We start from the raw sequence: 72,089 nt of genomic DNA, 5'->3' as shown, positions 1-72,089 counted from the left end.
CTTTCAACTATAATTAAGACAATTAATTAATTATTCTAATTGTTATTCAATTATTGTTTTCTATTAACTCAATTGTCTACCTTAATAAAGACCCTAATAAAACAACATTTTAAGCCTCATTACATGTATATTTGTTATGTTCTAATGTTGCATTTTAATCACTATCTATGTGTCCCCACATTGCTTTTAATTTTAAATAATTTTATGTTGGTGTTTGTGTGTATGTACTAAATTATGTCCATAATTAGTTTGTCCAAAATGTGTAACATGTATACCTACCCTGATGTTATGTGTGATGTTTTAATCTAACAACATTAAACATTCATGCATTTTCACTATGTATTATTTAACTCAAAAACACACACATTCACACATCAATCGTTACCCCTCACCTCAAATTACAAATATAAGTTACATTACACATCTGTGTGTACCTGCCCTTACAAACCCTATAACATATTTATGATGAAAAACACAGGCAACTTCTAACTGTCAAAAAACTTTTATTGGTACAAAACTGAAAGGTTTCGGTAAAAAATTAAACTAGGGCCTCCAACCAGGAAAACAAAATATTCAAGTACACCAGGGTCAAAAATATTTCACTGATAATCTCCCCAACTTCTTCCTGGTGCTGTTCAGTGTCTGTAGTGAAGGGGAAAAAAAAGCATTATATTGAATATATCATATACACAATTGTTTGTTGCATTGTAACATAATAAGAATTTGTGAGTTAAGTCTGAAGGGCACATACATTTTTCAACTACATTGAAGATGGGTCTGCTGTAAACACGGTCCTAAATACTATTCTGTTGACACACACATACTGTACATATTACATAACATTAAATAAATTACTCCTTCTTGGATGAATGTATGCTGTATCCCAATTGGTAGTTTTGTTTTGGGGGACTCACCTCTATCCTCACAATTAGGCTGTGCTATTTAAGGGTTATGACATTGTTGCGGCTTAAGCACTCCTTACTATTTTAAATTTAGGACATTGCTGTACAAATTATAGGCCTAAAGCTATGTTTGTAAAGCATGCATCCGCATGGCCTCACACACTATTAACAAAACAATCTATAAATTAATGTTGCACATCATGCTGTGAAGTGGAGTTACACAACACCTGGACCCACATAACTACAACACCACTAATGTCGGATATGTCATTGGATGTACTGTTATGTCAATTATTCAAGGGTTGAGGCATGGCCACACTCAAAAAAACCACCAAGGGGACCCTTGTTCCTGGAGAAGGACAGGCCACACCTCATGGTCGCCAAGCAGTGATATGTTGCAACTAATGTTGATGTTGGATACACATATGTGGTTGTTGTGATTGTTTATGTGTAGAAATGTGTAGGTAAACATTAGACACATTATTTACTTATGGCTAGTTGAGCCATCCTGCTCGCCGCTGGTTGGGTGTCCAGTGGTTGGGGGGTCAGGAGCAAGGGGGATGGGATTGGACTTGGGAAACAGGTAGTGGGTTGGAGTGGGGATTGGAGAGGTTTGGGGGTGGGTGGTGGGGAGGTGTAGGGGGGTTGGAAATGGGGTGGGGAGGGGGTGTTGGTGGGTGTAGGGGTGTGGGTGGGGGTGGGTGTAGGGGTGTGGGTGGGGGTAGGGGTGGGGGTAGGGGTGGGGGTGGGGGTAGGGGTGTGGGTGGGGGTAGGGGAGTGGCTGGTGGAAGGGGATGTAGAAATGGGGTGGTCACCAGCAGGTCCCAATGTCTCCTCCTCTTCCTCCTCCTCTTCCTCCTCCTCTTCCTCCTCCCAGGCTTCCTCCTCCCGGGCTGCCTCCTCCCGGGCTGCCTCCTCCCGGGCTTCCATGCGTGCCCTTGCGCGTGCTGAAATGTTCATGTTGATGGCATAGAAATCGAAGGTTGGGTTTCATAAAAATGGGGGAATGAAAAATTCACATTAGTCATGCTCATAACCTTACAAATTATCATTTCTGTTATATTTCATACATTTATCATGCTAACTAATTGATATGCTACACCCAAAAACAGAGCGACTACATATACCCCCCTATACACCCCTTATACACCCCTATACACCCCTTATACACCCCTAAACACCCCTTATACACCCCTTATACACCCCTTATACACCCCCTATACACCCCTATACACCCCTTATACACCCCCTATACACCCCTTATACACCCCTATACACCCCTTATACACCCCTTATACACCCCATATACACCCCTATACACCCCTTATACACCCCCTATACACCCCCTATACACCCCTTATACACCCCTATACACCCCTTATACACCCCTTATACACCCCTTATACACCCCATATACACCCCATATACCCCCCCTATACACCCCCTATACACCCCTATACACCCCCTATACACCCCATATACACCCACATACTCATGAACATATTTATAAAAAGTACAGAAATCATTGCAAAAAAACGCAGACATACTAGTAAATAAAAACTTACATCGGGCAATATGGTGGCGAATTGAAGAGAGCATCACTGGCTGCCGCCGGCGCAGGTCAGACCAGCGCTGCTCCACTTGGGCCAGGCTTCTGCGGACGCCGGTCCGGGCGTATATTAGCCGGCGGGCAGCATTATATGCCCGCCGCTTGTCCATGTTGGACACATATGGGCCCCTGGGCCCCAGGCGCCTGTCCATCACTTCAACCAAGGCCACCAGCTCCTGGTTCGAAAAAGCGTTGGCCCTGGTTGAAGACATATTGGCAATGGCGCAGTTATTAATTGCAGGTACATATATAACTTTTGGTGCTTGCTGATTGGTCTAAAAACTTGTTTGTTTAGTATTAACTTTATTAATCCTTCTTACATTAACAAACTGGATGCGAATAGAAACTTACGCGGACCGTTCTGATATACACACACCATAACCAACAGTATGCTTTCAATTTATAGAGAGACGTACTGTATATACAGTGTGCTGAAAATAATACACGCAACCGTCTACTAATAAATACGCTGATAAAAAAGCACAATACAACGATTTCCATGGAGAGACGTACTGTATATACAGTGTGCTGAAAATAATACACGCAACCGTCTACTAATAAATACGCTGATAAAAAAGCACAATACAACGATTTCCATGGAGAGACGTACTGTATATACAGTGTGCTGAAAATAATACACGCAACCGTCTACTAATAAATACGCTGATAAAAAAAGCACAATACAACATGTTGGTGTATGACAATTTCATACTCATTACATATGTAAGGAAAGCATTATAACATGATGTTTTTAAATGTGATTCAGAAAGCTTACACGAACTCCAACAGATACCACCTGACAACACTCATCATTGGAATGACAGGTGCACACATTTCACCATGTAGCACACAATGGTCCACAACCTGTGTATGTGCATGTACAGGTGAATGTTCAGGTGCGTTGAGACCTGCGTAATTTAAGCGGGAATTATCGCCGGGAAATATCGACGTAAATTAGCTACTTCATGGCGGGAGATTACCATATAAATATTCAGTCGGATGCAGGCCAGAATTGCTGCAAACATGTCTAGCTCAGATGATTCCGCAGCTGAGGACGCTCTACAGAGAGCAAGAGCAGAATCCTTGCTTGAAAGGTTGAGGCACAGGGAGCAGGAGAGGACAAGGAGGACCCAAGAGCAAGGGGGCCCCTCACTAACAGCCACTACTGCAATGCCACCAGCTACACAAGGGCCAAGCAACCAGCCAGAACAAGAGGTTGCATCTCTCCAAACAGGTGTGACCCAGCAGGTGCATGGGGAGAGAACTGGGGTCACCAGAAAACGAGCTGCAACATCTAGGGCGAGGACTGAGCAGGATACCACCACCAAAAAGAGAAACGCTGCATTTCTAGAGGCAGAATTGAGAATTTTAGTGCCAAGGGCACGAGAATGGATCGAATTGCCAATCAGGAAGCCGGGTGCCAGTGCAAAGAGAAACCTTTGGGACAAGATCACAGAGGAAGTGAACCAGGTGTCACCAGTGGTCAGAGATTGGCTAGCAGTGAAGAAAAGGCAAGTGTGTTTCTCCCCCTGATAATGTCATATGTGTGTACATATGTTACATGTATGTTTTGAGAATAATAGAAAGGTGTGTTTGTAGATAGTGCTACACTTCAATGTCACATGTGAACACAACCATGTCTAATAACCCACATTTATATATGAAACATGCACCATTGGTGTGATGTGAGGTTATGGGCACAGTTCTGCTCATGTGAAGTATGTGATGGGACAACAGAAAGTGTGTTGTTGAAAAAGAGTTGTTGTAACATGTTCCATATGATGCTACTGAAACAAGAATGACCAAACTGTGCACATGTAGCTGGTGAGAAACTACACATCCCAGTATGCCTTCCCATAGTTAAATTACTCCATAATAACAACACTGTCAAGCTATGGTGGAATGTGTAGTTTCACACCAGGTGGAGGTGCATAATTTGGCCATGGATGATGTCATTTCTGCATAGTTATCTATGTATGTGCATTTAGTAGCCTAATGAATGAGATGAGACACTGAAATGCCTCATAATGGAGACATTAATGTGTGTGTGGGAAACATATGGCTAAAAAACATAAGATCACCCACACTAGGAAATGTAACGTAGTCATGATGTTCACTAGCACAGTGGTGCACATATCTCATGGTGATATTTGTATTTTTTAACTTGTAGGTGGTCAGACTTCAAAACTACACTGAAGAGGAAGATGACTGACCGGTACAACCACAGCATGCCCACCGGGAGGGGGCCTATGCCAGATCATTTGGAATATACCCCCCTGGAGCATGACGCCTTGGATGTTATTGATGTGGCCGAGGTCAGGGGGATATCCAATATGGATAGTGAGCTCCCGGTGGAGGTCTTTGCTGCTGCTTTTGATGGTAAGTCACAGTAATGCATTGTATTTGGAAAGATTTTTTTTAGTGCGTATGTGATGGTGACATTGTATTCAATTATTATCCTAGAAGAAGCAGAAACACAGGATGAACCGGCAGCATCTTCCTCTGCAGAGCCACAGGTGGAGCAAGTGGTCCAGCCTCCACCAACACGACACCCCCAGCCACAGGACACATGGGATGCCAGGTGGATGGTGATACTGGAGAGGATGGAGCAGCGAGGGGAGGAGTCTGCGGTCTGTCAGCAGAAGGTTATGGAATTTCTGGCAGATTGGAAGCCCACAAAGAGGCAGCAGTGTGAGGCCTTAAACCGCATCAATGACACTCTGGCGGCTGGCATGCAAAGCATTGTCCAGCAATTCAGCCGCCAGAATGACATTCTGGTGGAGCTGCTCACCACCGCCAGGTCCCTAAGAGACAATCCCCCATCTGCTGGCCCACCCCAAGCTGCTCCCCAACTTTCCACCTCTGCTGACCCTCCTGTGTCCAGTAGGGGAAGGCCGCGCAAGCCATCAGAGCCAAAGGCCCCTGTCCCCAAGGCCCCATCTAAAAAGGGGAAAAAAGGGCCAAAATAATGACACCTGGTTCACTTCCTCTGTGGTTGGACCCCAAATGTTTAAATTGCACTGGACATCCACTTCCTGAGTTGGCCATCGATCCATTTTCGTGCCATGGGCATTAAAGTTCTTATTTTGACCTCTAGAAATGCAGGATAAATTTTTGGTGGTGTGTATCATGCTTAGTATTCACCCTGGTTGTTGCAGTACGTATTCTGGTGTCCACATTTCTTTCACCATTGCATTTGCAGGGTAACACATGTTTGGAGATATGCAACCTCTTGTTCTGGCTGATTTTTATTTTTGTGTATATTTTATATTTTATTTTTATTTATGACATTAAAGTGGCAAATAAGCTGTGATGCTGAACAGCAAATAAATTTATTTTCCCAATTACAACACAATTGTTGTATGTGTAATTTCTTGTGTGAAACAAATAATACATTTATGTGTACTTACTGACCAGGGTATTTTTGAGCATTTCTTGAAGTGTGGTAGAAGTTTCCCATGTGTAACCCTCTCCATGGCCATTCACATGTTCATATCCAACTTTTCCCTGCTAATTAGTTTGTGTCAGCACATGTGCAGAGCAACTTAATAGGTGAGAAAGCAGTTTGTGTGCAGGTGAGGTAGCTCCTACATTAGTAGGTAAAAGCAGGTCCAGAACAATGATTTCCTCATGGAGTGGGTGAGGTAGACAAACAAGGGTCAAAAGGGACATTTGTGTAGGAATGCATATGTGTCCTCCCTAAAAAAAGATGTGTGAATCGGCCAAACATGATAAAATTGCTTGTGAACAAACATGTTTAACTATTTAAATATATATGAGTTTACAGTGTCATAAGCAGATGTAGGAATCCTTTGTTAGAGAGATGTGAGTGCAGTAATGTGATTGGTGGCATCTTACATCCAGAGTGTAGTAAAATCCAATTCATAGCAGATCAGAAAGTGGTACAGGTCGGTATTTTGGGTACTATACAAAGATTGTGCGCAAAATAGTGGGCATGGGCTTAAAACATTGCTGAAACATCCTTTGTAGGTGTTAGATGTGGTTTATGTTATTGTATCATAAATACGAAACCTATGTTTGTATTAGAGTGAACACGTTGACACATGTCGACTTGTGTAGATTGAGTGTGCTACTGTGTAAAATCTATGAAAGCACGTAGTGAATGTGTATAAATGTTTTACAAATACCTACCTTAGCATATATAAGCAGGTCTTAAAAAGATTCTTACCTTAAATTAAACAAACCTTTAAATGTCGAGAAGTATAGAAAGATAAGCTTCCAAGGTGTTTCAGTGCTGTGTGTGGCTTGCAGGTAGTGAAATAATGGTTTGGACTTAATAGACTGCAGCATTGCTTATTACATTCAGGTGTATGTGTTTGAGTAGTAATCAGCGTAAATTAGCAAACCCAGGCGTCCGCTGTCATGCGGTATCTGTAGGGGTGGTCTGAGGTGGAGGTTGGCGGCCGCTTGTGTCCGAAATGAACGGTGCTTTAGCCGATCGAGCGGTAGTAGCACCGTTCATTTTTTGTGCACACCCCCGTGTACGCCCATGTTTACGCCCATTTTCCCTCATTATTTCGGCCGCTCCCCTCAACACGCCCCTATGCCGCCCCCAATGACCCTACTCTCGCGTACAGGTTTTTTCGCACGGAGAGACCCGTCCATAAGCGTTGTGGAGTGGTCGCGCCTGCGCATGGGAGATGGTACGTATGCGCAGATCATTAAAAACCCCGGAACGTACGCGTACGGCCCAGCCGCACGAACCAGAATAAGGCCCAATGTCCCTTACACATAATGCTGCACACATAATGCCCCTTACACATGATGCTGCACACATAATGCCCCTTACACATGATGCTGCACACTGTAATGCCCCTTACACATTAAGCCACACATTATGCGTAATGCCACCACATACCGCCACTTGTAGCGTCCCTTAAGCAATGCCCCCAAAAGTGCCACTTACTGTAAATTTTTATATGAGCCTTTGCTGCTGCTGCAGGGAGAGATGGAGAGCGGTGCAGCTGCTTCTATGGGGAGAGAAGCAGAGCAGAGCGCAGTGCAGAGCACGCTCCCACTCCCCTCCTGGTGTCCCCTCTAGCCGAGTGGATATTTGAAATATTGTGCACGCTGTTGTTGTGTGTGACGTCGGGAAGCACGCCGGGCGCCGGCACCACATGATTAAAGGGGGGGGTGGGCTGAGGTGAAAGCAGGAAGAAGAATTGGAGTGGAAGCTGCAGGGGTGACAGTCATTGACAGCTGGACAGAGAGCAGGGGGCTGCCCAGCTGTATTCAGAGCACTGCAGGTCACGGCTGTTTGAAATAATACCCCTTTCACAACAGAAAATGCAGCGATTTACCCGGGAATATGGTCCCAGGATCATGCAGGGACATTCCCAGGCTGACCATACACCAGCCTAGTCCCTGCATTTTGTGGTGTGAGGGGGAGAGACAACCACTCCCCTCACCCTACCCCCTTTAACCAACCAGCTATATCTTCGGAACCAACGGACCCATTTACATGAGACCAGTATCATATTGAAGAACTTTTGAGTTGGCTTTGAATGATTTTGGTCCCGTGAAACTGGGCTGTTTGGTTCCAGAGAAATCTGCCCTCAAAGAACATAAACAGTCATGAAATTACATTTAAGAAATTAAAAAAACGGTTTAACCTCAATATCCCCGGAACCAATTAACACATATGGATCCAGCCTGAGATCAACCTCGAACTTCAGTGATTCCGAAGGGGGAACTGGCAGCTGTTGAACTGGGTGGGGGTTGGAATTAGCGGGTCCCATGTTATCCTATAGGCAGAGGCGTAACTAGAACTTTGTGGGCCCCATAGCAAAAATTATAATGGCCCCCCCCCCTAACTCAGGTCTCTACCAGTGCGCATCCCGCCGTGTGTGGCCACCATTAGTGTGAACAAACGTGCCCCTCCAATATATATTTTCTAAAATAAAGAATGGACACATTCTATAAAAAAGTATGTGGCCTCGCTTCACACCGCAAAGCTCGTTACACATTATGAGACACACCGCAGAGCCCCTTACACATTATGAGACACACCGCAAAGCCCATTGCACATTAGGAGACACACCGCAAAGCTCGTTACACATTATGAGACACACCGCAAAGCCCCTTACACATTATGAGACACACCGCAAAGCCCGTTACACATTATGAGACACACCGCAAAGCCCATTGCACATTAAGCGACACACCGCAAAGCCCATTGCACATTATGAGACACACCGCAAAGCCCATTACACATTATGGGACACACCGCAAAGCCCATTACACATTATGGGACACACCGCAAAGCCCATTAAACATTATGTGACACACCGCAAAGCCCATTACACATTATGGGACACACCGCAAAGCCCATTACACATTATGGGACACACCGCAAAGCCCATTACACATTATGGGACACACCGCAAAGCCCATTACACATTATGGGACACACCGCAAAGCCCATTACACATTAGGAAAAACACAGCAAAGCCCATTACACATTATGGGACACACCGCAAAGCCCATTACACATTAAGTGACATACCACAAAGCCCATTACACATTAAGTGACATACCACAAAGCCCATTACACATTAGGCAACAATTACAAACTTACCGCATTTCTGTCCCACGCTGCTCCTCAGGCACCGCGGCTCCTCTCTGCTTCACAGGTGTAGGAGTATGAGAGGCAGTGCACACAAGCATGTGGGAGCATAGGGGTCCATTTAATTATGCAACAGTAGCAGGAGTGGGGGGCAGGTGTGCGTGCTGTTGCAGGGCCACCATCAGGAGGAGGACAAATGGGACTGGTGTCTCAGGCCCAAAGACCCCCGGGCGGCATAGAAGGAGATTGTGGAGCCAGATACAAAGCTCCTGAGCTTCAGGAGACCGGTGTTACTTCCGCCCCTAGGACTGTCTGTCTCTGACTCAAGCAGATTGGGGACTGACTGAGTCTGGCTGGCAGCCAAACTTGTATAGACAGGGCAGCAGCATTTTGAATGTGCCGCTCTCTTGAAGTAAATCACAGCTCACGTACAGGCAGCCAATCAGGATGAGCGACTGCCTATCTGTGAGCACTCACTGACAGCAGTAAAAATGCCCCTGCGCTGTCTCCAGAAGTTTGGCTGTCAGTCCCCGATCTGCTTGTCAGAGCAGAGACAGACAGTACTATGGGCGAAAGTAGCAGCAGTCTCCTGAAGTGGGGACTGGAGCACGAGGAGCCTGTAGGGGAGTGGGGGTTGTAGGCGGCGGGGAGGATAGGGTATAGGCGGCAGCCGGCGGGGAGCAGGAGGTGGCGACTACTGTGGTGAGTGGCTGTACTACTGTACCTCTCTGTGGACACAGCCACCACCGCACATTACTGGGACTCCCTCGGCTGCGCATCGACATCAGTAGTACTGACTGAGTAGTGTTCCACTGCCGTGCCTGCGCTAGTGCGCTAGGCAGACAGTCCCTTCTCCCTCGCAGTCTCTCTTCCGGACTAGCGCCCCCGCCCATCCTCCCACCCGGCTCCTTACTCTGCTCGCTGCTCTCTCCCCTCCAGCGAGCAACATAATACAGGCGGCCGCGGCTCTCTAAAATAAAAACTAAGCAGGGTGCAGGGAGTGCTTGCTGTCTATCGGGCCCCCCCAGCCGCCGGGCCCCATAGCAGCTGCATCCCCTGCACCCACGGTAGTTCCGCCACTGCCTATAGGGAAAACGTTCCAGCTTTGCCTGGCAGTATCTCCGGTTCCCAGGGGGCTAGATGGAAAGCCCCATTCCTCAGCTATAAAATGGACTAATGGGTGGTCCAGTGCACCCCCGGACCACCCCCTAGATTCGCCTATGTTTGTAAGCCTTGGAAGGGGTACCTGGGGGACCTCCCCAATGAAGGGGTTCCCCCAGGCTTCACCCCTTCATAACTGAAGGCTGGGCTGCCCCCGGTGTTCCAAGGCAGTGGACGCCGGGCTGATATGTGTAAAAAACATTGCTTTTTACAGTTGAACTACAAGTCCCAGCAGGCCTCTTCCGAATGCTGAGACTTGGCAAACCACAATTCCCAGCATGCGTGCAGTAATGGGCCCCATTAGACTTGTAGTTCACCTCTTAAAAAGTATGTTCAAATAATAACACACACACCTAGAATGGTAAAGCTTTAATACACACAGTTTTATACCAATATATATTACCATCCCTGGCTCCAGCGCTGATCCTCTGCTGCACCTCACCCGCACTGGCAGCAGGTGAGCCGCCTCCACTTGCACTGACTGCGGGGTGAGGTTGCTTCCCTTGCACTAATGACAGCAGAGAATGCCACTCTCATATTGCAGTAAAAGCCCTGAGCCCTGATTGGCTGTAGATGATTTTCGCTGCAAAAAGTTTGATTTTTCCAGCAATTCACATCCTATTACATGTGAGATTTTTGGAAAACGTGCAAATTCAGCCATTTTTTTCCAAAAAATTCTCAAAAATCTAAAATTCGACCCTCTCTAAATAAGGCAGAATTACATACATGCACCATGACGCCATGCTAAGACGGACCCTATATTCACAGGGGGTGATTTACCACACACTTGGCTACATTACTTCTAAACAACTCCCCCTTCTACATGTTACAGTGTTCTCTCATGTAATTTTTCCCCCAAGATATGGCACTGCAAGAACCCATATCAATCTACAGTATGCAAGTAGGAAAGTAGTCAGTATTGTTAGATTGGTATTGGGCATACTTGCCTACTCTCCCACAAGTGCCGGGAGACATCAAACTTCTTCCTAGTTAAGAAGGCAGGATAAGGAGATTAAAAGGGGAATTCATATGTACAGTCAGAACATACAGTACATCAAAAGATTTATTGAATACTAGGTTATTTGTGCCATGCAGTCTGTATACAGAATCTAGCAATGGGGAAAGTGTAAAGTTTCTGATAGTTTGTCTTCCAGTCCCACTGGTATTAGAGCATACAGTAAGGTTGTAAACAACTGAACTATTGACTTAAAATAATTTACTTTAGAAATATTTTCTTGTGCAAAGCACAGTATTAAGTAATTGCATTTTATTTTAAAAACTTTAACTCAAGTGTATCTTAATGCAAAGCAATTTATTTTATCTACTGATGCGTAGTAATGAATGGCCTTGATTTATCAAGTGCTAAAGTAAAATCAGCAGTCCAAAAAATATTTTTAAATCCTAAATAATTTTTTCTCTCATTGGAAAACTGTTAATTTTGTTTGTTATGTGCAGATGCAGTAAGAAATAACACTTGTACAGTACGCAGAAAAAGGCAGGATGTGGCACAAGCTGTAAATTACTGTAGTTCTGAATTTAATAAAAGTTGATAAATCGTCTCTTTGCATTAAGGGGGTGATTCAAAAAAACATATGCACTGCAGGTGGGGCTGATGTTACATGTGCAGATAGAGTTAGATTTGGGTGGGTTATTTTGATTCTGTGCAGAGTAAATACTGGCTGCTCTGTTTTTACATTGTAATTTAGATTTCAGTTTAAACACACCCCACAGAAATCTAACTCTCTTTGCACATGTCACATCTTCCCCGCCTGCAGTGCACATGGTTTTGTTCATTAGTGAGAGATTTTGCGAGCCAACCTGAATTAGACCCTAAGTTCTGAATTGAGATCCGGCTTTCACCTTACAGTATGTTCGTGTGAACAGAATCTGCTACCTTAATAGGCAGTAAAATGTAAAATGCTAATTCAATCTTTTTCTGCATTTAGTACTTACGTATTTAGTACTAGGGTTCTAAACATTTTGAGGCCCTAGGAAAGATTTTGGTTGTTGCACTCTTGCAACTCCGCTAGTTCCACCTCTGGATCAGCACCCTTCTCCCAGCAACACAGATCACAGCAGCAGCCTGAAACTCTTTTCACCACTCAATCATAAAATCCTAATTTTGGTAACCTTTGGCAGCAACAGCACTGGCGCCCTGACCCTCCGCCCCCCACCCCCATCCCCTCATAAGTATGGCCAGTGTTCTTGCTGGGAAGGGGCGTGAGCACACAATAGTATTCTCAATTCAAATTATGCTGCACAGTAGTGAAACCATATTCAAATTACATAACATCTCTATTGCCTCTTATTCTCATTATGCCACATTGTATTGCCCCCATTCAAATTACAACAACCCATAATTCTCCATATTCACATTACACAACCCATCCATAGTGCTCCTTGTTCACATTACACCACACTGTTGTTTTTTGTTTCCCCCAAAAAAAGAAAATCCATAGGTCTTGTCCTTTTATGCATAAGTAATGCCCAAGTAAATATAGGCCATACCTCATTACACATAAGTTAAACCATTGTATACATAGATCATACCTCTTTACACATAAGTATTGCTCACCCTAACTCACCAACCCCTGTGTCCCTCCAGCACAGAGGCGTAGCGAGGGCGGTGCTGGTGGAGCACCAGCTCCGGGCGCTGGAAGCTATCCTGGCACCGGAGCCGTGCCGGCACCGCGAGCTCGCCTGCTCCATCTCCCCCGCTAGCTCCCAGCTCCCCGGCCCACTGTGTGTGGGAGACATGATGCTATTTAAAATTCACATCTCCCGCTGGACCGCTAGCCAATAGCTGCTTGCGGTCCAGCAGCCAATCAACTGGTGGCTGCTGGACCGCGAGCGCCTATTGGCTAGCGCGGTCCAGCGGGAGATGTGAATCTTAAATAGCAGGCGCAGCAGCACACACTAGTGCATGTCTGCTACAGCGGGGAGCCGGGACAGCGGACAGCTGGGGGGAGGGGGGTCCCACTGTCCCACTGATAGATGTCGCTCGCACAGCACATATACTGTGTATTGACCTCGGCTGCTTCAATTTGTGAAACAATGATTTCTGTCATTTACACTGTACTGTATATCTGTATACTGCTCATTTCTCACATTTTATGATATTAAGGATTTGATTTCTCCTTTCTGCTCAATTTCACACACAATTATTTGTGAACAACCTCTGGGATTTGTGTTTCCATTAATGCTGTCTTCTTTTTTTTTTTGGATCTTTCTATTTTAGTTAATAAGTCTTACATAATATGTCTGGCTGTAAATGAGACAGTTAAAATAAACCCAGACACAGGAATCACACGGACCGCATATTTTAGAGTTGGTAGTATCAGCAGGAGCTTGCGAAGCTAATGTCTTATGCAAAGCGGTTTAAAAATCTATTGCTGGTATACTTATTTGTACTTTTATTTATTGCATGGATTAGATATTGTTTGAAAATCAATAGATAAAATATGTACAGTACTATAAAAGCCTAAAGGCATCTAAACACTATTTACCTAGAGAGCTGTCATTATTATAATGGCTTTCTTTATCAAGCAAAACTCACAATATTCATTATATACAAACAATGGTATCAGGAAAAAAAATATGTGATGTGAAGCAAATGTCCTGTGGCTTATTCTGTATTATGGACCAAATTCGAACTTGACCACTAATTAGAGAATTCGAAAAATGGAGCATTTATCAAAAGACTGCTTGTGCGTATCATTTGCATTGCGCATGTGCGCAATAGCTGCAGAAAATTCATATTGATCATAAACATAGTCCCCTCGCAGTTTTACTGACAGGAAATGGGCATTTAGGGGTGGTAATCTGCAGTTTTCTGGGTTTGGTGGAAAAAATACAGGCATGCCTAGCCATTCTTAAGGGGGGTGTGTGACATCATTGATGACCACTTCCAGCCTGTCTCAGTCACAGTTTAGTTGAAGCCTCAAATTTACTACAATTGCATAGACAGAAAAAACTCTTTGAAGGTTCGGAAATTCCATATGGATTTGCAAGTGGATACCGATTAATGATTTGTAATGTGTGATACTCTTGCAATTTAGCAAGGGGTATCTTCTGGGCAGCATCTTTCTCCTTGCAATCCACAGAAAATTCTCAAATTAGCAATCAAGTTTGAATTAGGATGTATGTGCATTAATGATCAAGCCCTATCCTCTTTGTAAAGTACCACAGTGTTGTATACTACCATTTGTGGAATTACAACTCATCATAACAATATGACTGCCAGCAAAAGTTAAATGTCAATTCAGTATCATGGTTTTTATACAATTTGGACCACAGACCTTATCAAATACAATGTTTCCTATTTGTCTTGAAGTACTGTTAATTGGAGTGTCTTTTTCATTGCTGAGTTAGTGATCAATTCAATAATCAAACTATTTTAATTAAAAGTTCCCAGAATTATAAAAAAAACGGTACTTCTTTACTTTCACTGCGCCACTAGATAGGACAGATAGGATACTAGATAGGATACGATTTTGTATGCGATTTGACATAAGATATCGCATAAGATATAGGATAAGATTTACTGTACTATCCATTTCATTACCCCACTATCCACTAGGGCGTGGAGTCGATTTTATATAGCGTGGCAAGCGCAGCGAGCCACCGAGCCCGAAGCGTGGCGAGCGCAGCGAGCCCCGCGAGGGGACATGGAATGTATTTTATGGAATTGCATGCAAATGGCATGCAATATTGGGGACTTGCTTTGAAACAACATCCGTGTCCCCTCGCGGGGCTCACTGTGCTCGCCACGCTTCGGGCTCGGTGGCTCGCTGCGCTCGCCACGCTATATAAAATCAACTCCACGCCCTAGTGGATAGTGGGGTAATGAAATGGATAGTAAATCTTATCCTATATCTTATGCGATATCTTATGTCAAATCGCATACAAAATCGTATCCTATCTAGTATCCTATCTGTCCTATCTAGTGGCGCCGTGAAAGTAAAGAAGTACCAAAAAAACACTTCAGATTGATACAATATAATGATAATCTTCCAGCTCTTCGTAAAACAGAAATTACAGACCTTTATGAATTATGTGTACATGTGCGGTACATTACTTTCGGTGTCCATACACCTACAGATTTATCTTCAGATCTGGCTGGTTGGAACAAAAACATGGTTATGGATGAGAGCAAATGACAGTTGACCATTTGCTTGGAAATGCTGGAAAACTGACAAACTGTCATTCAGAAATTGACAGGTGTTTGTTCCAACCAGCCAGATCTGAAGATAAATCTGTAAGTGTATAGCCACCTTAAGACAGTCAAAATTTCGACATCATAATGTCGACAGATACATTATACAGACAACCAGAATGTTGACATGGATTACACAGTATGCTGACCACCAATATGTATTAAGTAAAAAATTTGACAGAGATATTCTGTAAAGTAGACATGAACATAATGTAGACAACTAACATATCGCCAAATTAAATAAATAAAAACGTCATCACTAAAAATTCCTACATTTTCTATTGTATAACACATGAATGCAGCATCATGAGGAATTAGACAAATCTATGCCTGTTTCTCAACAACTAACATATGTTGGAGTTTAAATAGATAAACACAAACATGATAATGAATAAATCACTGCAGCTACAGAACTTACTGCTTGGGGTTAATAGCAAAATTAATATAGTTTCAAGAATGTATGCTTCGTGAGCAGTGGCGGTTTTTACCTATTGGCTGTAGGGCTGCAGCCCCCCCCCCCCCCAGGTATTATCTGCCACTGTTCTCTTCCTATGTGAAGCCAGATGCAGTCTGTGAGGCTGCACTGGCTTCACTGTGACTGATAGGGACTTCCTATTGGAAGTCCGACCTGCCAGTCACTCAAGTCCGTCCCACTGAGAGGTGTACTCTCCCTCCAGAATGCCTCTACATGGGCTACTGAGTGGCATCCCATGAAATCAAGGTTATGCGCATGCACAGTACGAGGACGACACTGCGCATGCGTCGAACTCAGGACACTGAATATGCCTCTAGGGATTGCAGCAAAAGCAGCCCATAGAGGCTGGGGGCCAGCGCATGCGCAGTACTGAAGAAGCTACTGTGCACGCAGAGGGGACCAGGACTGGTGGCTGGGACCGGGATTGGCAGCAACGAGGACGATGAGCAAAGCAGCGGAGGGGGGTCCCACATTGCGGCAGCCTCCTCCGTAGAGGTAAGACCACTGCTGTCTGTGAGTCAAATGGTGAGACTACTTCATTGCATACAGAATGTAAAAATTTCTGAATATTTAAGTCCAAGTATCAGAATTGTCACAATATAGGTCACATATTATGAGAGCGTAAACAGGGAAAGGTACTGTCCTATGCCACAGTAGCAGTCAACATTTTTGTGGGAGGTATTGCTATATTGCATTACATGAATGTCCTTTGAGTTTCAGATGTAACTAAGATGTAACTCTAAAATGAATTCATATCAGACAAATGAATCCAGTCCTTAGCATGGGTCTTAGCCCTCCCAGTCAATAAAGTCTATGTAGAAATTGGGTGACATGTACAGTACTAAGCATTTAAAAGTGATAAAATGGAGATTAATACACCTCCAACCAATAAGCTCCTGCCTGTCATGTTTCAAACACAGCCTGTGACATGGCAGTTAGCTGCTGATTAGGTGGTTTTTTGTCACTCTCCATTGTATCACTTTTCAAGCTTAGTACGTCTGTCCTATTATGAATTCATGAATCAGTGATAGGAATAAAAGCAATTAAGGATATACTGTATGGTTTCAGCAATAAAATGTAAAAATTATTTGGTACCCACAGATAAGATGGTACAGTAGCTGTAAACCACTGGGTGTATTACATGATTTATAGAAAAAGGTCAAAATAAATCAGGTGCACATTTCATAGTGGGTCATTTTAAACAGACAATAGATAACCAAACCCGATTGCCTGGTTTTGACTGAGAATGGCTGAACATTTATAGTCTGCCAATAACTTGTATTGAGATGAGGCTTGTCAAAGAGAGTAACATGTCTTCCTCCAATTTTATAGAAGTTGACACAGACTCCTCTTAGCAGCAGAAATAGATATGTGATGTAATGAGTTCAACTCTGAAACTCATGGGTGTAACCCAATGGTTCCCAAACTGTGTGCCTATGTACCCTGGTGTGCTGTAAGACTCTTCAAGGGATGCCTCAGGTTGGTGGTCCAGGACCAAATCAAATGATTTAGTGTAAAAGTGATAGGCATCACAAGTGTGAGTGGCGGCCAATCATAAAACATGCAAACAATCATAAGCACAAATCTACACCACCACAAACCTAAACCTAAAGATGACAGTAAAGGCATAATTTACTTAAGTACTGTAAATATTGTATTCTAATTATATCAATAAATTAATTTATCCTACGGCTGCCGTGAAATAATTCTGATGCTTTAGGTTACCGATTCAAGAGGAACCACTGGTGTAACCAATAAACTATGTATAAAAAAAGTGGATTTGGAGGAGTTATGAGACTGCTTTGCAAACTTTGCCCAGAGTAAAAGTTCAGACCAACCATTTTGTGAAAAGGAAACATATAATTGTAAAAATGTCTCTAGATCTTGGTCACCCTCTCTCCTTAACTAATTGATGGAACTCTATGGATGCATTGGTGGCTGGGCTCCAGCTGTCAGGGAGGCACAGAATCATCCATTTGAATTGTTGGTTATAAGTGGGTTGGCTGGCTGGAGAGGCAGAAACATGAAGGTATGAGGTTGGAGAGAACTGGGAGATGTCCTACAGTGCTGACATGGAGGGGGTGCATCAACATCTGTTTTGCTTTTTGACACCTGGTATTAACCTTCTACCTAGGTAGAAGAAAATCTTAGTATTACTTATAGATCAGAGCATGCAGCCCACCATGATTTGGCTACAAATTGAACTTCTCAATATGATACAATTTCTGATGGTACACCAAGGAATCTGAAGAAGCTTCAGTGAAATAACTGAGCAAGAGTGGGTGGTAAAGGCCAACTCCAATGAAGAATAAAGTAATCCACCTTTTAGATCATCATTATCACAATCAGTATTCCACCACTAATGATGTATTGAATTTGTTTTATGGTGGCAGGTCTGTAATAAAATCCAAGGAGATATGAATCCAAGATACAAAGGATATGGATAAAGGATTAAGTTGTCCTGAAGTAAGAACAAAATGCTATAAAATATGTAACATCTTTTGACAAAAATTCCACAGATTAAGTTCAACAGTCTTTTGGACCTAGTATGCCCATCAAATTGAGAAGCTTAGCCAAAGTCTTCTTGCATAATTACCATGCTTTGTACACCTTCAGGGCATCAAGATTATTTATTTGGAGCACCTGCACTTAAGATAAAGAAAACTGCAGGTTCTCAATGCCCAATCAGATCTGTCCTTTGTAATGCCAGATCTATAATAAACAAGACTGCAACAATTGCTGACCTTATTGAAGCTTCAGATCTAGCCTGTATTACAGAGACGGCTAGATGAAAATGCAGCACCTATCTTGGATGCTGCAGTCCCAACAAACTTTTCTGTCATGCACAACCCAAGACTGGAATGCAGGGGAGGTGGGGTAACTACATGCTTCAAAAAATCACTCAAACTTAGGGTCCACCCTATGGAAATCACTTGCTTAATTGAGTGCATTGCTTCCCAGAGTTCGGCATGATTAGGCTTCAGAATACTCCTCATTTATCACCCCCCTGGAGATGGAAAGTTATTTCTACAAGATCTTGCATACACTGTTGCTGGTCTAATTCTGGACCACCAAAGATGACTCATCCTTGGGGATTTCAACGCATGGGTTGATAACAAGCTCTTACACCATCTCACACCAAGACCATCTCTGCACAATAAATGGTCTGAGTTTCACAGAAATAATTCCTTCTGCCACACATAAAAGTGGTCCTATGCTAGATCTTGTCTATAAGATTGGATTACAAGTCACTGACCTAAAAATAAACTGACTCATGTAGTCAGACCACCACACCCTATGGTTCTCCATTGCAATCCCTCAAAAAAGATCTTTGCCAATGGAGCTGAACAGGTATCTTGAAGGCTCTTGAAGAAAATCTGCATAATTGGGAGCTTGTGAAGATCCCTGTTTACTAGTCCATAACTATAATAGGGATATGTTGGCTGCAATTGATATTATAGCACCAGTGCGTATACAACTTCTCAAACCTCATTTCAAACCTCCCTGGTTAGACAGCAGTCTTAATGAGCTCATGAAAAGAGGGCATAAAATTGAAAGCCAATGGAGGAATACTAACCTTTTGGCGGACAAGAAAACAAAGCATATTGAGGAATATCAATTGAAAAATAACCCATAGGAAATCATGAGAGCAAATAATAGGCCTGCTCAACTTTTCCGCACAGTGGATATGCTCTGCCTGTAGTCTGATGAAACACTCTCCCAGGCAAGATGTAATGAGTTCAGAAAATTATTTTCAGATAAAATATTCGCCATCAGGGTTGGAATCTCCACAGTGCCATCAGATGATTGCCAATATACGAAGCCTGACAATGTAAGCCACCTATCCTCATGGACCAGCTTTGCCCCATTGGACGTAAAGGACATTGCTGAAATTGTATGGATTTTGGGTCCCACTTCCTGTGTTCTGGACCCTGCACCAACCAAGCTCCTTATAGGGTATATGGAAATAATTGGCCCCATCTTTGCAAAATGTGTTCAATAGCTCTTCTCTTAGACCTCTTCTTAAAAAACTAATTTAGATCTAGACTGCATGACGATCTACAGACCGGTATCAAACCTTCCTTTTCTAGGAAAAGTCATTGAAAATGTGGTTGAAAATCAACTGGAAACCCACCTAAAAACTCATGATCTGTCTGATCTATTCCAATCAGGATTCAGGAGAAGACATAGCACTGAAACAGTCCTGGAATATGTGCTAAACGTGTTTCTGATCTTCTGATTCTGTCTGCAGCATTTGATACTGTGAGCTTCTGATTGAGCACCTGAGAATATCTGTGGACTGGATGGCACAGTACTAAGCTGGTTTAAATAATTTCTCGCTGGCAGGTCACAAAGAGTGTAATCTGGAGTAAACTCATCTTCATCAGTGCCACTGCCATGTGGTGTCCCAAAAGGTTCCATAATATCCCTCATGCTTTTTGCAGTATACATGCAAAAATAACAACCCTAAATGGCTGTATAGCGGAGCTCCAGGAATGGATGAGTGCCAGTTGAATCCTGATAAAACAGAGATCCTTATGTTAGGACCTCAACATCAAAGGAAAATAATGCAGCATATCCACTCAACTGGACTGATTCTGCAAAAAGTCATAAAGGCATTTGTATCATCTCGTTTGGATTACTGCAATGCCCTCTACCTTGGTCTCCCAACAAATGCACCGATTACTGCTGGTACAAAACACAGCTGCCAGGCTGTTCACCAACCAGCCCCATTCTAGACACATAACTCCCATTCTCTACTCCCGGTACTTGTTTCCTAGCATGGCCACTCCGATTTGCATCGGGGTGGTCATGTCGGAAAAATTGCGCCGGTCGCATCGCATGCGACCAAATCGCATGCGATGTGACCGACCCGATTTTTTAATTGAATCAAATGTGAATAGGGTCCCTGGGACCCGATTTTACATTGGATTCAATGTAAAATATTCCCTAGAGCCCCAATTTTACACCCTCAACTCCACCCCACGATTGACGCGAACCCAAAGCGTGGCGAGCGCAGTGAGCCCACAAGGGGCGGCGGTGCGCGTCCTCCGACCTTTTCATACCCCTACTATCCACGTCGGCGTGGAGTTGAGAATATAAAGTGTGTCGAGCGTAGCGAGCCACCGAGCCCGAAGTGTGGCGAGCGCAGCGAGCCCCGCGAGGGGACGCGTATAACTTCACAGGTATACGCGTCCCCTCGCGGGGCTCACTGCGCTCGCCACGCTTCGGGCTCGGTGGCTCGCTGCGCTCGCCACACTTTATATTCTCAACTCCACGGCGACGTGGATAGTAAGGGTATGAAAAGGTCGGAGGACGCGCACCGCCGCCCCTCGCGGGCTCGCTGCGCTCGCCACGCTTCGGGTTTGCGTCAATCGTGGGGTGACGGCGGGGCCATATACAATGTGAAATGGGTCATATTAGCCCATTTCACATTGTTTCCTATGTGAGATGGACTTAATCAAGTCCATCTCATCTTGTGCCATTATAATGGCACAAGACCGACGCGATGCTCCCGATTTCAATGTTAAATAATATTTTAACATTGAAGCCTATGGCAAAATCGCGGGCATCGCGTCGGTCGCGTCGGGGCCAATGTTAATGGCCGCGACCGACGCAATGCCGCGATTTTGCCTTTGCCGGTAAAATGGACCTGATTTCAAAGGAAATCGAGTCCATCACGGGCATCGTGTACCTTAACTTTAAGGTACTCGATGCCCGCGATTGTGGCCGTGGTAGGAAACAAGTACCCTACTCCCTTTACTGGCTGCCCATAAAATGGCAAATCAGTTCAAGATCAACTTACTGAGTTTCAAAGCCCTACATGACCAAGGCCCAAGGTACCTGAAGCAGCTTCTGATTCCATACTGTCCCACCCGACTACTGCAATGAAGATGAAGAATTTTTAGCAGTACCTAGGATCTCCCGTAATTCATCTGGGGGTCGAGCTTTTTTCCATGCGGCTCTGACTTTATAAAACTCACTTCCCCACACAGTTCAAGATGCCCCACTCTAGAATGCTTCAAAAACAGACTCAAGACTTTCCTGTTTACTCAAGCATTCCAGTCATTCCCTTAATTATTGTTTGTGAAAAGCTTTTCTGTACTTCATTGTTCCTGTATTGTATTACAATCATTCTACAGTATCTTTTAAAGCGCCTTGAGTCCTATTGGAGAAAGAGTGCTACATAAATAAAATTATTATTATTATTATTATTATTATTATCTCGGATAATGTAACCTAATATTTCTTTGGAGGCTTTATACTTTGAACATGCTCTTTTTAAAATTAAATGAATTGGATTCTGATATGTCATCGAGTTCTGCCTATAAATCTCCCAGATGTGATATGATCCAAGTGAAGGTGTACAATAAATTCAGAAATGTATTTGTTCCACACTTTCTGAAGACCTTTAACACTTTGCATGATGTCAGGTCTCCTTTTTACATTTTCTAGTAAACCATTAGCATGTATGTTGTATTCTGCTCCTAATTTTCATGTTTTAATAGCTGGGGCCATGGGGATTACCATTGCTCAGACAAGATGCCTTTGATGTTGGATTATGCAAATTTATATTTTGCATGTGGTTAATAATACTGTACTTTTGGTGGATAAGTCCAGCATCTTTTCTATGTCTATCCCTCCATCCTTCTCTTCTTACTGTCACCTCCAGTGGGAGTTGCTTTTCCACTTCCATTATTTGGGATTGTGGTTGATTCTAGTTCATCTTTGTCCAACAAAACATTGATCAGTTTCAGCTCAAACTTCAGGCTAAAACTTGGATGAAGCTTCTCCATGTTGGTTCTCTGAGAATTAATTGTTTAGATTTTTTTATCTAGCCAAGGTATTTTTATCTTTTCCAGCCAAATCCAATTTATATTCCTAAAAAAATGCTTGCATTTATTGACAGTATACTTTTTTCTCTTATTTGGAGTGATAGAAGGAAGTGTGTCAACCTTAAGAATAATTTTTGGTCAATTTAACCTTAAGAATTAAACTATACCCATGGCCTGTGGGGTTCTTGCTCTCTCTAAACTCCATTTATATTACAGTATATGGCCTCCCAATGTGGCCACATAATATACATGGAGCTAGATATAATTACATGAAGGGTCCTCAGTCACAATACTGCAGGTCCTGCTTTCTGGGCTCCTCTCTTTTGGTTTGGCACCCTATTAAGTTAACATTTAGCAGTTTGTCCTTATGCCCATACTTGGATTGATCAAATGTGGATTCTGATGTGCCCTTTATGGTTTCAATGACACTTATTATTGTTTTGGGTTCTCTTTGGTGTCTCTACTTTTGTTCAGATATATGCTGGGGGTGTTTCTAAATTATTCACTAAGGTGTGGAAAGACTTACCTGAATTGCATTTTACAACTCCAACACACTTTGCAGGCTCAATTTATTGTAGCTCCTCTTCTAACATTAGCTACACCAATTACTACAGGGTGTTTCAAAAACTGTGCAGGAAATGGGAAAACATGAATACTCCAGTAAGGTATGGGTGAGGGGCGCTATCCTTTATGGTATATATGGTACATGGGCGCCATCTTGAATCTAAGTCATTTTTTCCATTTCCTGCACAGTTTTTTAAACAAAAGGGTGTACTGCGACTTTTGAAACATCCTGTATAAGTCTATACTCTTTCTTATATGAAAATCTTAACATCTGCTTTATGCCTAATTTCTTAGCTCCATTAAAGATTTAGTGGTAAGTTGACATTGGCCTATTCAATATAATTATTGGGTGTAGAAGATTACTTCTTCTAGAAGCATTACTCAGTTCATCTGATGCTGCATTTGTCACCTTTTTTGGGAATGCAGTGGAATCTTTGCATCACGGGAACACATCTGTTCTGTTAAATTCATCCCCACCCCCCTCCCGAAACCTAGGTTTTCCTGTTCCTTGGACCCTATGTTTTCCCTGTTTGGTCTTGATTTTGAGGAGACTCGCTCTAATAGGGCCTATACACATAGCGATTTTAAGCCATTTTCTAAGCTATCTGACCGGATCACTTAGAAAATTACCCTACATCGCTGTGTGTGTGTAGGGGCCATAGCGATAGTAATGCACGGCCATGCACATCACTATTGCTGGTAGAGTAAGAATGAGCTGGGACCATAAAGCGATCTAGCATCACTCCAATCACTTTGCACACTCACTATGTGTATAGGCCCTATTAGATCTTTTTTTATGTCTTGGAATTCATGTCAAGATTATAGTGACTAGAGCCTGGTTTGTCTTCAAATTTCCTTTTATCTTTAGGATGCGAGCCCTAGAAATTAGGCATCTAATCATGAGTGCTATCCCCATATACAGTAAGTGGAAATACTCTTCCCTGGTATGAGAAATTGTGGGATAGATGGTATCAATCCAGATTCAGTATTAACTGAGATCTCTCCTAAGTATCTTAACCTACAGTATTTCTCTTCTGTTCCCATGTATACGTTTTACATTACGCTTTACACAATACTCAAATCATTTCTGTATCCAGAAATACAAAAAACAATAATTTTTTCAATTTGCAAGTTTATCAATTGTGCTTCTTTTATACGATTATATCTTAATTGTCTGTATTATTTGTTCCTTTGTAAACTGTATGCTATTATTATATCCAATGACTAACACATTATTTGCTTTTGAATAATACTAAAAGGTTGCAGGAACCTTTACAAATAGAAGTTTATTTATACTATTTACCACTTACTATATTTTAGTTGAGGGGAGGGGTGTATTTTCTGAAACAAGACCCATGTAAACTATAGTGACTCATTTTATTATTATTATTATTATTATTATTATTATTATTATTAGAAACATATTTAAACACAAAAATTATATTGTTAAACTTAATGGGGCAGATGTATTAAGCCTTAACAAGAGATAAAGTGAAGGATAATAAAGAGTGATAAAGTACCTGCCAATCAGATCTTGTAATTTTTCAAACAAGGCCTATAACATGTCAGTTAGAAGGTGATTGGCAGATACTTTATCACCCTCTATCAGACTCCACTTTTATTCTTAAGGCTTAATACATCTGCCAAACTGTATATTAAGTTCATATCAAAATAGAATTACAGTTAGAAGGTGCCAGTAAGAATCCATGTTCAAATTATATACCTAGATTTTTATATTTTATGTCAACAAGTATTGATCTTGTCAAAATATTGATATATTCACAGTATATTTGACTGTACCTACAGTAGTTTAACATGTATTCAAAATACAGGCATGTCTAGATTTTTCATGTTGACATTTTTAACATTTTAGGATGTCAACAATCAAAATGTCAACATTGAAATATAGGTAACTTTGGAATAGGTAACTGTGCATGGTGTAACCTACATTCAAAATGTGGGCAGGTGTACATGCTTTGATTGTTGTTTGGTTACCATGACTATTCAGTGGATTAGTGCTACTGTGCTTGACATTTATGTAGTGCAACAATAAACGTGATAACTGCTACCATGAAGAAGTTCAGTGGCTGCGGCAATTAAAATATGGAGAGGTACATAACAGGTGGCCAGTTAGCCCGTTCACAGTTCTCTGCGGGTGTGTTTGTGTGGGGGGGATGGGTGTCAAGGATTTTTAGTATGTGACATTCATGGGTATATGACTGTATGGCTGGCATTAAAGATTGACCATTTGCACATTTGTGGTGCTCTTTCCTCATTATGTTTAAAAATGAATGTCAACATTTTTACTGTGTGACCCTGTCAAAATTCCCTGTCTACATTTTAATAATTTGCCGGTTGACCATATCAACCTTAAGTACATGTTGACATTTTAGTTGCTGACATTTTGTCCATGTCAAGACTATGAAAATCACCATTTTGGTGTTGACCAAACCAATGTCTGTGTTTTGTCTAAATTATTACTACATCCCACTTTAACAACCAAGCAGTTCTTGTGTATGTAAATACAAAATTTAATTTTGATTCAGCCCTAGCATTTTGCAACACATTAATATCTTTCTCTTTATTTATTAATTTAACTTTCCTGCATACAGTTTGTTTGTCTGAGATTTCAGATAAAAAATGTGACTTTGAAAAATTTCAAGGACTACTGTGATCTAACATCTATGACCATACATGAATTGTGATAGCATTAATGCATGTCAACAATGATAGCATACCTGATTGATGTATATGCCAAAAGCCAACTTTTAAAAAATATACAATGTTCATAAAAGGAAATATGTATTTATCAAGTCATAGGTTTGAATATATGCTTGATTTGTTTTATAATGTTGTGGGCAGGCAAAAGAAGTAAACAGAATATTGAATTAAAATAAAATGTTTTCATTTTGCATTTATTTTACTTGAAAATATAGTACAAAAGTACAATAATTTATTGTGTAAGATTCAATAAGACATATACAGTATATGAATACATATAAATGGAAAAATGTAGCCAACTACGTTAAATACTTAACAAGAAAAGGTAACAAGAAAGATTAGTCAAAAACTGTCATTAGATTTCTTCAAATTCTTCTCTTCAAATGAATTCAATTTTAGCATCTTTCATAGACAAACTACAAGGGTGACTTTTGAAACAAATCTTTATTAGGAATTAAAAGTTCCTTTTTTAATATATCAATTTAAAAAAAAATACAGTAGCTACTATATTAGCCGTTTTTCATATTTTAGTTTCTTACAGAATTAGCATTGATTAATACACACAACATAAACTGTAATGTTCAAATAGATACAGTACAATTGTAAAGATTTCTCTCAATGAATTACAAATAAATGTCATTAGAAAATGATACATCCTCTCTGATCTGTAATATTTGGAAGAAGCACCTGTAAAGAGCAATTAGATGTATGAGACTATTTAAGTTGATGTCTGCCAACATGTTACAAACCATCTGGAACCTGCATTATCCACATTTTCCTTTTTTATACTTTTGATTTGGTTCCATCAGGTTGTTGAATAGCAATTTTGAAATCATTCTCCACAATCTTGGTTGGATTATTGCCTGGGCTTTGAGTAAAGCATTGCATTGAGGTAAAGAAAATATTGTGCCATGTCACAGGTTTCTTTAAGAGTGCAGAATGTTTTCTTCCAAGTAGTTCCTTTTTATTTCTTTCAAACATTTTGGATTCTGGTCTGGCAGCCCCATTACATTATGCTTCAAAATATGCTATATTTGGATAATTTTCTTGGGATAATGTACAATAGAATGGTCTGCTAATCAATGAGTATAAAATATGAATTATTGGTGTCTTTCGATCCACTATGGCTATGCCGTAGGCTTTATGGCAAGCTCTAGGTGAGATTTTATGTAAATGATTTGTATACATCAATCATTTTGCCTCTTCTGATGACTACTTCTGTTACAGGCTTCCAAAGCAATTGGATAATGATGTGCTTTGGTCCTGGTTCTACAAAGACTACTGATGCTATACTGTATAAATGATTTCCCAAATTAGGTACAACATACTGTAGATATTATTGGTTGAGATAATTTTTGGTCAAATCAAAACAATTCAATATTTACAATTTAGTCTTGCTAAATTGCCTAACTTCAACCAATTCAGTCTATCCACAGCTATATCTAAGAGATCCTTATGACCAATATAAGAAAAAGTGGTGGTTAGTACTCTAGTTTCCCCCAAAAAAGTAGATATTCCAAATTGACTCTCATACTATCTTATTAAAATGCAATATTGCAGTTGTGGAGAAATAGAAGATTGTAGTTTAAAAATATATGTCTATTCATATTATAAGGAGGACATCAGTCCTGAACGCGCCACCTAGAATTTTTTTTGGTTTTAATTAGTGCTGATATTTTTGTTATTTGCTTGTGCAGGTGACATTTATATATTGTATACTAATTAAATACATAGGTATATCTTTAACTTGGTTTAACAAATTGGTACTTGGGTAGTTTCACGGTGCCCGATATATCGGATGCGATATCGGCCAATATATCGATGCGATTCTATGCAATTTTTTACCTGCTAATAACCCCACTATCCACTACGCATGGTGTCGAATATTTATAGTGTGGCGAGTGCAGCGAGCCACCGAGCCAGAAGCGTGGCGAGCAGACGCGGATTACTGCGCTCGCCACACTATATAAAATCAACTCCATGCGTAGTGGATAGTGGGGTTATGAACAGGTAAAAAATCACTTTGGATAGCATCAATAAATCGGCCAATATCACATCTGATATATCGGCCGATATCGCATCCAATATATCGGGCGCCGTGAAACTACACAAGTACCAACAAATTTTTATAATATAATATTTTGTTTAAAATACATTAGATACTGTTTGTGGTAGGTTGTTCTGTTAAATGTATCTGCTCATTATCAATAAATATTACTATATAAAGTATAGTATAAAGCCAACATTTTTATTCACATTAATGCTGCGTTACGCTAAAAAATCAGTGTTTAACTAAACCCGGGGTTTTTTCAATCCATTTTACAATTTTTTATGGTTTATAAATATCTCAGTTTAGAAGTCTATTCATTGATTAAAACAACATAAAACAAAACCATGCAACATATCATTATATTTGAAATTAAAGAAGTGCAGTGGCGTCACTTATCCCTTCCAAAACCAGTCATTCTTCATAAGATGGGGGTGTGGCTTCATGGGAGGGGCATGGCTAAGCATCCTAACCCCTGTTTCTGTCACTCCATGGGTCCAGGAGTTGTGGGCTGCAGTGCCTTGTCTGCAGTGTTGGCTACTGTCAGTAAACAGAAGGCTCCACCTTGGTAGGTGATACCTGGGTACAGCCCACACTTTCTTAACCCTCTTGTGATGCCACTGCAGATGTGTCCTGTTACTGCCTTGGAAATGTATAATGGTTAATGTGTAAAGTACCAGTCAATCAGCTCCTAAGATTGGGGTTCAAAATGTGCTGGCTGGTTGGTACTTCATCACTGTCCACTTTGTGTTTCTCCAAGGCTTAAAAAATAGGCACCACAGTGTAAAATTTTACAGAAGCTGACTAGCTGCTATGTTAAACGTAGTTTTCTCTATCAAAGGTTTAATACATCTCCCCCCTAGTCAACAAAGGCCTTGAGACTTCATGAAAGTTGGCAAAACAAACCAGCATGGCCCCTATACATCTAGAGAGTCCCACACCCAAGCTGGTAAGTACCGAGGTACCTTGGATTGTACAAAATAAATACAATAATATTACTGATATGGTGGCCATCTACAGCAATCCACAGTAATCGCTGCTGCAAGTAACTAACCGGCAATCCCTAGAATGGATTAATGTGACTTCTTAGCAGACTGGGAACTCCCTAGGTGGTCGCCCTATGATGATATTATTGTATTCACTGGAAGTTTGATTTAATATTGCTTAAACCAAGTGTACACAATGATCATACTGTCTGCATGCATATAACAACTTCTGAGACTAATGCTGCTGGTTTATATTGGCACGTAACCTGTATATGTGGAAATAGATGGGGTTTTGGGGGGTCAATCACACAGGACCACAGTATCACTTTTTCTTTCTGGAGATTGGCTCCTTGCTAAATATGGTGATGCTACCACAGGACAAGGATCAATTGATACTCGTTAGGGAAAGAAAGAGATTTGTCACTGTAGTCACAATGTCTAATTTATATACATAGTTTTATCATGGACAAACATTTGTTTGGTGTATAGTGTTGTGTTAGCTTGCAACTTTATTACACTTGTCGTGTGTGCTTTCAAGAGTAAAGTGGCATGTGTTGCAAAGGATTCAGTATTAAATCCCGGCGGTCGGGATCCCGGCGTTCAAAATCCTGACGCTGGAATCCCGACCGCCGAAATCCCGACAAGGGGGGGACGTGGATCGCCCCCCCTTGCGGGCTCGCTGCGCTCGCCACGCAGCGGGCCCGGTGCCTCGCTACGCTTGGCACACTAATTTATTCTCCCTCCGAGGGTGTCATGGACACCCACGGAGGGAGAAAGTGTCGGGATTTCGGCGGTCGGGATTTCGGCGTCTGGATTTTGAACGCCGGGATCCTGACCGCCGGGATTTACACTGCATCCCGTTGCAAAATGTTACAGTATCGACTATAGTTTCAATTAGTTAGCAGTATAATGATGATCGTTGTGTAAATATCACCTCAGAAATCCCTTTCTGAGTGATATTGTGAATAATATCGCCTAGTGCTTTAGATTCAGAGCGTTCAGTGGTTTTGATATATTGAGTATTTGTTCTCTGTATATTTCAACTTAATTTCTTAATATTTGTTCAAGTATTTTATGTATATTTTAGTTTTTGTGTTCAACATGTTTGATACATCTTTTTTTTTATATTATGAAATTGAATACATTAGTTAATAGAGTCATCAGCATAATCTGTATGTACAAATATTTAACCTGAGCACTATTTTATATCATATGCTTCAGTAATCTATGAGAAACAACCAATCACATCCTGAATATGGCTGTAGAGGCTTAATCCATTAAGATTTAATTTCCTTTCTTTCTTTTTTTACAATTTAGGGGCTAATGTTATAAGTACTACCACTTTTTTTCTATTGTGTTCATGGAAAATTGTCAGATGATTTTGTAGTTTCCCTTTTCAGAAAATTTCAAAATATAAAAATGTGAACAAAACCCTACACTTTTATATTGTGTAACACATTATTTATTCTTTTTTTTTGCGGTTATACTCTGCATCTTATATCTGGAACATTCCATTACATGTTTTCTCTTTAAACTTTAATTAAAGCAGCATAGGTGCATTGTGTGACATATCAAAAATATATTGTGCACTTAATAGATATTAATGTTGAGAACATTGTTTTGGCTTTCAAGGTTGTATTCCGAGGTAGAAAAATGGGTCAACTTGCAAGCATAGTGAAAGCTGTATTACGTACTCTATCTTAATAAAATATCAGTTTTGCAAATAGATTTTAAAATTGATCGTTTGTTTTCAAGACAATGATACTTTGTACAGCTAGAAGTAGATAAAATGGGCTGGACACCTGTCTTCCTGTGAAGGAAAATCTGTCCTTGAACTAAATGTAGAGGTACTTGTGTGTACTAATCAAAAGGCATAATGTCAACCAAGAACTGTTTAAAGCTTGAAGTCTGAGATAAATACAGCATCTTACTTGAGAGGCATGGAAGAAAAGGAATTTTATAAGCTTGTTCTCATAGCTAGCAACATCAAACCAGTAGTTTAAGAAAGGAATTCTAAGTAAAAAAAATATCTTATGCAGTAAATAAATTAAATATATAATGATAATAATAACTGTAAAGCTGTGTACACATGGTGCAATATATTGCTGAGCAATATATTGCTCAGTGTCTCCTTTTCATCAGTGACCAGAGATGGTCTCTGATGAACAGGAGACTCTGCCGGGGGAGCCGCAGAGGGAAACAGCAAGCTCCTGCGACCAGCAACCATTAGGAGGCTGAACAGGGGAGTGCGCACCCGGGCAACGTTTTTGCACCATGTGCACACAGCTTAACATAACTATTACTGTAGAAATAAAATAATGAATAAATAAATACAATATATTTAGAAAAATAAACAGATCATGTAGTATTATCAACACATTAATATTTAGAATTTTTTTGTACTTGTGTAATAGCACGGCACCCGTTATGTAGTTAGCATAACGGCCCTGTCAGAATCAGCGTATTGTTCGCGCGGCCAGCGTAGTTAGCGTAGTCAGTCAGAAGTAGCATAGTGTTCCTGCTAGCATAGTAAGCGTCCCTGTCAGAAGTAGCGTAGTGTTCCCATGGCCATCGTAGTCAGCGTCCGTGTCAGATATGTGTTCCTGAAACACCCCCACTATCCACGCTAGCCCGAAGCATGGCAAGCGCAGCGAGCCCCGCTCAGGGACATGTTACGCACCCCCCGACCTGTTCATACCCCCACTATCCACATTGGCGTAGAGTTGATTTTATAAAGTGTGGCGAGCGCAGTGAGCCGCTAAGCCAGAAGCGTGGCAAGCGGACGCGGAATACATGTAAATTGATTTGCCTCCCCTCGCCACGCTTTGGGCTTGAATCATATATAAAATCAACTCCACGCTGACGTGGATAGTGGGGATATGAACAAGTCAGGGGGACGTGTAATGCAGCCCTTCGCGGGGCTCACTGCACTAGCCATGCTTCGGGCTGGCATGGATAGTGGGGGTTTGAAAAGAAGGCTCTCTCTTTTGTTGCAGTTGCATTTGTGACTTTATGCTAATTATACTACAAAGTCCTTTCCCTTTGTTACATCCGAATAGGGACAGAGATGCTCACTTTCAGTGTTTCATGTTTTGTTTATCTTATGATAAAATGTTTGATTTTGGAGCAACTGTCACCAGCCCATGAAGGATGTGCTGAATCTGAAGTACTGTATTACTGAATGATTCAGGCCAATGACCATTCCACCAAACTACAGTCCATGTGGATTTCAGTTAGCTATAAGGGCTACAGAGGTTTTTTTTTTCTATATGTGGCACATCTTAAACGAGACTGTTGGATGTAGAAGGCAATAATGGAAATAATTATTTGAAAAAAACTAATGCACTTGCTTATGGAATACTCTTGAATAAATGTAGTTGTTTTTATAATTGATTTTTTATTTAATTTGTATAAAGCCACTAAGAAGTGGGCACTAGTGAAAGTGTTAGGCTCTGCTTACCTGCTGTGCCCCGAGCGCTCCTGGCTGCGATCACGATGGAGGCTCAGGGACAGTGGCTGGTGGAGGCCATCTTCTTACAGTCAGAGTGTGCGCAGGTGTTGGGGATGTTGCTAGGCAATGCTCCGAACTTCCTCCCCGTGATTGACAGCAGGGATCGTGGCCGTCAGTGGCGTTTGACATCACTGAGCCTGGAGGTGGGGAATTTGAATATAACCCAGCTCCCCAGTCTCAATGCCGCCAGTTATAGTATCCTGTGTGCCCTCCTATGGTAGTGACTCAGTCAGTGGATTCCTGGTCTCTTGTCCCGGGAGCCGGACGACTTACCGACAGTCGGTATTCCGACAGTCATTACCCCGACGTTGGAATCCTGACTGCTTCCTCGTGGGGGTCCACGACCCCCATAGAAGGAGAATAAAATAGGTGGCGAGTGCAGCGAGCCACTGTGCCTGCAGCATGGCGAGGGCAGCAAACCCACAAGGGGCTTTGTTGCGCTCCCCCCACTGTCCGCTGTGCAGTCGGGATTCTGATGTGGGGCTAATGACTGTCGGAATCCCGACTGTCGGTGTGTTATACCACACACCTTGTCCCAGCCTGCTTGTCAGCCTGCCTGTCAGCTTGCCATGCTCTACTCCTGTACTGGTCTGTTGGTCCCTATCTCAGTTAAGTCAGGGGTTAACAGCCTCTGTTTATTAATTATCTTCCTGCATTGTTGCATTTGATAGTCATTCTCTAATTATTTTGTTTGTCAGCTTGTGTATTGTTATTGTCAGTCAGTTGGGATTTTATCCCAGGTAACATCAAATGCATTGTTGCATTGGTGGGTTTAACCTGCATTTGGAAGGTGTGTGTTCTCAAAGCCTGTTTATTCCCATCTTGCAGCTCTCTACCTCCTACAGCAGCCTTGTCACCCATAAGTCCTGACGGCATCGGGGTTCGGTTGAACCTAATTTACCCCCTCAAACACGGCTGTTAGAGGTGAAGCATTAACCTGCAGGGAGCAACCAGGACAGTAGAGATCCACATCAGGGCTCTGTACACACCCGTCCTAACAGAAAGAAGCTATAGTGCACCTTTTTATTTCTTCACACACACACACACACATACACACAGATATATATGTATATATATATATATATATATATATATATATGAAAGAAGGAGGTTTCAGGGTGCGCCAATTTCATTAACATATATATATATATATATACAACAAATCTGTTGATCAACGATATAAAAGTCCAGATGGTAATTGTAAAAAGATTTATTCAGGAATCTTCCAAAATGATGACAGAGGCCCAACGCGTTTCGTCAATAGCTTGACTTCATCAGGGGCAATGGAAGTGGTACAAAACAATTTCACACTGTAAAATTATAATAAAATTGCATCAATTTTACATAAAATTCATAAAAAAATTATTTTTTAAAAAAAAAAGGAGAAGAGAGAAATTGGAGAACATGATGATAGAGGACATGATATGGAGAGGAAGATAATAGAGAAAAATACTTGAGACCATGGATATGAAAGAGTATCTTAGTGAACAAATTCATTAATATAACACCAAATTTAGTGAGTCACAGACTTTGCCCAACCATTTGGTAAAGATAAACAGTGTTATCAAGATGAAAAAACCAATAGTGAGCATTTCACACAAAATTTTGCCAGAGCCCCTGGGTGGTATAAAATATATCATACCTATTGATTTTTAGTTTTTAGAGAAACAGCAGAAATTTGCTTGCGGGAGATGGTACTTGAAGAGGCTTAAGCTGGTATCTAAAATAAAGTGATTTTTACATAATGTGGAATTTTGCCTATAACCATAGTCCACCAAAATAATTTAATATAACATACCGCTGAAGATCAGCAGAAGCAGTAGAATAAGGTGTAGTAGCAGTCCTTATTCTACTGCTTCTGCTGATCTTCAGCGGTATGTTATATTAAATTATTTTGGTGGACTATGGTTATAGGCAAAATTCCACATTATGTAAAAATCACTTTATTTTAGATACCAGCTTAAGCCTCTTCAAGTACCATCTCCCGCAAGCAAATTTCTGCTGTTTCTCTAAAAACTAAAAATCAATAGGTATGATATATTTTATACCACCCAGGGGCTCTGGCAAAATTTTGTGTGAAATGCTCACTATTGGATTTTTCATCTTGATAACACTGTTTATCTTTACCAAATGGTTGGGCAAAGTCTGTGACTCACTAAATTTGGTGTTATATTAATGAATTTGTTCACTAAGATACTCTTTCATATCCATGGTCTCAAGTATTTTTCTCTATTATCTTCCTCTCCATATCATGTCCTCTATCATCATGTTCTCCAATTTCTCTCTTCTCCTTTTTTTTTTAAAAAATAATTTTTTTATGAATTTTATGTAAAATTGATGCAATTTTATTATAATTTTACAGTGTGAAATTGTTTTGTACCACTTCCATTGCCTCTGATGAAGTCAAGCTATTGACGAAACGCGTTGGGCCTCTGTCATCATTTTGGAAGATTCCTGAATAAATCTTTTTACAATTACCATCTGGACTTTTATATCGTTGATCAACAGATTTGTTGTATATATATATATATATATATGTTAATGAAATTGGCGCACCCTGAAACCTCCTTCTTTCATCTCTAAAACCTTTGGGTCCTGTCTAACAGGGGGCCCCTCAGAGGTGCTGCCTCCCCTTTTGTGAGGCGCGGTTGGGTTCCATTGTCTTATATATATATATATATATACAGTATTGTTTCCAATGCACTCACGGTCATAAATCATCACAGGTGGTGCTCTCATCAGGCTTACATTTTTCAATATGGTCCAAATCCACAAAATTTTGAAATCAGGGCACTCACCAAACAGCAATACTTCAAGTGCTTTTTATTCCATCACTGGAAAAACATGTAGTAAGCCGACGTTTCTGACCTATTGCAGGCCCTTAATCATGGCCTCCTGTGTCCTGTGTCCCACAGTTGCATTCTATGTGGGACACAGGACGCCATGATTAAGGGCCTGCAATAGGTCCGAAACATCTGCTTACTACATGTTTTTTCAGTGATGGAATAAAAGGCACTTGAAGTATTGTGTTTGGTGAGTGCCCTGATTTCCAAATTTTGTATATATATATATATATATATAAGTGTGCCCGCGAGGCTCGCCGCACTACGGGCACACTTTATAAAATCAACTCCACGCCGACAGATGAAAAGGTTGGGAGGACTCGAAACACGTCCCCTCGCTGCGCTCGCCATGCTACAGGCTGGCATGGATAGTGGGGGTGTTTCAGGAACACATTTACACCTGCCATATCATACATCTGAGACAGTAATGATGACATGTGTTAACTGGTAACATGTGTTACCTGGACAACATGTGTTAACTGATTTTAGTTATTAATAATAATAATAATAATAATAAGAAAGCAACTTAACAAAGTACAATAATATCGAAATTATCAAGAAGAAAGAAAAAAATGAAACAGTTATTCTTCTGATTCTGCAATGACAGAAACTGCAACAGAAGTGGATGCAGGTGTGTCTGCATCTGTGTCGCCTGCTTTGTCAGCCTGTGGGAGCAGAGTTAAGCCATAAAGTATAAGCTGAAAAGCTGAATTCCTGTAGGTAGGAGTCCAGATTCTGGCATGCAGTGCCCCTTTACACCACTTACACGATCCCCAAAGGTGTTCAATGTTTTGGCTGTGAACCCCAGTGTCTGGATCAACAAAATTATAGAAGTGGTTCACCCATGCATGGTGATACCCTGCCTGCTCCAGCTGTTTAGTGTTATATGCACACCAGCAATCCAAATATATAGTTGTCCCCGGTTCTATATATTTGTTGATGGCGGCCATCAGGGTGCTGGCATCACGTCTTTCCACAGGCATTATGAAAGTCGCCGGTGTCTCTGGAAATGCCTCCAAACAGCCACTGTTGAGGCAGCACTCGTCCGACATGACTTTTCCTCTGTACAAACAGACACTATTTTTCCTGGACCACCAATCCGGCGTTGGGGCTGGGACATTAAGTCCACGTTGCAGGCCTCCTGCATAAGGGTATTGTACAGCACAGTGGTTTTATACAACAACTTTAGTTGTCGCTCACAAAAAGATATGCTTTTGAGCTCCTCCGCCCATGAATAAATAAAACGGATGAGGGTAAGAAATGGTATACGACACCCCGGGAACCAATGTGCCGCACGGAGATGGACCTTCTTATGGCAGGTTTTAATGTGGCAGCGCCACATGCACTCCTTCATACTCAAGCACATGGGGTGTCCATTAACACAGGTTTGTGTCAAATGGTGCTGCTGAAAAAAAGCCACCGACTCCTCCTCTGTCTGCGGCAGGTTAAACATGCTGAGAGGTTCTGCAGCTATTCCTAATTAACAGCGTCAGAAATAATGCAGTCACTTCACCTCTGACTGACTAGGGCAACTGTAAATATAAGAAACTGTAAATAAACTGCGTAACGCTTACTGACTACGCTGTCCGTGGGAACTCTAAGATGGCTCTGACAGGGACGCTGACTATGCTGGCCACAGAAACACTACGCTACTTCTGACAGTGATGCTGACTACACTAACTATGCTAAGCGGCTGCGGGAACACTATACTACTTCTGACAGGGACACTGACTACGCTAACTACGCTAAGCGGCTGCGGGAGCACTACGCTACTTCTGACTGACTACGCTAAGTATGCTGGCCGCGTGAACACTACGCTGATTCTGACAGGGACGCTACGCTAACTACGTAACGGGCGCCGTGCTATTACACAAGTACCCCACAAAGTCATTATAATAAAAGCTTGGGTGGAGGCACAACATAAAGGGAATACAAGCACTGATAAATACTTGTTACATACAGTAAAACATAGGCATGACTAACAGAGGTTGGTTTAGCAGCTTTAGAGCAGAATACACATCCCCTAAATCAGAAGTGGCCAACGAGTGACAGAATGGTAATTATCACTATTCTCACCATTCACGTCCCATCTGTTTCTGTTTCACAGCAGCATATTCATATGCAGTAGACATATGCTTTTTTTGTAGGCATGAGTGGTAAAAACAGGTCATATGCCCAACTCAGTAGAGCCCCACTGTTTATGGGGTCCGATGCAGACCTGCTCACTGGGCTGCGTGTGTTCGGAGCCCAGCGAGCAGGTTAACGCTGTCCCGCTGAATGAATGCCCTCCGCCGTCTGAGCCCATGTGCAGGGCTGCAAATGGATGTGTACAGGTACACATCCATTCACTAGCTCTCGCACAGAGCAGAAATCCTTCGATGGTTACTTACGAATCAAAGGAATTCTCATCCTCTTGTCGCTACTCACAGCCACTGTTGACCCAGGATTCACTCGGCGGATGCTTGCATAGACGCAAAATCGTTAGGGGAACACCTGGGTTCCAACTGGCCCACCCAGCATTTCTATGGGAGCGCCCATGAAATGCAGGGGTTCCACCCCGGAACACCCTTGCCTGTCAATAAGGCTGCGAGTGCCTCGGCAAGGGATAATTTTGCAGAAGGGGCTCACAGCCGGGCCCTGCACATGCGCATTAGCAATAATGCACATGCACAGTGGCCCACCATCGACAGAGGGGCTGTATGTGGACCTGTGAGAGAAGGGTCTGAATCAGTACCATTAGTCCCAAGAAAATATAATATGTCTCTTTATGATATTAGGGAATTATTTTTTGACCAATATAAACAAAATCCTTCCTTCGTTTTTCTATATCAGTGACTATATTCTGGTCAGAATCACCTGCAATCTCCTAAATTAGCAATTAAATCGCTCAAGCTATTAAACTTTTTATTTATTCACCTGAAGTTCATATTGTACAAACTGATTAAATTGTGGCATTGCGTGGCTGAAGGAGATTATCACATTACATGCAATTAAAAATTGTTTGTATAACAGAGCACATAGGAAAATCAGTTACAAAGCAAATGATAGTTATTATAAGATTAAACTCTGGAGTCTAAAAACATCTGTAAATTGCAGAGCTCTAAACAAAAGCCAAATATAACTTTTATTGAGCAGATCAATTCAAACTAGTTTGTTTAGGGAATACCCTTACGCTAAATGACTACTAAAAGAATAATCTTTGAATTTTATTTTTTCAAAAGCTGTGTTTTCTCTTGTCATAAATATATTTGACTTTCATAAATATATTTGACTTAAAATATTTTAAGATTTGGTCTGAACGATCTATAAGCCCATATGTTACAAATGATATCTTACAGACTAATAGAATAATTGAACAAATACATTTAGAATACCACTGATTCCCATATTATATTTCAATTCAGTATAAAATTTAAAAACAAGCAATTAATTACTGATTTATGCCAATTTAGGTACAGAATTATTTAATTTAGAAAAAAAATTAAATTATAGTGTCAATCTGAATATGTAAATTAATCTCATCATTTTAGTATTCAATAACTTATCCTTCCCCTAGGCATAGCGAAGAAGATTTGTAATACTGGTGCCCAGTTTGTGATTAAAAATATGTGCACAACTTGCTGCTACCTGACTGTATAGAAGGGTGCCAGCCCTCTAACAAAACACAGACTCTAGACCAGGTACGGCCAAACTGTGGTCCTCAAGCTGTTGTAAATCTACACATCCCAGCATGCCTTGCCATAGTTTTAGCATTTCCTAATAGCAACTGTGGCAAGGCATTATGGTACTTGTAGTTTTACACCAGCTGGAGGGCCACAGTTTGGACATGCCTGCTCTAGACAAAAACAGCGGTGCTGCTAGTGCACAGGGATCCACACAAAGATATAAATGTAACAATATAACCCTATAACTGCAATATAACTTTTATTATTATGTATGTCTATACTTATTGTGATACAGTACATAGTAAAAGCAACACTATTTAATGCTACTCTCTTACTAAATTGTTAAATTTATATCTTTGAATGCATCCCTTTGCACTAGCAGCGCCGCTGTGTTTTTCAAAAACTTCCCCTAGCCATAGCTGGTGCCAGCATCCATTTTAACATTCATGCTAGCATGTTAATACATTGTTCACCTCACCCTACTGCACTCCTCCACTGTTATCATGTAGCCTTACAATAGACAATTATATGGCCCAGAATGGGTGCTGTTATCATGCAGTGTAGGACTTCCAGTATCAGAGAAGCCTTGACGAGGCCCGGAAACTTATCATATCTTTTGCAAAATATATGTAACTAAGATCTCTGAATGACCCTCTATTATGTTGTTTTTTCAAATCTTATTACTAATGCCCTTTGGTGTGCGTGGGGTTAAATCCCCCTCCCTTGCAGCACCTGGGGGGCATTACTACTTTGATTGAGCAGCTCTCACCACTGTTTGCACTCCTCCACATTGGGCAGGTTGCATATGTCTCATGGATTAAGCTTCTTTGTGCCAGCCTAGTAGTATGGTGCTGCAATATGACAATTAAAACCATCATCATAATGTGCCAACTCCTCAAGTACCTACCTTCTAACTAAGTCAAGAAATGTTAGGGATCAGGAGGTAAAGAATGGATGAGAAGTCGTCAATGTTCTCCATTGTCAGCCAATGAGGAATGTGATGTGTATTGGATGTAAATTCCCAGACGCCTCGCTCCCAATGTGGGAGCACCACACGGAAAATAATAACTGGTTAGTTCAGTATATTAAGCACCCTATAAACTTTGGTGCACTAAATGATTGTCTTGGTATACTATATGGTATACTACAGTATACTTACTACTTGTAAGTACAAGTGCCAGAAGGCTACTAAATACTATTTCATATTGCTGTACATACCAGTGAGAGAATCAAATTATTTTCTTGCTGTTTTCATTATCATGTTTCATGGGTATTGCAAATCTACAGCCTGGAAATCCATTTTTCGATTGGGTCTGTAGGCCATAGACACACAGTGTGAAACAAGGGGCAGAGGGGCACAATGTCAAGTTTAGTAGTAAACAAGTATTTGTCCTACTACAAAAGTGGCAGCAAAAAAAGTTCATATTGATTATTTCTCTTTTAGACAGAATAAAAATATCTTACAATGCATTTTCCAGATGATAAAATTCATATTGTTGTCATTTGAAAATGTTTCACCCTTTGAGTGCCTATGTTGCTGTGGGGATATTTAAAATATCCGCTAAAAATGCCAGCATCGCTCACATAGACTGTTCTTTTAGCATAAATAAATATAACTACAGCCAAGTCAATTAATTGAGGTTTAGTTAAGTGTTGCACCCAAAAAAAGAACATTCGCTGTGAGCGTCGCTGTCATTTTTAAAATAAATTTGTCTAATATGTAGTTTATCATTGCCAATCCTCCTAAATTTCCCCAAATTCTTCCATTCTCTCATTGATGTTCCCAATAGACCCAAATGCTGAATAATTGTCAGACATTTTCAGACAACCTCATACAGTTCTTCCAGTTCTACCCCTTTACAGGAAATATCGCTATGTGTTTTCTTAGAAACTGCTTAGAATTTATAATAAAAACTTTGACCCAAGGGGACCTAATTTTTCTGTGAAATGGTAATTAGTGGATTTACTGAATGATAAATTACTATAGGAAAGTATCTTTTAATTACGCGGAATTGTATTTTCCCATTTGACAGATTGTAAATATTTATGTTACTTTCTGAATTGCAGATAAAAATAACTACAGTAAATAGAAATCTGTTTATTCAGAACCTCGAATCGTAGAATAAAAAGCAGTTTGGGTGAAGCAGGGAATAATGAGGAGAATTAGTGGTGACATTTCAGAGTGCGAGTTTTGAGAGATATTGTACATCAATGATGAGGTCTTTTATGAGATGTAGCATCCTCTGTTGGAAAAAAATCTGTTAGATTGTTTAGAATGCAGACATATAGCACATGGGGCAACAGACGTTCAGTGTAAGCAAACGTCACATTTGCCTGTAATGATTTTGACATATTTAATAAACAGCTTACTAATTCAAGATTTCAGTTCAGTGGTAATTATTATAGTGGCATTTGCCTGTGGTAGCCCTAGGCAGTACGTTATAGTAAGGCCCCAGTATAGTGTGGATCGCCTAGTTATGTCACTCATTGAGTGCCCTTATGTACACTCGTACACCCCATGCTGAGTATATGCCACTGACATGGATTGGCTGCAGCTGGTTACTTCTTACAAAGGCAGTCTGTGTATTTATATGTTCATTTAAATTCAGATGTGTTTAGCATGGAATCTGAAATATTATGAAGTGGCTGATCAGGCATGAATAAAATATGTATAGCGAAGGCCCTGTAATTATTCGCCACTTTGATTCTATGTCAATCAGTAATCCGAGACTATATTAAAATATATACATAGTTTATTGGTGCATAGATATGTTAACAAAACACAATATGCAATTCAAAAATAATAAGCAATATAAGAATCAATACACAATTTATGTATTAAAGTCCTTTAATATGCCCCTAATAATTACTAAGCTCAAATATGTGTGAATCTCTATCTTAGCAAAATCACAATTAAACACAAAGGAAGACATCTTTTTGATGCATTTTTTTGCTTACTGTCACATACTGAACTGAAAAGGTACATTTCAGCACAAGGTTCTTTTGCTTCATAGTTCTATGTCACTCACATGTCGTTTCCAGACATATTTAAATCCCTAAGTTTTATTTACATTGTAAATTTCTTTCATTTGTAGCTGACACCGGTCATGGGTTCCTGTACGGGAACAGGGCGGGCGGCTGACATCCAGTGATGTCAACTGCCCACCCCTGGCAGCCACGTCACTGCCTAATTTCCATGATTGGAGTTTCCATGGATGCGTCCCCTCATCGCCGCCCCACACCCCCACACTGATGGGTGTGAATGGGATGCGAACTAGCAGTTCTCCATGCCCGCTGACACCTGGCGTATGCACTTGTGCATTAGCAAAACATTGGTCCCCCGTGCAAACATGTGGGGGACCGATGGAACCAGAATAACCCCAATATGTATGTTCCTGCAATGGGTATCACCGCAGGTAGGGATGCCATTGGGCTGCAACTGAAAATTTTTAAAAGTTCAGTTATTACTCACCAACATTAGTAATGACATCAGAACTCATTTTTTTTACAGTTACAGTATATTCAAATTTCTTGTGTTTTATATTATGCTAAATAATGGATACAAATATATACTTAAGGTTTTTTAAGCATACTTTTAGTTTCCAACACAAGTAATATTTAAGGCAATGTAGGTATGGGCTCTCCCAATATTTTACTATAATTCCTATCCCATATCAAACTTTACTAGTAAATAGTGTACCTGCTTAGAAAAGAGTAAAGTTAATATAAGAATTGTGTCACTGCTTTTCATTTTATTGTCCTATGAGACTAGTAAAAAGAAAATGAAATGACTGTGGACCATGAATTGAGTCATTTTGCAAAATTTTGAACACTCAGTTACATCTGGGATTTGTAATTCATAGTGTGTAGCTTTCTATCATCAGAATGGTATTTGGCTTTTGGGAATGATTTAGAAATGATTTAACCACTAATAACTGGCTAATATTTTTTTTTCCAAAAACTGTTCACAAATTTTCATTTTTATGACTGAATTAGGACAAGAACAACTATTTAAAACTTATCTAATATGACTTTATTAAAAATAAAACATTACAGGTGAAGTGTATTATGGTGAGCAAATCAGAAAGTGAGAGATTTGTTAAGAAATCTCCAGTTTCTTTTAAAGCGGCAATCATTTACACTGCAAAAATCGGTTGCCTATATCTTACGTATTCAATATAAAACACTTTGACTCGCATATAAAGCTATTAACCATACTGCACCAGCATATATCTCCTTACTTATCACAAAATATCTCGCATCTCGACCACTCCGCTCTGCACAAGATCTGCGTCTCTCTTCTGCATGGATCACTAGCTCCCATTCACTATTACAGGACTTTCATCGGGCTGCTCCCATCCTATGGAATGCCTTTCCACGCACAATAAGACTCTCCGCTAGCCTCCAAACTTTCAAGTGTTCCCTGTAAACTCACCTCTTCAGGCAAGCCTTTCATATTTAAGTTCTACACGCATAACCCTCTGAGGCACTTATGTATTACTAGGTGATTCATCGCGCCCTACGGGCGCTCTTCACACTGTCGTAAGGGGCTGCGCCCCCTTAATTTGTGAAGCATATGAGAAATATGGTTAGAATTGTATGAAAGATGCCCTGTATTGCAACTTGAGTTATAGGTGAAATGTGTTAAATAGAGAGCATATGATTTGGAAGAGGGTGTGTATTGTTTTGTTTAATTAAAAAGCAGTTGTTTAGGTGTGTGTGTGCAATAGTATAGTAGGGTGTTTTGGGGTCAGCGGCTCCCCACTGGCAGAGTTTACGACACAGGAAAACAGGAGGCTGGGTAGTGATAGGGTGTGTGGGCATACGGGGGACCAAAGAGGAGGGTGGGGGACACTGTGCAGCTTCTGTCAGTGGGTGAGGGTACAGCGTGGCAGTAAAGGAGTACATGACGGTGGCCCTGAGTCAGTGTCTCCTCCTACTGGGTGGGAGTTAGGGTGCATGAGAGCAGGAGGCTGGGCTATGAGGCATGATAGGGGTATGTGGGCAACACAGCGTCAGCGACTCCCCAGTGGTGGAAGTTACGGTTCAGGAGAGCAGGAAGCTGGGTAGTGACAGGGGTGTGGGGGCATATGGCAGTAGCGCACACATAGTCTGAAAGCTGAGGATCCCCTCTTTCCTTGGGTATAAGAATTTTAAAAATCGTCCCTTGGGAACCGGAGATATCTGACTTCAAACAGTGGTCCCCATCCAAGCCTGTTAATTGCTCTTCCCAGTCAGATATTTCAGGTTCTGTCTGATGTAGAGTTTTTCTGAGGGTATATTCCAAAAGCTGGGACTCTCCCCCTTTGAGGCACTAGTAGCTAGTCTCTACTCTTCCCAGAACCAGAGATACTGTATCAGCCTTCCAGCAGCTGGTTACTGCTCCAGCTCCACACACCTGGTATGTAGTTTTATATTCTCATTGACAGATTGCTCTGCCTCCTGAACTCTGATCCCCTAGGCCCCAGTACCATTTGGTAGGTGGGATTCTCTAGTTTTTAATTCCATTAAAATCTAAGAAATTCCAGGAACTGGAGATATCTGCAGTCAAGCAAGCTGTCCTCCCACCAGAAAATTATTATTATTAGTATTATTTATATACATTTGGTCTATCTATAATACTTTAACTGACCCGGCATATACTGGGTCACCTAAGTGTCCATCTCCGTGCTTTGCTCTGCCCCTCTGGAAACCCTCTTCCGAAAATCCTGCGTTTGCCCCTGGCATATGTGGGGGTGCCGCGAATCGCGGGAGGGGGGGCGCGGTGGGTTGCCGCGAATTACGGGAGGGGGGGGGTCGCGGGGGCAGGGGTCGTGGGAGGTCTCGGGGATGCCAATTGCGGGAGGGGGGTCACGGGGGGTGCCGCGAATCATGGGAGGGGGGGTGGCAGGGGGGGGTGCCGCGAATCGCCACAAGAAAAAATAAACACAGAAAGGTCAACACATGTAAATGTTGACCGAAGTGTGGCACTTCATTGGTGTCCATGTCGACACATGAGAATGAATATGAAAGTATTCAAAAAATGAAAAATAAATCCTCAAAAACCCATGTCAACCTTTTTCATTGCCGACCATAGCCATGTCAGTGTTTTGCTTGTGCTATTTAATCCTGGGGTTGCCTCGAATCGCGGGAGGTGGGTCGCGGGGGGGATGGCGCGGGGACGGGTTGCCGCAAATCATTGGAGGGGGGACACGGGGCGGGGGTTGCCGTGAATCGTGGGAGGGGGGGTCGTGGGGGGGTGCTGCGAATCGTGGGAGTGGGGGTCGCAGGGGGTGCCACGAATAGGGGGGTCGCGAATCGCGGGAGGGTCGCGCGGGGGGTGTGTGCCATGAATCGCTGGAGGGGGGGTCACGGGGGGGTGCCGCGAATCGCCACAAGAAAAAAAAATCAACACAGAAAGGTCAACACATGTAAATGTTAACATAAGTGTGGCCCTTCATTGGGGTCCATGTCGACACATGAGAATGAATATGAAAATATTCAAAATTTGAAAAATAAATCTTCAAAAACTCATGTCAACCTTTTTCATTGTCAACCACAGCCATGTCAGTGTTTTGCATGTGCCTTTTAATACTGAGGTTGCCGTGAATCGCGGGGGTGGAGGTGGGCGGTGTTCGCGAATCGCGGGAGGGGGGGTCGCGCTGGGGTTGCCGTGAATTGTGGTAGGGGGGGTCGCCGCGAATTGCGGGAGGGGGGTCGCGGGGGGCTGTCGCGAATCATGTGAGGGGGGGCCCCGGGGGTGCGAATCGTGTGGGGGGTTGCCATGAATCGCGGGAGGGGGGGCGTGGGGGGGTTTTGCCACGAATCGCGGGAGGGGGGGTCGCGGGGGTGCCGTGAATCGCGGGAGGGGGGGTCGCGGGGGGGGCGCGAATCATGGGAGGGGGTTTTCTTGCTGGCTCTCAAATTTGTTTCAACTATCTTCTTCGCAGCTTCACTCACTACACAGCTGGGATAATTATTTCTGATTCAATCATTTTCTGTCTATAGTCATCACCTTTTTACACTGTCCTCTTTACATTTTAGCTTTTGTCTTTCCCCTTATATCACCCCTCACAGGATTAATAACTTATTGTGAACACAAACCTGTTTCCATGACATTATCACCATCCACCTTTACAAAGCAAAACATTTCAGCTGCTGATGTGATCAGAAATATGATCACACTACACACCTCATGGTTAGACCATGTTTCCTCTAGCCCCACCATCCTACAGCTGATATTGGCACAGTGTAACTGCTATGAGGTGCAGAGTAATAGCTGTGAGGGAAGCAGCAGTATACCTGTCCTTATTTCTAGGGACATGTCTACTGTTTTTATGCGCAATCACCAGGAAGATGGCTGCTGCAACATTTTCAAAGTTATTTCTGTCTTCAGTGCCAGACACTGCGGGACTCCAGAGTGGTTAGCATAATTATATAGGTGCAGGCTGTGTGGTGTGCATCCTCTGGACCCAGAGACGATGTGCATTGTACAAGTAAGTATGCCATTGTGCTTGGTATTGGTTATGCTATTGCTATATAAGTCTGTATAATATATGGTCAATCTTTAAGGCTTATCTGTGTTTTATTTAACTTGCTTTGGTGGCATTGGTCTTGCATGACTCCCAACATTTTTATTTATTTATTTATTACCAGTTTGTTATATAGCGCATACATATTCCGCAGCGCTTTGCAAAGATTATTTTGAACATTCACATCAGTCCCTGCCCCAGTGGAGTTTACAATCTATATTCCCTACCATGTGTACACGCACACAGACATTCTAGGGTTCATTTTGTTGGGAGCCAATTATACTAACTGTATATTTTTGGATTGTGGGAGGAAACTGGAGTGCCCAGAGTAAACCCAAGCAAGCACGGGGAGAATATACAAACTCCACACAGTTGAAGCCATAGTGGGAATCGAAGCCTTGACCTTAGTGCTGTGAGGCGGAAATGCTGCCATGCTGCTCCAAATGCATATCAATCACTCAATACTCCAGTATAATAGCATACAAAATATAATAGTGTTATATTTCATAAAAGTGGGTTGAAGGGGTGGGTATAGAGTTCTGCAATAATAAATAAAGTGCTTGTTGCTGAATTAGCAATAAGTTCTGGTACTACATAATATAACTTTAAGACTCATCTGTGTTATGCTTTGAGTATGGCTTCCATCATCACATGGATATACAGTAATGTGCACATATAAAAGAAAATCCCCATAGTGCAATAGATTTTTTGTAAAAATATATTTATTACTACAACAGAGCAAAACATAACATAAAATAAGACAGCAGTATGGGTTAATCCTAAGGATTGAGAGAGGCCTAGGCAGAGGAGAGAACAGGGGGCAGTGGTGCTACTGCAGACAGCAGCCTAGGCTTGTGGGTGATGCTATTAGACTCAACTCTTGCAGCTGCCACCAAGCCATGCCTGTACCCAGGGGAGAGAAGGGAAGATTTTAACAAAAGAGAAATAGAGTTGTCATTTTCCAAAATAGGACAAGACATCAAACAATGAATCTGTTATGGTGTCTACACACAGTACAATCCAGCATGAGATTTTGACTATAAAGTCAAAATCGCATGTAGATCGTATGCAGATCGCACAGGTTTTTTACCTTGCGAACCCGATGCGCACTCCCGTGACAGCACAAATCGAAACCCAGATAGACAGGGAAGCAATGACTATATAGTGCAAATCTAAAGCAGAGAGCATGAATTGTATGTAAATAGCACATCAGTTAGCAAAGATTGTATAGCAAGTCGAATAGTAAAGGAATCTCATCATGTGTACACACCATTAATCTCTTTTGTTTACTGTGTCTTTAACCATTGCATAAGATAACACTCCCTCTATACAGAAACAGGACATACAGTATGATTGAACAGTAGGATAAAATAGGGGCCCCTGTTTGTTGCCTAATAACTGATTTATTAAAATATTAATACCTGCATGGATGAGTGAGCTTTTGCTACCACTAGAGAGAAGGAAAACTGCAAATTTCCTGATCCCATTCAGCTTGGGCTTGAAGGCTTTTAGAAACACCTCCTTCTCTAAACAGCCTGGCTGGTAAGAGGAGGTATGCGGGCCAGCCAGGTTAGCTGAGTAGCCTACAGAAGCCGCTTGCAGACTCCTTTCACACAGAGTTGTATGTCAGGGAAAGCCTAGCCTGGCATGGCTCCATTAGTCGACTTTAAACTGTTAACACCATAGTGTCAACATATACTGTATGTTAATATTTACATTGTTGGCATGTTCATAATGTCATTGGATAGCCTGTCAACATCTACAATATAATCATTGACATAATGTCAACATGTTAAAAAAATGTTAATTACACTTTATTCAAGCTCTTTCTATCATTCCTCAGTCTGCTGTAATAGCATACGATATTGTTTAGTAACTAAAACGTCCGACTACATACTAATGTGACCTTCTCTTTTAATTTGGCACACATGCCAATTTCCTTAGGCTTAGTCATGCATGTTGAAATAATTTCCCAGTAGTAAAAGGCTTGTAAAACAAAATTAAAATTATAAAGTTAATTAATGATGATGAATGCTTTGGGCGATAACATCTTTTATCTAATCTGCGGTAACACACTTAAAATAAAAGAGTCATTATAATATTATTATTACATTCAAATTATTCAGAATAATTTGACCTACTACTTGTTATTAAAATAGTAGATTTAAGTGTAGCAATGTATTTGTTAGCAATCAGTTAATTAATAAATCAATAATTTCAAATATATACCTGCTAAGAAATTAGCAGTACCATAACCAAGTCTAGTTTATCTGACAATGTAACAAAATGAATGCCATCTTTATATTGGGGAAATAAAATTAAACTCTTTATTTGCTACATTAAATCATATCCTAACCTAAATAAGAGCAGACATCACTGCAAGAGTTGGGAAAACAAATACATTTTATTGGAAATAATTTGACTATAGCGTTGCATCATTTAGGAAATGTTTGCCTTAAATCTTGGCTGCAGTAATAATAATGACAATGAAAACTGTCTGCGAAAGATCTCATTTAAATGAATTACTATTAGATCAAAGATAAACTGTAATATTACAATATGATACATCATAGACATCAAGTATTTTTCTAGATTAGATCTTTGGATACAGCTGCTGCCATTGACATAAACAGGTCTACCTAACTACTCTCCTCTTACCTCCTTCTAAAATCCAAACTCCCATCACCCAAATTTGTTGTCTCTACTGTAACAGTCAGAATTTTTTTTACAGTACTCATTGTGCATTGTGCATTGTGTTTGTATTTAGGCCCAATATTGATAAGAACCAGTTGCAAGGACAAAGTGTATATATATATATATATATATATATATATATATATATATATATATATATATATATATAAACTGTTTGTAATCCTTTTGATAAGAGAATTGTATATTTCAGTTCTGATTATTATCTCTAGCAACATATGTGTCTTTAAGATAATATCAAATACACGTCAATCTAGATAAAAACCACTCCAGGGGCGCCGACTTACGTTTTTGCCGGTGGGTGCTCAAGTGGGGGCTTAAGAGGTATTAATACCGCTACTAGTTCCCATCCGCAGCACGGACCCCCACTGCTGATGGCATATCCGCTGCTGGGACCCCGCTGCAGTGCTGCCAGGATCCCCGATGGCGAGCAGCGGGTGAGCTCCGGCCATGGACCGTGGGTGCTCCTCACTTTCCATGGGTGCTAGGGCCCCAGAGCACCCACGCTTTTGGCACCTATGTCTCTCATAAACAATAAACTGGGCACACAGTATTATATGGCTATATGTTTTAAAAGATTGTCATTGATGATCAGTGTCGGACTGGGGCACGAAGGGCCCACCAGGGAAATGCACTCACAGGGGCCCACCAAGGGGCGTGGTCTTTTTGAAGGGGTGTGGCCATCTGACCAGAAAGGAGTCGCTATACACTATAGAATTTTGGGCCAATTTCATCCGATTTCTGCACTTTGGGCCGATAATCGGGCAAAATTGGCCCAAAATCACAGGTGTGTGACATTTGATCCATAAATCCCCCACGTTGATAATAAAGCACATAGGTCCCATAGATAATACAGCAAATACCACCCCCCCAGATATTACAACACATAGGTCCTGCACACACAGATAATAGTACAGCACGTATGTCCTCCCACATATAATACAGCACATAGGTCCTCCACACACAGATAATAATACAGCATGTAGGTCCCCACACATAATACAGCACATAGGTCCCCCACTCAGATAATAGTACAGCACATAGGGGCGCACGCCCCCCCCCCCCCCCCAATAGGTGAATGTAGAAATATGGTAATGGCTGTTCCCAAATCCAAACTCACAAGCAAGGGGGACCTTTGCGCGGCGTAGCCGTGCGGCGAATATGGGGCGTGGCCTCATGAGACGGAGGCGTGGCATCACAAAATTGTGCGTGGTATTACACTTTAGACCACAACGTAATGCCCATTGGGGGAGAGAATTGCTCGTTGCCAAGGTGGGGAGGAAATTGCTAATTGCCAAGGAGGATGTCATACTACTGGATGCACCTAAAGAAATGACAGCCGGGCAGAGAGCCGGCTGTTTAGTCTAAGGAATTGCTTGTTGCCAAGGGGGATGTCTCACGCCGCTGGACTCACCTAATTGAAATAAATGACAGCCGGGCAGAGAGCGCTGTGCGCTGCCCGGCTGTAGTCTAAGCAGTAACATCGATATTTTCAGTTCTCGCACTGAGGTCTGGCAGCCAATCAGGAGCAGCTACCAATACCACCAATGCCACCAATGCTGCTCCTGATTGGCTGCCGGCGGTCCAGAGGGAAAACTGAAAATATCGATGCCACTGCTTAGACTACAGCCGGGCAGCGCACAGCGCTCTCTGCCCGGCTGTCATTTATTTCAATTAGGTGCGTTCAGCGGCGTGAGACATCCTCCTTGGCAACAAGCAATTCCTTATGGTGTGTACACACGGGGGCGATATGGATTCCGATGTTCCCGATTTAGTGAACATCGGAAGCCATATCTCATGTTGATTGGTGGCTTTTTAGGGCTAACGAGCCCGATGCGCTGCTGATGCGCGCTCCCAAGTGAGCACAAATCTGCAGCGATATAGTGAGGGCAGGCAGATCTGCACTATATAGTCTAAATTGTGCCCCTGCCGCATGCCGTGCGATGCGAGTCCGGATACCAGCTGATCGTATCGGGACTCGCATAGCACGGCATATCTGCCGTCTGTACACACCTTAAGACTAGGTGGTCCGGTGCACCCCTTAGATTCGCCTTTGCCCTCCTATATAATACATTACATAGGTCCCCCACTCAGATAATAGTACAGTTCATAGGCCCCCAATAAAAACACATTACATAGGTCCCACCAACTCAAATAATACAGCACATAGGTCCCCCCATATAATACATTACATAGGCCCCCAATAACATACATTACATAGGTCCCCCCAACTCAAATAGTACAGCACATAGGCCCCCAATAACATACATTACATAGGTCCCCCCACTCAAATAGTACAGCACATAGGCCCCCAATAACATACATTACATAGGTCCCCACCACTCAAATAGTGCAGCACATAGGCCCCCAATAACATACATTACATAGGTCCGCCCACATAAATAGTGCAGCACATAGGCCGCCAATAACATACATTACATAGGTCCCCCCACTCAAATAGTACAGCACATAGGCCCCCAATAACATACATTACATAGGTCCCCCCACTCAAATAGTGCAGCACATAGGCCCCCAATAACATACATAGGTCCCCCCACTCAAATAGTACAGCACATAGGCCCCCCAATAACATACATTACATAGGTCCCCCCACTCAAATAGTGCAGCACATAGGCCCCCAATATAGTACATTACATAGATCCTCCCTACACAGGTAATATGGCGCACACACACACATACATACACATTAGGGTTACCACCCGTCCGGGATTACTCCGGACAGTCCGGTAATTGAGACCGGCGTCCGGAGTCCGGACGGGTGGCTGTCCCGGACTATACAATGTCCGGGAATTGCTGCCCCGCCCGGCGCCGCCTGACATGGGGACGCTCCGTCTCACTCACTTTTACACTCTGCCGCGGAACGGAGGAGGGAGAGACTGTATGTCACTCATCATGTGCTTTCCAGGTCCGGCTTTCTGACTTCTTCATGTGCTTTCTGGCTCCTCCTCCTGCGGCACTGCTTGACGGCGGGCGCACCCCAGCGTGAGCCAGTCTCAGTGCCGGATCAAAATTATACAGTTATCTTTCCTGGCAGCCAGTAGTCCACCTGCCGCAGTATTATATACGCTTAGAAGGGGTGTTCCTCGTGTGTGGTCCACTGGTGCCAGGTTGCTTCTGGCAGTCGGTGCAATGCTCCGGTGACAGCATGGCAATCTATATACAGTAACTCCGGAGAAAGCTTACTGCCAGCCCGCGCACCCCAGACTGAGGAGGGCACAGCATTCATCACCTACGTGGGATGCAGGGAACAGTCCTGTCAAAAGGTAAACCAGGGGTGTGTGCACTGCAGGGAGTAGGGACGCCAGCTACCTGCAACACACCCCCTGGCTTTATCACACAACAGCCCGGTACTTTATACATCAAAATGGGACTAAGTTCTCCATCAGCCCCACTGGAGATATATTAAACTATTGCAGGGTATGGGTAAAAACCGGACCAGGACAAAACCCCCGGACCGCCGGACCAGACATCAAACTCTGCATTTTGGAGCTTGTAGCGTCCGGTCCGGGGGGTGTCCTGTCCGGGGTGTCCTGTCCTGGGGGGCTGCCTGTGACACCTGTCACCAGGTAGAGGAGGAGGGGTAGAATAAAGTCTCCCTGTATGGCCTGGGCATGTAGCAAAAACCGGACGGTCCGGACCACAGGGGGAGGCTGTAATCTCCCCTTCCCCATGTCCCTGATGATAGCTATCACAGGGACCCCCCTGGACAAGACACCGCCCAACAGGACACCCCCCGGACCGGACCCTATAAGCTCCGAACTGCAGATTTTGATGTCCTGTCCGGCGGTCCGGAGTCTAGTCCGGTCCGGTTTTTACATAGTCCCACTATTGCATGCATATCCCCTTTTTTGGTTTTACCTAATTTGTGAATACGTTTTGTTGATACATTTAGTGTACTAAATGCCCATTACGCATTATGGTGTTTGCTATAATGCGTAATGGGCATTATGGTGTTTGGTATAATGTGTAATGGGCATTACGGTGTGTGGCATAATGTAATGGGCATTATGGAATGTGGTATACTATGTAATGGGTGTGTGACATTTAATCGGCATTACAGTGAATTTTTTTGCTGTGCGCCTTTGGCGCGCACTGACTATGTTGTCCCTACTTTAGAAAACATGTCAGTCCTGGCATAACAAGTAATGGGCATAATGTGTAATGGGCATCACAGTGTATGGCATAACATGTAATGGGCATTATGGCATGTGGTATACTATGTAATGGGTGTGTGACGTAATCGGCATTACAGTGAGCTTTTTGGTGCGCGCCTTCGGCGCCCACTGTCCGTTTTGTCCCTACTTTACAAAATATTTGAGTCCTGCCATAACGAGTAATGGGCATAATATATAATGGGCATCATGGTGTGTGGCATAACATGTAATGGCCATTATGGCATGTGGTATACTATGTAATGGGTGTGTGGTGTGTTGGCATTATGTTGAAAATTTTGGCGCGCGCCTTCGGCGCGCACTGTCCATGTTATCCCTCGTTTCAAAAAAATTTGTTGAGTCCTGGCATAATGTGTATTGGGCACCACGGTGTGTGGCATAACTTGTAATGGCCATTAATGTGTGTGATCTAACATGTAACTGGCATTATGGTGTGCAAAATCAAGAAAGAAATTGAAGCAAAGGTTAAAAAAAAAAAAAATCAACATAAGGCGGGTCAAAGGGCGGGGCTGGGGCGGGTCAGTGGGTGTGTCAAGGGGCGGGCCAATGTCCGGGAATCTCTCAACAAAAAGGTGGTAACCCTAATACACATACACACACACACACATACATACATACACACACACATACACAATACAGCGCATACTCCTAAAAAACAACAACACAGAATATAAAAAAGTTAATACTGCAAATGGTTAGGCTAGTTACCTACCAGTTTGCAGACGGGGAACAAAAGCAGTTTTCTCTCTACCCCCGCAGCTCTTATCGTGCTGGGGGGGGGGGGTCTGTGCTGCTGTTTGGGGCCCCGGCAGTGGCTGCTCCCATCCTGTGCAGACCTGTCTGAATCAGGTGGCCTGATGTGCTGCGCCGGCGGGAGTTGGGACAACTGTCACTGTGGCGTCTGACATCATGACGCAGCGCGACAGGGTTCCAGCTCCTTAGCCCTGCTCGCAGCCGCCGTGCCTTTGCTATTGCGGCGGCGGGGAGGGGGGATAAATAGTGATAGCCCCGCCCCCCTAAACAAGTGGGCGGGGTCCAAAATCACCGGGGCCCACCGGGGGATTCCCCGGTTCCCCCCCAGGCCAGTCCGAGCCTGTTGATGATACATAAACTGTGCATAAATATGTATAAATGCATTGAAAGTAAGATAAAAAGATAGTATAAAAAGTGGTGATAAACATGGATACAACTAATAGAAACATTTACAAATTGATATTAAGAGAGTGATAAAGGCTATGCGGTATCTGGTCTGGTCAATTTTCTGCATCTCTACACCCTACCCCAATATTTGCAATGCTGTCAATCACTGCTGATTGGTCAGCACAGCAAGACACCCCACCCAGTTTCTGCAAACCTTAGCAGCCACATGAAAAAGTTAATTAAAATAGATGTTTATGGACTAAATCAATCATAAAAATTTACCATTTTGGAGCAGTTTTTGGAACACAAAATTGCCTGTTAATGGTTAACGATATATCTGAATCCTGAACATCAATATTATTTATCAATTAAAACTAGAAGCTCTTTAAAATAACTAAACAGAACATTTCACTTTGGATAAAATTACTATTTTTAATAATATTGGATGGAGCTACAGTATATTCCACTTGACCATACTGTAATTAAAGATTCTCTTTTCAGAGTTTGCACTAACATGTACTTTCAAGGGGCACAGTCATGCTCAGAGCCGGCCTTAGGCATAGGCAAACTAGGCAATTGCCTAGGGCATTTGGAATGCCTAGGGGCATCAGAAGCTTCTGCTGATTAAATTGATATGCAGCATGCCTATATTCTGTGTGTGAGCGAGGCTGTATCTGCATATGAAATAGTGTATTCCTTTTAAATCACTGTAACATAGCATTCTGTATGCAGGTACAGCCACAGTCGCACACAGAATATAGGCAAGCCATATATCATTTTAATCATCGGAAGCTCCGTGTGTGTGCTGGTCATAACGATGCAAATAAGATGAATTTTCAGCAAAAAAGGCACCCAACATTAGCAGAACTGGCCAGGAGCTGCATGGCTTATTGAGGCAAGATGTATGAGGAAACATCTGTATCCAAGCAGAGGCAGAGGTCACAGTGTTAGCGGCTGTGCGAGTGCTGTCTGCGGGTCGAATGGTTGTGCAATAATGTGCAACATATGTGTAAGGGGCATTATGTGTGTCATGTATAAATGCATTAATAATGTGCGACATATGTGTAACAGGCATTATGTGTGTCATGTGTATAAGGACATTAAGTATGTGCAACATATGTGTAAGGGGCATTATGTGTGTCATGTATAAATTCATTAATAATGTGCGACATATGTGTTACAGGCATTATGTGTGTCATGTGTATAAGGGCAATAATAATATGCAACATATGTGTAAGGGGCATTATGTGTGTCATTATGTGTATTAAGGGCATTAATAGAGGTTGGCATAATGTGTAAGGGGCATTATGGTTATAAGGACATTAATAATGTGTGTCATGTGTAATGGGCATTACTGTGTGGTATTATCAGGGGTGCCGAGAGAAAGGGGTAGGGGGTACAAATTACCCGGGCCAAAGTCTGATCGAAGAGCCCAGTGGGGGCCCCGGGCCCCCTCCCCTTAAGTGACAGCAGCAGCTGCAGCTCTTCTCCTCTGCCCAGCACACACTGCTTTGTGCTGGGTTGCAGTGTGGCCATGGAGGTGCTTAACATACAATATTTTTTCAATTTTTTTTTCTAAGGGTATAATGTGAATAATGTGAGGAGTAATGTACATAAGGTAAAGTGGTACTACTGTGTGATGTAACGTGAATAAAGGACACCATCGCATGATATGTGAATAAAGTTGCACTACTGTGTGGCATAATTTGAATCGGGGGTAATATTGGGTGGCCATGCCCCTTCCCAGCAAGAACACACCGCTGTTTGGGCTGTGCACCAAATGTGTGCGCTGTTTCTATTTAAGATATTGCGGGTAGGGGCACCAAAATGATGACTGCTATGATGAGGGTTGATGGTGCTGGGAAAGGGGAGCAGGGTCAGAGGCGGAACTAGTGGCGGGGCTAGGGGGCACCAGCCAAAATCTTGCCTAGGGCATCATTTAGGCTAGGGCCGGCTCTGGTCATGCTCAGCACAATAATAGGAAATATATTTCAATAATAAAATGTATTAACAATTATTAATAAAAATATCACATATATAAACAATAAGAAGTGCACTTCATAGACATTAAATCACATATAACTTAACAAGACGTACATGTAACATAAAGAGGCTTATCAATTAATCTCACTGTATCTGGTATGAGGCTAGAATATCATAGCCTCATACCAGATACAGTGAGATTAATTGATAAGCCTCTTTATGTTACATGTTGTACGTCTTGTTAAGTTTTATGTGATTTAATGTCTATGAAGTGCACTTCTTATTGTTTATATATGTGATATTTTTATTTATAATTTTTAATACATTTTATTATTGAAATATATTTCCTATTATTGTGCTGAGCACGACTGCGCCCCTTGAAAGTACATGTTAGTGCAAAATACGGTACTTGTGTAGTTTCACGGCGCCAATATGGTGCCGTGCGTCTGAGTACCCTTGCGGGCTCGGTGGCTCGCCACGCTATTTAAAATCAACTCCATGCCAACATGGATAGTGGGGGTATGAACTATCCATGTTGGCATGGAGTTAAGTGACTTTTTTAACATAGTTTGTGGCTAGCATAGAACCCTGAAGTAGCACGGCGCCATGCTGGTGCCGTGAAACTACACAAGTACCCAAAATACATGTTCTTCCTTCCTTTCTTGTCTTATTTTGAGGTACACAGTGATTGGGATCTTTTAATTACATAGAACCAGCGCTCCTATTAGCCCTTTTTTGGGCTTTTCTTTGGTCTTTTCAGAGTTGTCTGCAGCTTAAACTAATAGACAGATTGCCTCCAAATTTATTAAGTCACATGATTTTGATCTAAAATAGCAGATAGTGATAGGTGGCTATGCTCAAGGTAAAAAGTGTAAGTAAACTGTGAGTAAGTTTGGAGCTATGAGAGCGCAGGTCAGGGTTCTTTCTTAGTTTTTACAAATTGTAAATAATCCAAAATGTGAAATATAATGTTAAGCTCCATATACACTTTGCGATAAAGGCAAATGATATGCACAATAACAATATATTTAACAACCTTTCGTGCATATCGTTTAGTGTGTATGAATGATAAAGTTAACTATGTACGCTCTCATGGGTCATTAACTACCTCCTTTCTCGTCAGTGGTAAAGCAAACTGGGGGATATTTACTAAATCGGGAGATCTGTTTTACATGGAATGTTACTATGGGCAAGCAATCAGAATCTACTTATTTATTTAGCACCTTCTAGAAGATAATAGATAGTATCTGATTGGTTGCCCCTAGCAACATCCCATCTGTAAATTGAACTCCCATCTTAGTAAATTTTCCCCTTTATCATTGTTTTAATCTTTTGAAATCATTCAGTATGTACAGTATGCTCTTTATCTTTCATTCTGTTGCTCCTGGGAGTTCAAGGGAAATCATTGACAATATCTTTAGCTGCCTTTATTTCATAGGACCTTGATGGCTAACCTTGTCACTCCAGATGTTGTTGAACTGCACATTCCAGCATGCTCTGCTTCAGTTTTGCTATTTGGCCATGCTAAATCTGATGCAGAGCATGCTGTGATGTGTAGTTCAACAGCATCTGCAGTGTCAAGGTTAGCCATCAAGGGCATAGGGTGTATACGGATTAGGTTTCTTTAGGTTATTCATTTGTTGCCAACTTTTACATTTAAATCACATTCATTTTTAGTTCACTATTTAAATGTAATTTATAGATTCTTTTTATGTCTATTTTGGTAACATTTATTTGATATGGCACAATTCTTCTGACACAGGAAAGGCAAGCATTGTATGAGTACTGAAAATAAATAATGGCTGATATTGATGGTGAAATGTGTAGAGCTTCTTATCATTAAAGCACTTGTCTATAAAAAGGTAGCTCAATTATATACAGTATACCCTGACAGAGAGTATAAATGAGGTCAACCCTGCAAAGGTTTATTTTTCCCCGAAAACCGTTATCAGTGTATTTAAAAAATAAAAATATAATTCATTGTACAAACTATGCATAACCACAGTGTATCACAGATATCAAATAATAGTACTGAATCCTCTAGTTCTATTTACATAACAACAAAACCTGTGGGAATGGTATAATCTTTTCAAGGTGGTGTTGGAGGTCCCTCCATGGAGTGCATTTGTACCTTATACGGTTCCACCCCTAATTAAGTGGGTGGAATCTGAATGCACCTTTATAGGCATATCACCACCAATCAGATGTAAGCATTATTGTGAGCACCAAGAATATATGTAAATCCACGAGTTGGTTATTTATCAAATAATCTTCACACTTCATACTGTATTTTGGATAGGGAATAATCTTTCAATCTCCTATTTATTTTTATAGAAATACTGCAGATTTAGATTTTTGTTTATTTGTTTCCTTTTCTTATCAAAGGATGTGTTTCCTTAAGGAGTTAAAAGGCATCAGAAGCATGGAATTATATGGATTTTAGATCATTATTTCATAAACAAAAACATGTTTATATTTGTTTTGTTTCCAGCAATTGAGTGCTTGATTCTATATTGTATTTATTTATTTATTGATTATTCCAGGATTGATAATGCCTGGATGAATCTTCAGCTGCTCTCTTTCTTGCGCAAAGGTGGGCTCTTGTATAATGAAAACAGAATAGATTATATAGAACTCCATATACTTTAAAATAAATAATTAATACAACATTTTAATTTGTGTGTATGTTTAATGACTCAAATTATAAATATTTAATCCTTTTTTAAATTCCATGAAATATTTTTGGTGAGCATCCAGTATACTGAAAGAAAATGTGAAATATTTTTCAATGATAGTGAAATGTATTGTATTTTTCTTTACCAGTTCAGAGATCAGATTTTCCTTTTTTTTGTACAGTATATGCAATAAAAATAAGACACTTGACATAACTACCTAAAGAAAACCCTTACTTTGAATGGAATTTTAATGATTACTGTATGTCATGTTGTCAATCGTACATGACTTCCTTTAAAATTATCTGTAGGTGTAAGGGTGATATAATACATTTAAAATTGAAATGTTTTAAAAGCTTTCTGAAGTACAGTAATTTCACCGCTGACATATAGTAACTGTTACTGCCTGAATTGCAAAACTTCAGAACTATAAAACATATATTTTCAAAAATCTTACTTTAATTACTGTTCTTCCCCTGTTGTGAAGATGTCATAGAATATTAAAGGCTTTGGAAGTAATCAAGACTTCTTTGTTTTCTGTAAGCTTACTAGTACACAAAAATATGCTATGAGTTTCTATTTATAATAGGCAATCAACATTTAATTAACTGATGACATATACATTAGAACCAACGAGGCTTTAAAAATATTTCAAATGATCTTATAAATGACTAGTGTTAGGGAAAGTTTGTAAGTTTTAATAAAGCTGTAGGCATAATAAGGAATTAAATATGGAAACAAGAAAACTATGTAAAATATTACGTTAAGATTCAGCATACATCATGGAAGACAATTGGGTCTATTTTAAATTTCTTCCTGGGTAGACATTCTAAGCATAAGGGGGAAAGTTTAGATAAGCACTTTGTTATGATGGCAGATGGGAAATGTTATAGCATATCAAGCTTAATTGCATTATTAAACAACTGAATATTTTAGGGACTTGAGGTCTAGTCTTCAAGACATCGCCTCCTTTGAACCCCGGTTTTGTTGTGTTTGCTAGGGGGTGAAGGCCGTATTTGAAATGACATACTGTCCATTTAGAAGGGCATTGGCTGGCATAGCCCTTATCTTGGGGAATGTGACATCACTCTAGCAGGTGGATCATTCATTTGCTATAAAAAGGGAATAGGCAGAAAGAAATGCAGGCGTTGTTGGGCATAAGGAAGGACATCGCTGGACATTAAAGTTGTAGTCTGATTTAATGACTTTCCTTTGCAACATACCAGTTATATTTATTTTGTTAGAAATATATTGATTACAAAATGTAATGTCAGCTCTCATATCCATAGGGTTAATCATTAGCATTAAAGACGTTATTACACTGTTTAATAGTACATAGTCTAATTTGTTAGATGGAGTAATAGACCCTTGCATGTCCTTAATGACATGACATTCTGTAAACCATATTTTATTGTTTGTCTTTAAAACGCTGCAATATAAAGTTCTATATATCAGAAATACTATGTAAACAGAGAACAAGGCTACTAGTGTTGGAAGACTAAGGGGTAGGTGTGTCAAACCTTCTAACTAGTGGATAAATTAACTAGTAAAGAGCTTACCCATAAAAAGGTAATCAGCTTTTACTTAGCATTTATCAAGAATATTCTATGAAATGTTGGGTAGAATAGATTGTAAGCTTGCAACAGGGCCCTCCTTCCTCCAAGTCTGTCTGTCGTTACCCAGTTTGTTTTATCACTGTCTACTGTTGTAAAGCGCAACGGAATCTGCCACGCTATATAAGAAACTGTAAATAAGTAAATAATAGGCTCATTGGTTGCTATGGGCAACTTATCTGTACAGTGTATGCAGGGGCTGGCTGGCAACTTTTAGCCTAGGGGGCAAGTCCAGAGCACTGGCCCATAATCAGCCAAGTCATCGTCGGAAGGAATGCTTTTGCGCGCCGTAGGCGCGCCGAAAAATTAGGGGCGTGGCCTATCATAAGGGGCGTTGCCTGTACCATGATTGTATTGTGTACCTGCAGATTGCACATTTTAGCGAACCTTGTAATACCCATTACACATAAAGCCACATGCCGTAATGCCAATTACACATTATGCTGAACACCATGATGCCAGTTACACATTACGCCCAACACTGCGATGCTAATTACTCAATACACCGCACACTGTGATGCTAATTACACATTATGCTGCACACCTTGATGCCCATTACACCCCATACTGTGATGGCAATTACCCAATGCTCCCCACACCGTAATGTCCATTACGCCCCATACCATGATGCCCATTACACCGCACAATGTGATGTCCACAGTGCCAGATATGCCCCCACAGTGCAAGATATTCCGCCACAGTACCAAATACACATATGCCCCCACAGTGCCAGACACAAATGCCGCCACAGTGCCAGATATTCTGCCACAGTGCCAAATACGCATATTCCTCCACAGTGCCAGATATGCCCCCAGAGTGGCAGAGACACATATGCCCCCACAGTGCCAGAGACACATATGCCCCCACAGTGCCAGAGACACATATTCCCCCACAGTGCCAAAGACACATATGCCCCCACAGTGCCAGATATGCCCCCACAGTGCCAGAGACACATATGCCCCCACAGTGCCAGAGACACATATGCCCCCACAGTGCCAGAGACACATATGCCCCCTCAGTGCCAGAGACACATATTCCCCCACAGTGCCAAAGACACATATGCCCCCACAGTGCCAGATATGCCCCCACAGTGCCAGAGACACATATGCCCCCACAGTGCCAGAGACACATATGCCCCCACAGTGCCAAATACACATATGCCCCCACAGTGCCAGACACATATGCCCCCACAGTGCCAGATACACATATGTCCCCACAGTGCCAGATACACATATGTCCCCACAGTGCCAGATACACATATGTCCCCACAGTGCCAGATACACATATGCCCCCACAGTGCCAGATACACATATGCCCCCACAGTGCCAGATATGCCCCCACAGTGCCAAATACACATATGCCCCACAGTGCCAGATACACATATGCCCCCACAGTGCCAAATACACATATGCCCCCACAGTGCCAGATACACATATGCCCCCACAGTGCCAAATACACATATGCCCCACTGTGCCAGATACACATATGCCCCCACAGTGCCAAATACATATATGCCCCCACAGTGCCAGATATGCCCCCCACAGTGCCAGATACACATATGCCCCCACACAGTGCCAGATATGCCCCCACACAGTGCCAGATATGCCCCCACACAGTGCCAGATATGCCCCCACACAGTGCCAGATATGCCCCCACACAGTGCCAGATATGCCCCCACAGTGACAGAAACACATATGCTGGGGTGAGGGAGGGGGGGGGGGGGGAGAGCGCTTACCCACTCGCTAGCTGCGGGCCGTGCTGCGGCTGGATCAGCTTCTCCAGCCCTCCTGCGCTGGCCGCGGCTTCCAGAACACGGCCGCGGCTACAGGAAAATGGCCGCCGGCCTCCTGCACTGAGAACATGTCCTCAGTGCAGGGGGCCGGCGGCCATTTTCCTGTAGCCGCGGCCGTGTTCTGTAAGCCGCGGCCAGTGCAGGAGGGCTGGAGAAGCTGATCCAGCCGCAGCACGGCCCGCAGCCAGTGGGTGGGTAAGCGGCCCGGGGGGCATATGGCACTCTGCCCCCCGGCCCAGCCCGCCCCTGAGTGTATGATACAATATATTTCCCCATAGCCTTAAAATATACTTTTTAACTCTGAAATTGTTACACATACAAATATTAAGAAGTGCTCTTAAAATATATTTTTTCTTAAAGCTCACAGTGCAATTACCTGTTATGTATATACTACCTTCCCACAAAGCTAATTTTCTAACAGTGGCATTTCTTTCAACTTAGGTTGTTATCCTATACAGCCTTAACTTTTGGTACCAACACTCACCAGAACTGGGGATGCACTAAAGCAAGTACAAGACACAAATGGCCCAGTGACAGGGGAGTACAATGTGAACACTTGCACTGGGCTCTGACCTCTGGGCTCAGGAATCTTGGTAGTTCAGTTCATGTGCCCCCTGGCAAGATCCAGAGGGCTGCAATCTGGTGTCAATGTCCAAGTGGTGACACCATAATGCTGACTCCTTCAGTGACATGAGCTCGGTGCTGCACTGTAACATTACATGCAGCACCAGACTCCTGCCTTAGTGTAAGAGGCAGCAGTGCATACTAATTGTCCACTGGGGGCAATCCACACATCCAGGATCCCAGGAGTAATAAATATGGAGGTCTATGCCACAAGGCAACATCCCACATCTGCAAGGCCATGCTCCTTACCTACTAGGCCATCCAGGATAGATAAGGCTGAAGAGACAAGGGAGTATGAGCCAATGGTGAGCTGTCCCGAACCTAACATCATGGGGGGGGGTGGGGGGGGGGTCGGAGGCATGAGTATGCCAGTCCCCAAGATTTCTCTTGTGAGCTGTGCTTTTCCAAACTGTCATTACCGTATATATCCAGTCTTTCTGTGGAATAAGTCATGTAAATAAACATCTTTGACTGGTCTTATATCTGCTGTCATAAATAGCTAAACCTTCATTTCATGTGTGTTTTGTAACTCTTCAATGTACCAATTAGAAGAGAAAGTATTACAATAGGGATATACAGAATAGTGTATGCATTTTATACTTGCAAACGGATTTCTACTGTATCTTACTTGTGCTGTTTAGATTTTTTTGTATATTTATGAAATGTTTTACATTGAAAATGTTTTCCTCATTAAATATTCTCTGGGTGTCATCTATACAATTCACTAAACAGACTGTGTTACAGTTAAAGGTTTTACAACACAAAGACAATTAACAGTACATCGCATAAGCTTTACAGATAATTAATGGCAATTACAGGCATGCCGCTGATAATAAATGACAGATATTTAAAAAGTGCCTTCTCCACATCCGCAATGTTGAAATCTATTAGTGTTCTATTTAGTTCTAATAGTAGTAGTAGTGCATTCCTGAGCCAGCATGTTGGCAGGGGCTAAATAATAAGCTGATCATGCTGCTGTAACCAGGGCAGCCGAGAGGAATTCCGGGCCCCGGTAAAAATTTGGGGGCGTGGCCTAAGTGTGGGAACCTCCTGCACTTAGGCCACGCCCCCAAAATGTTTTACGGAGGGTGAAAGAAAACTCTAAAAACTGTAATCTCAGCAGCAGCACACATGCACAGCACATGCTGTAGAAGTGTGTGCTGCTGTTGCTACCCGGGAGGGACGGAGGAGGAAGGGAGGGGTTGGACCAGGGCCCCTGCGGGGCCCCCCCAGCAAGCCTGGGCCCGGGTAATTTGTACCCGCTCCCCCCCTCTCTCGGCTGCCCTGGCTGTAACACGTTATAGTTAGCAGTGTTAATTGAAGGGTAATTCTTGTTCCTAGTTACAAATGCTGAATAGACACGTACTGTAAGCTTGCTTTCTCTTCCCTTCAGTGCTCAGATGTGTAGCCACATGGCGGAATCATGCTTGCTGACAGCTCAATGTGCACTGTGGTTCTGGAGACATAGGTTTTCTGTCCAGCAGGATTGTTTACTGATGGACTGTTACTGATCTTGTCTATTCTTGACTATAGCTTACATAAAGGAGACATAATCTGCAAAATTAAATTAATTCTCACTGTGCCTGCTACCAATACCGTCTTATACGGTATTATGTTACCCAGACAGCTTGTCTGTTTGCAAACATTTGAGCCTGATCTACGGCTACTTGTTGATATCACATGGGGAACTGAAACAACACAATATGCTATCACAGGGGGAAATTACTAACATGAGTTCTATTTAATATGGGATGTTGCTATAGGCAACCAATCAGAATCTACTTCTTATTTATTTAGCACCTGCAAGAATATAATAGATAGCATCTGATTGGTGGCTCATAGCAACATTACATGTGAAAGAGAACAATTTAGTAAATGTCCCCCATAGTGTCAGATTATTTTTCTTTGTGTGCTTTCTAAAGATTGCTTGGCCAGGAACCTATTGAAACAAGTCATTACCCCACTGCCCTATTCTAGTTGTCAGATATGAGTGAAATCTGTCATTTTAAAATATCCATTGCAGACACTGCATCAGCGGATGTGACATTATAAATATAATTTGTATAATAGTCCAACAGCTATTACCATTCTGACTTCTTATTGAATCCATATGCTGGTTTACATTAAATTGTATAAAGTGATTGTTTTTATTTCTATTTATGTAGGAAGAAAAATATATTACCTGGCATTGTTCAACGGGACGTATACTAGGGAGGGTAATCAAGTTATAACTAACAAAGGGGCCGATGTATCATAGCTGCGCGATAAGCGCAGTTATGATACTTCCTGCTTCGCCTCAATAGCGAGGCGAAGCAGGAAGGGACATCGACAAGATGTATTAACATCTTGTCTGCCGAAGCGGGGGAGCGTTAACTCCCCCCTCCGGCGATGTCCCTTTCTGGAGATAGCGCATCAGTTAATACTGATGCGCTATCTCCTGCCCCCCGGCCGGCCGCACTGGGCATGCGCGGGATCTCGCTGTTCACGCGAGATCCCCAGCGCAGCCCACAGCTGACAGCAGGGACAGCGCTGTCCCTGCTGTTTAGATAGGGCTTCGCCAGCCTGATGCTGGCGAAGCCAAACCCGGCTTCGTGCGGAACGGTCAGCGATGCTGACCGTTCATACATTCGGCCTGCTATCATTTTGATAGCAGCGCCGATATGGACAGGGGCGCATAGCGCCCCTGTCCATTACCGCATCCTGGCGCCGTCATACATGGGGGAGAAGCGGTATCAGTGCACATAACGTGCGCTGATACCCCTTCTCCCCCATAACGACGGATCATACATCTGCCCCAAAATGAGAGAGAAATGTATTGAGAGTGGTGTAGTCAAGGGGAGCAGGGGAAGTGAACACTCCTCTTAGTGGACACCTCAGCAGATGCAGCAGTGAATGAGTGGAGTGGTAGTCTCTATGCTCAGTGTAAGCATGACTGAGTTTCAGAACACAGAATGAGTAAGCTGCTATCTATGTTAATGTTAAAGATTGCTGCACCTAGGCTGTTTCCTTCTGTACCTAAGCATTTTCCTTCTGCTCATGCCACTGTGCATATTCTCCAACACAGTCCGCTTGTGTCTACGAAGTGCTATTGTCAGTGGTATAAACAATTGTAATTGTTGGCATGGGGAGGGGGTGGCGTGTTTGCTCCAAAGATCTCTCTTTCCACTGAAAAATTAAGAATTTCTACAAATGGATATTCAGAAATATTTGGGAAAAAACAATGTAAATACTGTTCAATCAACTCACCTTTGATTGCTGGTAAGCACAGGGCCGGTATAAGGCTTCTCTGGACCCTAGGCAAAATTTCAACCTACTGCCCCCCATACTGCCACCAATATCCACTTTCAAACCCCTTAAGGCATACTTGCCTAACATTCCAGAATGGCAGGGAGGCTCCCAAAAATTGGATGGTCCTCCCAACCCCCCGAGAAGGTGGGCAAGTCCCCTGCTTTCCCTGGAGCCTCCCTTTGCCACCCATAACAGAGTACAAGGAGGAGGGGGCAACAACGTAGGAAGGTATGACTCAAGTATGGATTGATAGGCAGACTTGGTGGTGCCCCCTAGATGCCTAAAACTACCTAAAGCTGCCTATTGGTAGAGCTGGCCCTGGGTAAGCAAGCATATCCTTTGTCCTGCAGTGGTTGCACAGGCAATGTTGCTTTGTCTGCAATACTGCAGTTTTCTTTCTATATAATAATATCGTAGTAGACACAATGTGGTGCTAACATGGTGCAGATTCATTTGGAATTAATATATTATATTTTACAGATGATATGAAAAGCACTTACCCTCAATAAGATGTACATCCTACTTGGACATTCATTTATTCACCTGATGTCCATTGGTATTTAGAGTACAAAAATGAATTTTTATTGATGAATATCTGATAACTGGATAAGAAAAGATTATGGGGAAATTTAATAAGAAGGCCAATTATGGCCAATCCCGTGTATGAAATGGTATGATTGGGATTGGCCGTAATCGGCCTGAAAATACGAACAGAGGATACTGCTAATTTCAAATGCTGCTGTATTCTCCGGATTCATATTTTCTAATGGTGTATTCATTCCTACAGCCAAATTCGGCTGTTTGTAAATTTGGGTACCGGGTCCCAGCCGTATATAATTCGTACCCATTCGATCTTTGTAAATTTCTCCCTATGTGTTACAAAAAAAATAAAATAATGGTTACTCACATGTGCCTATTTTTTTTACTCTTTGCTCCTTTGCACATTTAAAATGTTTAGTTATGCCACTGTGCAAAAACAAAACAGGGAAGTCCACAGTATTGTACTGTATGTCCAAAAATCAGATGGAACAATGGGCCTTATTTTGGTTCATTCTTTCTGACAAAATCCTTCTTAGATGGACAAAACCATGTGCACTGCAGGGGGGGGGGCAGATGTTACTTGTGCAGAGAGAATTAGATTTGGGTGAGTAATTTTGTTTCTGTGCAGGGAAAATACTGACTGCTTTATTTTTACACTGCAATATAGATCTCACTTTGAAGTAAAACCCCACCCAAATCTAACTCTCTCTGCACATGTTACATCTGCCCCATCTGCAGTGCACATGGTTTTGCCCATCTAAGAAGGATTTTGTCAGAAAGAATGAACCAAAATAAGGCCCAATATGTTTTCCTGTAAGTACCAAGACATACACCTGCAAGAGTGCCTAGTTTGAGATTGAATTTGACTGTTATTAATTAAAAGTGCAAAATGAATATAAAATCTAAGCCAAGTCTTAGTTTGGATGTTGTCCCTACTTTGTATTTCTTGATCAGGTAGTTTTATAAGATTTTCCCAGTTGCAGCTTGGCCTGTGTTAAAGAGAGGTTTGTACCTACTTATGCAGTTCTTGACCTTATGGAAATCATTTTGCAGTAGTACTTCAAGCTGGGAGAGATTAGTTACCCTAGATCACTCTATCATCTGCATTTATATGTAAAGTAGAAGTGTTTCAGGTTTTGGGCAGGTCAAAAAGTTTTATATATGGAAATAAAAAGAAACTAGACTGGTGGCAATAGAAGAAAGATAATGAAGGAAGAAATGAACACATATTGAATAACAATTATTCATTGTCATAAGATACAATATAATGAAAAATAACTTCTTGTAAGCAAGTTACAGTACTTTGAAAACAATTCTAAATAAGAACTCGCTGTTATTGTCTATATGCAATTATCACGTGTGCAGGATATAAGGCAGACATATTTCCTTGTGAGTGAAGTAAAGGAAATGAAAAAAATAATTTCTCTTCCATCTAAAGTTTTTTTTTTTTTTCTTCTCAAAATAAAGATACCGCTTGACAGATAAGAGTACTGACTGTTTTCTTACAGTGCATAACATCTCTGATATAAAATCAATGTGTAGGCAACTGAAATAGAAAAAGAACTTGAAGATGAAATTACATTTTTGACATGCCAATCACTCTCTGTAGGATGTTGTTTTTCATCAGTCACATTTAAAGAAAGCTATAATGTTTTAAATTGATACACATTGTTTATTTAGCGTTTTCTTGGTGACACTGTTATCTATATGCACTTAATTGCCGTTTGATCTTCTAAATGTGATTTAATGACTCCCTGTACATTTTATATTGCGTTATTTGCTTGTCAAAAGGCAGTGATTCTTCCATTATTCAGATTGCTTGATTCTATGATAAATGATTAAAATTGTATTTTACATATATTTTTTAGAACTGATTATTGTTTACTAGGGATGTGCACCGGCCACTTTTATTATTTCGTGAAACATGTTTAGGATCTGTATCTACGGCAGTGTTTTGAATCTGGATCTGTTCCAAAATAACACCCTTCAGTGTTTCGTGTTAAATTGTGTTTCGGATGTGTATTTATTTTTGTTTTAAAAAAACCACAAAAATCTCTAAAATCGCAGATTTTTTTTTCCACTGTTACACTATTATGAACCTCAATAACATTAATTTCCACTCATTTTCAGTCTATCCTGAACATGTCATACCTCACAATATAGTTTTTAGGCCAAAAGGGTGCACCGAAGTAGCTGGATGACTATGCGAAGCGACACAAGTGTGCAGTACAAACACGTGGCCCATCTAAGAGTGACACTGCAGTGGCAGACATGATGCCAGTTTGAAAAGAGCACATAATGCCCCCAAAAACGAGGTGCAAGATGGAATTATCCTGGGGCCCTCTCACCCACCCTTATGTTGCATAAATAGGACTTTCTTTAACAAACCAATCATTTCACAGGGCTGATAAGATTGGTTTGTATGGGCCGCCACAAGAAAAAGCACTGCATCTCTCTTCCTGTACAAACTGGCTCTAGGGAGGCAAGATGTCATCCACATCCTCCGAATCCTCACCCCCTTCAGTGTGTACTTCATCATCCTCACAGATTATCAATTTGTCCCCGCTGGACTCCACAATCACAGATCCCGCTGTAGTCTCTGGAGGCAATTGCTGGTGTTCATTGAAGAATTGATCATTCATTTTGATGAAAATCATCTTCTCCACATTTTGTGGAAGCAACTTCCTACACTGCTCGCTGACCAGGTTCCCGGCTGCACTAAAAACTCTTTTGGAGTACACACTGAAGGGGGAAAACTCAGTTAAAAATTTGTACATGGGCCTTCAAACTACCTTTTTTCTTGCCAGTACAGGTACGGACTGTCTGACAAGTCTACTTGGCTGCTGTCACCATTGTAATCCTCCACCTTTTTTTGATGGTGACAGCATCGTATGCAGTGACAGTAGACATGTCAGCAATCATTGGCAGGTCCTTCAGTCCGGACCAGATGTCCAAACTCGCTCCTGCCTGCCCTGCATCACCGCCAGTGGGTTGGTAGGAAATTTGAGCTGCTTCCTCACAGACACAGGTGTGGGAGAAAATGATGGAGGAACTGTTTCCGTATCACGCTCTGCTTCTGATGAAAATCTCCTGACCAGCAGTTCTTTGCACTGCTGTAGACTTGTGTCCGCCAGAAACAGAGAAACAACATAGGCTTTAAACTGAGGATCGAGCACAGTGGACAGAGTGTATTCCTCTGACTTTAATAGACTGACCACCCTTGTATCCTGGCAAAGCATATAAAGGGCTTCATCCACAAGAGCTACATGCTTTGTGGAATCGCAATGTTTTAGCTCCTCCTTCACTTTCTCCAGCTGCTTCAGCAACAGCCTGATCAGGGAATGACCTGACTCAAGCTGGCAGTGTCAGAACTGACTTCAAATGTGGCAAGTTGAAACGGCTGAAGAACCTTGCACAGGGGAATCAGTCTCCACTGTGCTTAAGTCAGGTGCATCCCTGCTCCTTTGTCTATGTCGTAGGTGGCTGTGTAGGCTTGAATGGCCTTTTACTGCTCCTCCATCCTCTGCAGCATATAGAGGGTGGAGTTCCAGTGCATCACAACCTCTTGTATGAAGGGATGGCAGGGCAGATTCAAGAGTTTTTGATGTCGCTCCAGCCCTTGGCAGGCAGTGGTAGAATGGCGAAAGTCTCCCACAATTTTGTAGACCACTGCAAGCTCCTGTCACTTTTAAGGAAATGCTGCACCACCAAATTTATTGTGTGGGCAAAACATGGCACATTTTGGAAATTGCCCATATGTAATGCTCCCACAATGTTACTGGCATCGTTCGATACAACAAATCTCCAGGAGAGTCTAAGTCGGGGTAAGCCCTCATTTTCTCTAAGAGGTTGTTGGCAAAGTGCCTCCTACTGAAACCGGTGATACACAGCATAGCCTGCCCTTGAACGAGCTAGCGTTTCAAAGATGATGATGCTGCTGCTGTTGCTGCGGAGGGTGAAGCATCTACCCAGTGGGCTTTCATAGTCATATAGTCCTTAGTTTACCCTCAACCACTTGTCCACATGTCCGTGGTTAAGTGGACAGTGGGTACAACTGCATTTTTCAGGGGACTGAGAACACTTATCCGGATGTTTCTGTACATACTGGGTATCGCCTGCCAAGTGAAGAGGAATCTAGATGGGACTTGGTACCAGGGACACAATACCTCCATCAAACAGCTAAATCCAACTCCACTGATGACGGACACCGAATGCATGTCTAACACCAACATAGCATTCAAGGCCCCAGTTATCTGCTTTGCCATAGATTGATCGCTGTCATACTTCGTCCTCATCACAGACGTCTGTTAGATGGTGAATTGCTTAGGGAAAGACATAGCAGTGTTACGACTTCCCCTCTGGGATGATAAACGACTCCCAGCAACAGCAGCAGCAGTAGGCTGAGCACTGCAGGATCTTCTGGAGGAATCCTGGATAGAAAAGGAATCAGTCATGCCGCTGACATGGCCTGCAGGCAGTGCTGGCATTAGAAATCTTGGGGCCCCATACACTGATATCTCTGTGGGGCCCCTACCCCTACCTAGTGAGGATGGTTAGGCATTAGCGGGAAGAGTTAGGCCCTATTTGGGAGAGTTAGGCTGCTAGGGGAAGGGGGGTTAGGGTTAGGCTACAGGAAGGGAGGATAAATCAGGCAGGGGGAGGGATTCCCTCCTTTGGGATGCTGGTGTCAGTATTCTGACCACTTGCATCCCAACACCAGTCATCCAGATATACTGTACCTACACACACTTATAAACATACATATATACCTACACACACATTTATATATATATAAATATACACACACACACATACATGTAAACTCACACACACATGTACATACATACCTAGGCATATATACCTACTACACAGATGTATACTTACATACATATACAGTACA

Source organism: Crinia signifera, chromosome 3 (genome assembly GCF_055691185.1).
Source record: "Crinia signifera chromosome 3, ASM5569118v1, whole genome shotgun sequence".
In the NCBI taxonomy this organism is placed as follows: Eukaryota; Metazoa; Chordata; class Amphibia; order Anura; family Myobatrachidae; genus Crinia; species Crinia signifera.
This window is presented reverse-complemented; position numbering follows the sequence as displayed.